This window comes from Felis catus, chromosome B3, assembly GCF_018350175.1.
Source record: "Felis catus isolate Fca126 chromosome B3, F.catus_Fca126_mat1.0, whole genome shotgun sequence".
Taxonomy (NCBI): Eukaryota; Metazoa; Chordata; class Mammalia; order Carnivora; family Felidae; genus Felis; species Felis catus.
Window position 1 is genome coordinate 46,393,681 of NC_058373.1, and position 72,089 is coordinate 46,465,769.

At 39.4% G+C, this 72,089-nt stretch overlaps 1 protein-coding gene and 1 pseudogene across 1 annotated transcript; both read right to left on the reverse strand.

Annotated features, from left to right (window-relative positions):
• Positions 1-11,433: 11,433 nt before the first annotated feature.
• On the reverse strand, positions 11,434-59,203 carry AQP9 (aquaporin 9). The gene is made up of 7 exons (XM_003987104.6): positions 59,041-59,203; positions 57,496-58,295; positions 28,718-28,844; positions 25,103-25,240; positions 23,404-23,522; positions 17,978-18,195; positions 11,434-13,341 (listed from the first exon to the last, which is right to left on the reverse strand). The coding sequence occupies exons 2-7, from the start codon at positions 57,604-57,606 to the stop codon at positions 13,167-13,169; spliced, it is 888 nt and encodes a 295-aa protein (XP_003987153.1). The 5' UTR covers positions 57,607-58,295; positions 59,041-59,203; the 3' UTR covers positions 11,434-13,166.
• Positions 43,207-43,287, reverse strand: LOC111561087 (annotated as a pseudogene).
• Positions 59,204-72,089: the final 12,886 nt, after the last annotated feature.

Consider the following 72,089-nt stretch of genomic DNA (forward strand, 5'->3'; position numbering starts at 1 on the left):
TGGGGCTCCAACCTCCATCAGACAAACCCACTGGACCACTCTTTTGCTTCTTTCATATTTTGCATAGGTCTGTTATCCTGTCATAGTTCTGTCAACTCAGGAGTAGGTTAGGCCAGACCTAGAAGTTATTAAGCTCTGCCAGAATGGTGTAGAAAGCCACTCAACACTAAGAAGTCATTTGCTCGCGGGTTAGGGAGCAGGGCTTGGAGAAGCAAGAGAGCACTCTACTCATGAGGGAACTGGGGCACCAGAAAGGGAAATGGAATAGAATTATAGTAGCAAGGACCTGGGTACCAAGTCATAGGATGGGGTGCAAGGCTGACATAGTGAGATACTAAAAAGTATCAAATCCAGGGTTCCTTACATCTCCCCTCTAAAACTGGTGGTATCAGGGTGCCTGGGTGGCTCCGTCGGTTAAGCGTGTGACTTCGGCTCAGGTCATGATCTTATGGCCTATGAATTCGAACCCCGAGTTGGGCTCTGTGCTGACCACTCAGATCCTGGAGCCTGCTTCAGATTCTGTGTCTCTGTCTCCCTCTCTTTCTCTCTCTCTTCCCTGCCCCTGCTTGCATGCTCCCTTGCTCTTTCTCCCTCCCTCTCTCCTTCCCTCCCTCTCTCTCTCTCAAAAAAAAAATAAACATCAAAAAAAATTAAAAAAAAATTTTTTTAACTGGTGGTATCAGATCTTAGGTCTGAGTTGAATCTGTAAGTAGGATTAGGTGGATCCAGTGGTGGGGGTAATTACTGTGCTGCCCCAGCACAGAGCCAAGTGAGATACTGAGATGTCCTCTAAGAGAATTTCCAAGATTCCTGACACTTGCTTATCCTATCCAGTTCTTCCAGCTGGTTTTGAATTAAATCTTGAAGAGCCTTTCTTTTACTGATTTCTGAGACTTTTGAAACATCGCCATATTGTAAGACTAGACAGAAACCTATCAGATACCTTTCTTTCAGCAGGATGATAATATTTGACTACAGCTGAGTGGGATCCAGGTCACTGGTGACTCTCTGAGTACTCAATATGTCAATTTTATGTTAGAACAGATCTGATTAGAATGGAGAGAGGCAGTGATGGGTTACACTTCACAGGGCAGTCATTTTTAATCCATTTTAACAACCTAAGGGAATGGCACTGGTTATAATCCTTTGGCTGTCTGCAGCATCAAGGTGCCCTTAAATGTCACTCAAAAGCTATCTAAGACTTTTGCCATTTCTTAATCTTTTTAAAAAAATTTTTTAATGTTTGTTTTTGAGAGGGGGGAGGAATGGGGGAGGGGCAGAGAGAGAGGGAGACACAGAATCTGAAGCAGGATCCAGATTCTGAGCTGTCAGCATAGAGCCAGACACAGGGTTTGAACCCATGAACTGTGAGATCATGACTTGAGCTGAAGTCAGATACCGAACCGACTGAGCCACCCAGGCGCCCCCATTTCTTAACCTTTTAAAACAAAACAAAATATTCCCTTCCCATTGTTTTTAAAAGAGGTGGAGAAGTAGAGATGGGGAAATAAACCTCACCTCCTAGAGATAACACCTCTTAACATATTGGAGTGTATTTGAGCTAGCTTCTCTCTGCTCTCCTCTCCTCCCTAGTCCTTCTTTCTTATCCTCCTCCTTCTCTGTCTCTCCTTAGACCTCAAGGGCAGAGAGTTGAGTTATTTACACTTCTTAGTCACGGCACATTATCAACATTTGCATGTCCTTGGCTTTGCTTCTATTTTATTTTATTATTTTCCCCCTTCATTCTGAGTCTTTATCCCAGTCCTCACTCCCGCTAAGGGTAGCCATTCTAAGATGCTATATTCTTGCATTTGCATATATCATTGAAGAATATGTTATATTTATGCATTTTTAATTTACACAAATAGTGCTTACTATAGATCTTGTTCTCTCTCTTTTTATTTTTTAACTTGACACTGTTTCTAGGATCTATTTAAAGTGCAAGATGTCCATCTGGCTCATTGTTGCTAACTGCTGCATGATGGTTGATAACATGCATCCACCACATTTCATTTCCCTAGTGATGGACTTTTAGATTATTTCTAACATCCTTCTGTCAAAAACAACACAGTAAACATCCCCATGCATATGTCCCTATGGCTCTGATTATCAGAAGTATATGGACAGGAGGGAGGTGCTGAATCACAGGAATACAAGTACCTACTACAACTAAATGCTTCTAGGTTGCTCTTTAAATGGTCATGATAGGGGTACCTGGCTAGCCAAGTTGGTAGAGCATGTGACTCTTGATCTTGGGGTTATGAGTTCAAGCCCCGTGTTGGGTGTAGAGCTTACTTAAGAAAAGCTTATCTAAATGGTCATAACATTCTTTTTTATTGAGAGATCATGTGTTTCCTATAAAATTTGCTCTTTTAAGGTATATAATTCAGGGGTTATAGATTACTCACAGAGTTGTGCATCTAATTCCAGAACATTTGTAGCACTTCCAAAAGAAATCTGGTATATATTTGCAATCACTCTCCATTTCCTCTTCCTCCAGACCATGGCAACCAGGTCCTGAAAACCCTACTGTCTGACTCTATAGATTTTCCTGTTCTGGACATTTTGTATACGTAGAATCATATTATGTGTGGTCTTTTGTGTCTGGTTTCTCTCACTTAGCAGATTGTTTTCAACGGTCATCCATGTTGTAGCATGCATCAGTACTTCATGCCTTTTATGGCTGAATAATATTCGGTTGTATGGACATACCACATTTTATTTTTCCACTGATCAGTTGATGGATGTTTGTGCTGCTATTTGGTGTAATGAGTAAGTGTCTATGAACATTCATGTGCAAGTTTTTGTATAGACATTTTTGTGTAAATATTTTCAATTCTCTTGAGTATGGACCTAAAAGTGGACTTGCTATGTCATATGGTAACTCTCCTTAATCACTGAGGAACTTTTTCTGAAGCAAACATATCATTTTACATTTCCACCAGCAATATATGAAGGGTCCAGTATCCAGACATCCTAACCAACACTTGTTGTTGTCTAGCCATTCAAGTAGGTGGGAAGCAGTATCTCATTGTGGTTTTGATTTGAATCTCCCTAATGATTAATTATTTTGAGCATATTTCTATGTGTTTATTGGGCTTTCTATGTATTCTATGTGCTTATTGGCCATTTATATATCTTCTTTGGAGAAATGTATATTTAAATCCTTTGTCTGCTTTTAAATTAGTTATTTGTCCTTTTATTATTGATTTCTGTTAATTTTTTATATATTATGGACATAAGTTCCTTATCAGATATATGATGTGCAAATATTTTCACCTATTCTATAGACTGTCTTTTCACTTTCTTGATGGTGTCCTTTGAAACACAAGTTAATTTTGATGAAGTCCAGTTTATTTTTTTTCTTTTGTTGTTTATGCTTTTGGTGTAAGCCATTGTCTAATCCAAGGTCATAAAGATATATGCCTATGTTTTCCTTTAGGAGTTCAATAGTTTTAGCTTTTACATTTAGAGTCTTTGATTCATAATGGATTAATTTTTGTATATGTTGTAAGACGTGGATCTACATTCTTTCCTTTGCAGGTGTATATCCAGTTGTTTCACTATCATTTGTTGAAAGAAACTTACTTCTCCATTGAATTGTCTTGGCACTTTTGTTGAAAATGTATTGACTGTAAGTGTGAACGTTTGTTCCTGGGCTTTCAATTCTATTCCATTGTTCTATGTCTATCCTTATCCATACTGTCCTGATTACTTCAGCTTTGTAATAAGTTGTAAAATCATGCAGTGTAAGTCCTTCAACTTTGTTTTTTTCAAGATTGTTTCGGGAGTGTTTGACAGTGTTACCATTAGTTTTAATTTTCTATGGCATATATAACAAATTGGCACATAGTGGCTTCAAACAACACAATTTTGTTACTTTACAGTTCCATAGGCCAGAAATCCCACATGGATTCACCAAAATCAAATCAGGATTGCATTCCTTCCTGGATGCTCCAGGGAATAATCTATTTTCTTTTTTAGCTACCAGAGGCCACCCTCATTCCTTGATTCATCACATGCTTGTCCATCTTCAAAGCCAACAATGGTAGGCCAAGTCCTTCTCATGATATTCTCTCACTTCCTCTTTCTTCTACAGTCACATCGTCTTCTCACAATGTTTTACAGTTTTCAGTGTACAAAGCTTGAAAGCATTTTGTTAAATTTATTTGTAAATTTTATCCTTTTTGATACTATTATAAATGGAATTGTTTTATAATTTCATTTCAGATGGTTTGTTGCTAGTGTATAGACATAAAGCTGATTTTGGATTCTTGATCTTTTATCCTACAACTTTGCTGAACGTATTTATTATATCCAATAGTGTTTTTTAATTTTTAAATTTTTTTAATGTTTATTTATTTTTGAGAGGCAGAGAGAGACAGAATATGAGCAGGGGAGGGGCTGAGAGAGAGGGAGACACAGAATCTGAAGCAGGCTCCAGGCTCTGAGCTGTCAGTACAGAGCCTGACATGGGGCTTGAACTCATGAACTATGAGATGGTGACCTGAGCTGAAGTCAGAGGCTTAACTGAGCCACCCAGGCCCATGATATCCAGTAGTATTTGTGTGTGTGTGTGTATGTGTAATCCTTAGGATTTTCTACATACATGATTCTGTCATCTGGAAATAAACACAGTTTTACCTCTTCTTTTCCAATCTGATGTCTTTTACTTCTTTTTCTTGCCTAATTGTACTGGCTAGGATTTCAAGTAAAATGTTGAAGTATCTGAGTAGACATAACTTATCTTGTTCCTGATCTTAGGGGGAAAGATTTCAGTCTTCCATCATTAAGTATGATGTTGGTGTGTGTTTGTTGTAGATGTCCTTTATCAGGTTAAAGAAACTCCCTCCTATCACTAATTTATTGAGTGTTCTTATTATAAAAATGTTTTAGATTTTTGTCAATTGATTTTTCGGCTTCTACTAAAATGATCATGTCATTTTTGCCTTTTATTCTATTATGGCTTATTACACTGACTGTTTTTCATACATTGATCCAATCTTACATCCTTAGGATAAATCTCTGTGATCATGGAATATAATTCTTTTTATATGTTGCTGGATTCAGTTTGCTAGTATTTTCCTGAGTATTTTTGCATCAATACTTATAAAAGATTTTAGTCTGTAGTTTTATTGTAATATCTTTGTGTAATTTTGGTATCAGGATAATTCTGGTCTCATAGAATGAGTTGAGCAGTGTTTTCTCCTCTTCCATTTTTTGGAAGAGTTTGTGAAGAATTTGTACCAATTCTTCTTTAAATGTGATGTGGAATTCACCTGACAAGCCATCTAGTTTTAGGTTTTTCTTTGTGGGAGGTCTTCTGATTATCAATTTAATCTTTTCATTACAGGTATGTTCAGATTTTCTATTTCTTCTTGAGTCAGTTTGAATGCTTTTTGTCCTTCTCAGGAAATTTTTTTTTTCAAAGTTATCTAATTTGTTGGTATATAGAAGTTCATAGTATTCCTTTATAAATCTTTTTATTTCTGTATGTTCAGTAGTTATGTTCCTTCTTTCATTCCTGATTTTAGTAATTTGAATTGTATTCCTTTTTTCTTGGTTAATCTAGCTGAAGTCTTGTCCATTTTGTTAATTTTTCAAAGAGCCCATTTTTTCATTTTGTTAATTTTCCCTATTGTTTTCTATTTCCTTTTTGTTTTGAAAGTTTTTATTTATTTAGGTAATCTCTGCACCCAATGTGGGGCTTGAACTCATGACCCTGAGATCAAAGAGTCATATGCTTTTCTGACTGAGCCAGAGAGGCACCCCTGTTTTCCTGTTTCCTATTTCATTCATTCCTACTTTAATCCTTATTATTTCATTCCTTTTGCTTGCTCTTAAGGTTTTTGTTTGTTTTTTTTTTTTTATTCCAGTGTAGTTAAGATTGTTCCGAGTTTAGTTTGATCTTCTTTTTCAGTGTCTTAAGGCAGAAGACTAGGTTGTTGATTGGAGTTTTTTTTTTCTTTTAACATATGCATTTATAGCTATAAATCTTCCTTTGAGCACTGCTTTCACTGCATCCCATAAATTTCCATATGTTGTGTTTTCATTTTCATTCATCTCAACGTATTTTCTAATTTTCTTTGGATTTCTTCCTTGACCCATTGATTATTTAATAGTGGTTGTTTAATTTACACATACTAGTGAATTTCCCAAATTTCGTAGCTATTGATTTTTCATTTCATTGTGGTCAGAGAACATACATTGTATGATTTCACTGCCTTTTTAAAATGTTTATTTATTTATATTGAGAGGGAGTATAAGCAAGAGAGGGGCAGAGAAAGAAGGAGAGGGACAATCCCAAGCAAGTTCCACATTCAGTCTAGAGCCCACATGGAGCTTGATCTCAGGACCTTGAGATCATGACCTGAGCCGAAATCAAGAATCCAACACTTAACTGATGGAGCCAATCAGGCACTGCTGTATGATTTCAATCCCTTTAAATTTATTGGGATTTGTTGGCCTACTTATAGTCTGTCCTGGAGACTTGTCCTGCTTTGTGTATTTTGGAACTCTACTTTCAAGTACATGTATGTTTACACTCCTTAGGTCTTCTTGATGCACTCTTTTATCATTTTTTAAATGTTCTCTTGGTTTCTAATAACAGTTTTTCATTAATACCTATTTTTCTGATATTAGTAGACACTTCTCTTTTGATTACCATTTGCATGGTGTGTATCCTTTTCCATCATTTTACTTTCAACCTATGTTTGACTTTCAGTATAAAGTGCATCTTTTGTAGACAGTATAAAATTAGATGATATTTTCAGATTCATTCTGCCAATCTCCATCTTCTCACTGAAGTGTTTAATCTATTTACATTTAATGTAATCATTAATAAGGTAGAATTTACAATTGCTATTTTGTTATTTGTTTTCTATATGTCTTATGTATTTTTATTTTTTTATTCCTCCATTATTGCCTGCTTTTGTGTTAAACATATTTTGTAGTTCAGTATTTTCATTCTCTTGTCTCTGTTACTATTTTTTGAGTTATTTTCTTAGTGGCTGTCCTGGAAATTACAATAAGTTTATTAATTTATAACAACCTAGTTCTGATAAATAGCCACTTGATTTCAATATTGTAAAAAAAACCTAGCTCCTATACAGCTTCATTCCCTCCTCACTTCATGCTGTTGGCACACAAATTACATACTTATACGTTATAAAACTATCAATAGAACCATGTAATTATAGTGTTATACAGTTATGTTTTAAAACATGCCATGTGAAAAAAAGTTATAAACAAAAGACATGTATACTGCCTTTGATATTTACCTATGTAGTTACTTTTATCAGTCTATTTCTCATGTGGATTTGATTACTGTCTAATGTCCTTTAATTTCACCCTGAGAGATTTCCTTTAGTATTTCAAGCAGTGCATATCTATCGGTGACAAACTCTCTCAGCTTTTGTTTTTCTGGCAAAGTCTTAACTTTTCCTTTATTTTTTAAAGGGTAGTTTTGCTGGACATAGTTTTGCAGGACATAGAATTCTTGATTGATGTCTTTTTCTTTTATTACTTTGAATTTACTATCCCACTGACTTGTGGCCTTTATAGTTTCAAATGAGAAATCATATATTAATATTTTTAAAGATTTCTTGTACTATTTACATACAGTGAACTGCACAGATTTTTCAGTGTAAGTTTTGACATATGTATACATCTATATAATCTTTAACCCAATCAAGAAATTTAAAACTTTTATTTCCAGAAAATTTTCTCTAGTCCTTTTATAATCAATACTGCTGCCCACCTCTGCAGCAAATAATACTCTGATTTCTTTTTCCTGCCCTTGAGCTCATTAAAAATTGAACCATACAGTATGTACTTTTTATGTCTGATTTCTTTTACTCTGCATGTTTTAAAGATTTATCCATGTTATGGCATGTATTAATAGCATGTTATTTTTAAAGTTTGTTTGTTTATTTGAGAGAGAATGAGTGGGGGAGGGGCAGAGAGAGAGGGAGAGAGAGAGAATCCCAAGCAGGCTCCGCACTGGCAGTAGAGAGCCCAACGCAAGGCTTGAACTCATGGACTGTGAGATCATGTCCTCAGCCCAAACCAAGAGTTGAACATTAAACTGACTCTGCTACCCAGGTGCTCCTTTAGCATATTATTTTTGATTATTGAGTAATGTTTCATTGTAAGAATATACCACAAATTATATATCCATTTTCTTATTGATGGGCATTTGGATTTTTTCCAAATGAGGGCTATAATGAATAATGATGCTATGAACATTCTTGTATAAGGCTTTCTGGAAGACATATTTTGTTTTACTTGGGTCAATACTTGAGAGTAAAATGCACGGTCATGGAATATATGTATGCTTAATTTTATAAAAAAACACTTCTACAGAGTAGTACCATTTTACACTTCTACTGATAATATGAGTTCAGCTACTGTTATTAAGTCTATTTTGGAATTAGCCATTTTAGTGCCTGTAATTTAATACATTATTGTGATTTTAATTTGAACTTCATTCATATTCTTATTGGCCATTCATATATATTCCTTAATAAAGTGTCTATTTAAGTCCTTAGCTCATTTAAAAAACATCTGTTTGTCTTTTTTATTGAGTTGAAGGAGTACTTTAGATACTCTGGGTACAAGTTCTCTGTTAGTATATGTATTACAAATATTTTTTCCCAGTCTGTGGCTTGCACATTCATTTTCTTAATGGTACCTTTTAATGGGTAGAGGTTTTACATTTTGCAGAAGTCTGATTAACCTGTTTTTATTGTTTTATATTCTTATACAAGAATTCTTCTAATCCTAAACTTGTAAATATATCTTCCCATGTTTTCCTCTAGAAGCTTTAGCCTATGATCCATCTTGAATTAATGTTTGTGTATTATGTTACTATGAAGTAGGAGTCAAGATTTCCTTTTTTCTATTCCTTTATTCATTACTATTTTTTGAAACCTGTGTCCTTTCTCTATAGGATTACATGGACTCCTTTACTGAAAATCAATTTACCGCATAAATGTGGATCAAAGTCTGTATTCTCTATTTTGTTTCATTAATCTATTTGTCCCTCCTTAGGGACATGCTCTGTTAATAGCACACTGTCCCTGGCTGTATAGAAAGTAGTGAAATCAGAGAGTATAAGTCCTCCAATTTTGTTCCTTTTTTCATTTGTTTTGGGTCTTCTAGTGCCTTTTCATTTGCATATACATTTTAGGCTCACTATGAACTTCTCACTTGTAACTGCTTTTGCTTCATCCCACAAATTTTGGTATATTTCCATTTATATTTACCCCCTTGGTATTTTTTCATTTCTGTTTTGATTTCTTCTTTGACCCACTGGTTGTTCAGTAGCATGTTGTTTAGTCTCCACATATTGGTGGATTTCCCAGTGTTCCTCATGCAATTCATTTCTAGTTTCATACCATTGTGATCAGAAAGATGCCTGATACAATTTCAATCCTCTTAAATTTGTTAAGACTTATTCTGTGGCCTACCACATGATCTAACCTGGAAAATCTTCCATGTGCCCTTGAGAAGAATGTATGTTCTATTGCTTTTGGATGGAATGGTCTGTATCTATCTGTTTAGTACATCTGGTATAATGTGTTGACAATAAAAATACCTAGCTAAACCATAAAACTTGTGTTATTTAGGACAGTATGACCAGTCTGACTCCTCACACAATGGAGTCGAACCAATTAGGAATTGACAACCCAGCACCTAAAGTTGTCTAGCCAGTAAGGGAAAGAATGAGGGGGGAAGGGACATGGGTGCTGACCAGAACCTTATAAAACAAGGACCCTTACCTATAGTTGCAGGCATTAGCTTTTGAATGCCCCCTCTCTGTAACGAGAGCTTTCATACTATTCTTTTCTGGTCTTATACTCTAATAAACTTCTGCCTGCTGCTCATTTTGTGTCCACCTCTTCAGTTTTCGAAGTGGCAAGACAACGAACCCTGGGTATTGAGGTAAAAAAAAATTCTACAACATTTATATAGGACGTGTGTGTGTGTCTGTGTATGTGTGTGTAAACAACTTAAAGGAAACAATAATTTATATCTTAAGGATCAGATTTTTAAATGTGACATTTATCCTTTGCTTGTCCTGTTCAACAGCTGAGTATTAACCTTGGTTCTTACTAGTTAGAAAAGTCTGGGGTGCCTCAATGGCTCACTAGGTTAAGCGTCTGACTCTTGGTTTCGGCTCAGGTCATGAACTCATGGTTTGTGGGTTCATACTCCACATTGGGCTCTGTGATGACAGTGCAGAGCCTGCTTGGGATTCTCTCTCTCCTTGTCTCTCTGCCTCTCCCTACCAATAAATAAACTTAAAAAAAAAAGTCCTACAATATTTGACATGCTTTGAGATCTCAACAAGTTGGAGAATCATAGAGAAATTCTGTTTGTCATTAAAATAAATACTTTCTATTAAGTTTCATGATTGACAAGGAGTGTGGGGGATGTTAAAATTCCAGCTCCTAAAAAGTCTATTTAAAAAGTAGGTTATTTGGCTCTAATTGACTTCTGATACTGATCATTCAACCACAAACACATTATCTTGCATAAGAACCTGCCACAGGCAAACTCACTTGTAAACTGGGGCAGAGAGAGAATGTAAGCACCTAGAACAAGAGGAACTTTTTTTTCCATTAAAAAAAAAAAAAAGGCTTCCTGGGTTTGATTTCCATAAGTGTGCATTTCTTCTTTATAATTTCAGTCATTAATCACCAAGTAGTGTTTAATGAGCACCTGCATAGATCATAAATTACACAATTTAACCTGAAAACTAAAATTTTACGTTGCCTCTTCCTCTAATAATTATAATCTACCCTGGGGCTATTCCTGACTTGTTTGGCTTCTCTGTTTTTGCAGAACTTGAACCAGGGCACAGGGTTTCGGTGTCTTCTCTTATTCCTCACCTCACTTTTTTTTTTCCAAATCCAGGGTCTCTTAACCTCTGCATTATTGCCATTTTGGGCTGAATAATTCTTTATTGTGGGGGGTGGGGTGGGGCTGTCTTGTCCTTTGTAGGATGTTTAGCAGCATGCTGACTTCTATCCACTAGATGCCAGTAACTCTCCTGCCCCAATTATGACAACCAAAAACCTCTCCAGACATTGCCAAATATCCCCTTGCAGGGGGTGGTGGAAGGGAATGGAAAGGGGGCAAAACTTCCCCCTGTTGAGAACCACTGCTCTCAAATCTCTGAGGATCCCAAGCCTGTGAATGCTACCAGGAATCACCTGGCCACCTCCAGACATGGTTCTCAAAGAAAGCTTAGACACATATAATTTAACTAACTCAATGTTCTCAACCCTGGCTATGCATTTGAATCACTGTGATATTTACAAAAGAATAACTGGGTATTAGTAATTTTTAAAAGCTCCCCAGGAGATCTCAATTTGTAGACAGGATGGACATATGTACTTAGAAGTCATAATACTCCTAAAAACTTAAAAAAAAAAAACACTAATTTTATTTCAAAGAGGAAATATCCAGGTAGTTTCAGAGCAAGGAAAAAAAATTCCAGGTTGGTAGATGGTAGAACATAGGCCACTGGAAACATTTCACATTTACTTTTTGTTCTGTGATCATCACAAAGCAATTGGGAAAGTGGATACCTCTGGGAAGGCTGGGCTTTTTAACAGTTTGAGAATGAATCACTTGGTGTAGGGCAATTTCTCTGGTGCTTGTGAGTTACAAGCTTGTGTAAACGTCACCAAAGCAACATCAATTAGGGCACTTCACAGGGAAGAGCCTGACCAACAGGAAATTCCCCAAATGTAATGTTTGTGATTGGCAGGGAAGGAAGGAGGGGGAAGAGGAGCAAGATTTAGCAAGTGCAAGCAAGAGAGGCCTTCTGATAACGTTTTTCAGCACATGAAAAGTACAACCAAATTGCTACCTCTTTCCTTTGTTAGTGCTTCAGTAACAGTGGAAATAAAACCAGATGATGAAGGTCTTTATATTTTAGGGTCCCAGGAACATTATGTCCAGAAGATGTGCACATTCTGGCAACTGCCAATCCATGTCTTCTGGCTAGCCAAGAATCTTGGCCAGTTATTGATCTTCAGAAAGGTGTAGGATGCATTAGACAAGGCTCAATTTTCCTTGTGGCCTTCGGCAACTCACTTAACTTCCCTGAGCTTCTGTTTCTTTATCTGAGAAAATGGGAAGCATGGCATATACCTCAAACAATCACCATGAGAATTAAATTAGATAATAAATATGGAAGTGTTTTGTGAGTTGTAAAGCCCAATAAGGTAATGCTATCTTTCCAGGGACCTTCTATCCTGAAGATTCCTCTAGTCCAGGTTCCAGTGGCTTTCAGTTTTGACTTCTAGGGCATGTGAAGAATAATGGATGAGTGCAGCCATTGACATCTTTTTTCAAACGTCTGTCCTCAAGTGGACAATTAGGAAAACACATTTGAGTTAAAAATACAGAGTGATGTATTTTTCATGACTGAGGTTACAGTTGTATTTTAGGTTATTATATACCAAAGACAAGGAAATTAGTTGGTGCCCTCTAAAATGCAAAGAGCAAGAGATTAATCTGATAAATGGTTTCCATTAAAAAATTCCATTTGGTTTCCCAAATTTGTCTTGTCTCCTGAGGTTTCTGAATGCCACAATGTCCTTCCCCTGTGCTTTCCAGCTGTAGTCTACATTTCCTTTATTCCCAGGTTTGAGGAATATCTGTATTCATACAAAGATAGCGGCACAACATAACTACAGAGTTAATGCTAATCCGTGGACATATTAACTGAAATCACTATTTTGTCTTTCAGTTTAGTTTTGGTTGATACTCAAAATGTAATCTTTGTGGAATTTGAAAACAAGGCTTTTGTAATGTCATTTCATACAAGTAATGCAGCTAAGATCATCCAAATAAGTCCATGGTCAAAGTTCTAAGTGATTAGTGCTCATCCACTAATAAAGATTCCCATCAAAGGATAAAATAAACAGAGCAGGGAATATTCAGTGCTATTCTGGGGGAAGCTGGTGGAGAAGAGGTCGGCATTTGCAAGCTTTTACTTGAATGCTTTTACAGTTAGGTGCCTCACACGGCTAGCAGAGAAAATTGGATGGATTCCATCCTAGTCTTATGAAAACACAGATGCCTGGATGCCATCTTTTCTGAAGAGAATACTAGTTCAGCCAATTGCAAACCCAGAACTGAGCACACTACTACATTATCACACTAAGTTCATATTTATCTGTTTTGTCTTCAGTTTGTTCTGTCTCGAAGTCTGGGTCAGGGTCTGGGTGGTGGATTTCAATGACAAGCACATAGATGAGGCCTCCAATGACAGCGCCAACCAAAGGGCCCACTACAGGAATCCACCAGAAGTTATTTCCAGCTCTGAAATCAAACAAGATATTAGTGATATTGCACTCGGACCTTTCTCCTGATATTATTGTTTAGTTATCCACTAAATAAGCCAGTCTTTCTCAGGCTCATGGTTCCCTTTTAACTCAGCAAGAACTAAGCCTAAGGACACTCACTGTAGCTTGGCAACCATCATCCTGGATTTTCCATTTACCTGATTTCAGATGATCTATTCCATTTTGCTATGAGTACTCTTGAGAGAATATGCCCCATTTATTTTCCTTTCAGAAAATATAGTCCCTGAACCCACTGTCAAAACTGAAGACATCTAGGGATAGTTCAGGTTGATTACTCAGGAATTGCCTTTCTTGTATCCTGAAATGATGAATCCTGGGCATAATGAATGGAAAGGTATGGAGGGGTTCCTGGAAATCATCCATCTATGAGGGCAACCACAAAATAAACAATCAGGAAGTGTTTATCAATGAATGAATTAATTTTAAAAAATGAAAGGTGGATATATGAATTACCTACTGAATATAATTTAGTTACATGCTTATTTTTTGAGGTCACAGCATAAAGTTCCTCTCTGATAAGGGTTTTGTGCCATGATTCTGTCTTCTGAAGAAGTCTTCAATGACGGTACATTATACTAAAAGTATAGTTATGGGAGAAAGCAGATGCCTTTGTAAATTGTCACCAACTTTTTCAGAGACAGGAAATTGATTTAAATAGCTCCATAGAAAGGAACATGATCCTCAGAAGCAAGCAAAACTGTACAATATATTGTTCAACGACCTATATATTTCAGATAAAACTTTTTAAAGCAGGGGAATGGTAAACACAAATATTCAGGATAATGCAGAGGAGGCAGGGGAAATAGCAAGAGCACACACATATACTTGAGGACTTCACATTGTCCTACCTAGAAAAGGTTGATGGCTTTCCTTTTTATCATTCTGCTTAATAACTACATATATGTTCCATGTGGCCTTTTGTTTCTATCACAGTTTGATTAGAAAGGATAATAAAGGACATAAGCCCTGCCCGTGAACTTCGTTCTTTCATCTGCATGGTGGTCTCTTCTACCTGGATCATTCAAGCACTCCAAAATCTTAGATTAGGAATGCAGGCTGGAGGGAAGAGCACCGAGGGTGAGCACAGCAGCCACCAGATGTCACTCTTACGGCACGGGAGAGAGGAAGCTGCACTCGCTGCTTTCTCAGTGCCCCTTCACAAGCCCCCAAGGACTTTCCTAGGAGAGGCACGTGGGCTTTAAAGAGCTAGGAGACTTCTCTTTGGTAAACACATGAAGCAAGTCTAAGCCATCTAATTTGTCTACCATTTTGTTTCGTTCGTCATGATTTAATGGCGAATCTCACTGTCATTTAACAGATTAGTGTCCCAGATATCTGCCAGGACACATGTGCTCTTTTCACTGGCTGGGCTCTTCCTTCTGTCAGGGCTGAACCTGTTGTGCCAAGGTCACAAGTCATAAATGAAGGTCCTCACATGTAGTATCCTTCTTGGCCCAGTCTTAAAAGTCCACAGTGTCATTTGCACACTGTGATTGGGATATCCCAGGAAAACGTCTATGTTATTTGCTTAAGGTACATACCATCATCAGGGATTCATTCCTTTGGGTAAACTATTTAAAATATTAACAATACTCCTGAGATCCTTCATCTATGAAGTCATAAACAATATGAATTAGTGGAGAGAGCTTAGATGGGAAACATCCTAATATTTAAGGGAAAAGCAATAGTCAGCTAGAGTCTGTTGACTTGCCCTTGTTGGACCCTCTGGTGCTCCACTCCGCCATCATCCTCACTGCCTGTCTTACAGGGGCAAGTGAGGACTTGAGAATAAGGCAGTCTTGGTTTTATCTGAGACTGTGGGTGTAGATCCAAGCTGGGATATCTTCTGAGATGCTTATCAGGGATAGGGAATCCTGAAAAGATGGGAGAGTCTGGGAATACTTTGGAGACCTGTTATCCCTCAAAGGTTTTCTCAGAAATTTTTGACGATTATCGGCCAGCCAGCTCTTTCCTAACTGGTTTCAGATCCTCTACTCTCCTTTTTATTCATTTTATGTAGTGATGTCAGATTAATTTTGCTAAATTGGAGCTCTAAACACATCAGACTTTTGCTCTAAATCTTTTGCTACTTCCCATAATCTACACAATAGGGAGCGGCCAAAACCCAATTTTTTCATTCTGGGAGTTTAGATCCTCTGTGATCTAACAAGAGTTGTCCTTTCCAGCCTTCTTCATGCACCCTTCCAGATAGACTAGATCACATGTCATTTGAACATTTGTCTTCGTATACAGCAGCATCTCTGCCTGAAATACTCTCTTTGTCCCTGTTTAAACATGTCCAAATACTATAAAATGTCCCTACTTCCACCCCTATAATTCCTAAATTTGAAGCTGAAAACCGTTCAAGTGCTGGTTTTAATGAGTCAAATCTGTTTAATGCCATTTGACAACTTCAACTTGTGTAAGAGCCTATGCTAACCCCTCTGAAACAAAACAAATAAAGCTGAAGGACAGCAACTGGTTTTTGTCATCTCCAGCACAGCTCCTTGAATGAGAGCTCAGGTAGCTGCATGGATGAATAAATGAATGAATGAAGGGAGAAGACCCTGACAGAGGGACACAGAGCTCAATTTGGCACTAGGTGATTGTAGCACTTTGCCACAGACATGATCTCCTGCATATACATAATAAAGCCAAGAGAGAGTAGGGAAAATCTCTGCCTATCTTAGAACCACGATCACTCTTAGAGCTTTGGATGAATCACCAAGCAGGGCTCAAAGGGAGGCCTTTGAGGCATCTTTGTTCAGGGTCTGTGTGAAGCTAATTGAGGTGACCTGGTCATGGGGGCAGTGGTCTCCTAGAGCGAAGCTCAAGAAGGTGGAATTAACGAAACTCATAGGTTAATTCTGGGCTCTGGTTATCTTTCTGACATATGTTTTTCATTCTCTGTTGGAAGAATACAAAAGATCCTTCCTAGTTGGAGACATTTTGTTCAACCTTTTCGTGTTCTAGTGGTAATCATTCTGGAACAAGAGCCCTTCACCTGTGGTACTCTTAACAATTTGTCTGAATAATTCTTTGTTGTGGGGATCTGTTGTGGGTACTGTAGGATGTTTGGCACTATCCCTGGCCTCTACTCACTAGATGCCAGTAACAACTTTCATCTCCACCCTCCCCAGTTGGGACAACCAAAAATGTCTCCAGGCATTGCTAAATATCTCTGGGTGGAAAAAAATCACCTCTGGTTGAGAACCACTGCTCTAGAAAATTCACTGCATTACTAGTTTCTTAAAGATAGGGGATGTGGCTTGGTTTTCTTTGTATCCCTCATCTCTTAGGACATGTCTGGAATATAGTGTTTATCCATTATTTCATTCAGACATTTATTAACTTCTATGAGCCTCTGTATATGACAGGCCCGAGTCTTGTCACTGGGAATGCAGCAGTGAGGAAGCTGCCAGGTCCCTGTCCTCAGCATGCTTATACTCTAGCAGCTCTCAACCCTGTCTCTGGTATTCTGACTGGAATCAGTTATTTCAATACCTAGTTTTTCACATTGGAGAAGACAACCCAGCTTACACTTAAATAAGTCATAACATGTATATGACTATATGTATAGGTCAGTGTTTAGAAACACTCAAGTCTTTTCTCATAGCAAATATCAAACTAACATTTCCTTACACATGTCTCTCCTGCCTCTCTTTCTCTGTATTAGAGCCCTGTTTCCTGATGAACCAAGTGAGTTCCTTTCCCAGAGAGAAATGTGATAAAGGGATGGGGACCGGCCACTGTGATTTTATGGGGCAAAAGTGGGAAGGAAGAAATGGGTACAGATTGTCCTGGAAGACTGGTCCTGACAGTTGGCATGTTTCCACAGCACATTCTGAGGTAGAAAGCATGGCGTCTTGCCTTTTCTTATACACAGGCTCTCTTTTATGTCTGTTCTACCAGGGACTTCCTACTTATACCTCAAGACCCAACTCAGCTCTCACTTCTTCAGTGATGCCTTTTCCAATTTCCCCAGGCATAGCTAGCTAGTTACTCTCTTGTCTAGCACTTAGTTTTAGGAGTTGCCAGAGCACTTATTATGTTGCTCAAGGCTAGTATCTTAGCTGATTTTGAAATTTCCTTACCTAGCACAGTGACCACAGCACAGATAGTGTTCAGTAAAGATAGGTTTAATGACTGAAGCATACATAGCATGATTCCCTAGAAAGAGCCCTGTAGTAGTATCGGAATTTGTAAATTCTTGCCACAACTTTGTATCAAAGTGAATCTGCAGAGAAGTTATACAACCAAAATATCCACATAAAACCATATATCAGTTGAGGATTGATTATTATTATATAGGGCAAGGCTATCTCTTCTGGAATTTACCTGGAGCCTCTCTCTCTGTCCCTTTCTCTCTCTCTTTCTCTGTATCTGTGTCCATGTCTGTCTTCCCCACCCATCCCCTACCACACTGCATACCACAAATCACTAGTGAAATATTCCATACTGATGACCAGAGTGTGCCCTTAACCTCCGTGCTCCCGTCTGAACTCTCTTTGACTTCCATAGTCCAAACACAGCTCTCCCCAGTAAAGCATAGCATGAATCTTTCTCTCTCCCCCGACACCACTGTTACTTACGTGAAGACCTCAAACCCCCATCCTGCCAAAGCAGTGAAAAGCCTGGGACTCAGGTCTCGAGCTGGGTTCATGGCACAACCACTGTTCAATCCCAAGGAGGAAGAAATGACAATAATCAGGAGGCCGATGGCAATGGGTTCTAGGCCTTTGGGGACTCCCAAATTTCTGGAGTCAAAAATGGCAAAGACAATCATGAGGAGGAACATGGTGGCCACTACCTGCAGAAGGAGAAAATACATAAGGGATTGAACTTGTATTCTACTCATTTGCCCACTGCAGAATTTACCCCCTCTTGTTAAAGAACAAACCTAGTAATGACTAACATGCATTGATGAGCAATCCTAGATGTGGGTGCCAGTGTCATCCTCATTTACACATTAGTTACGTGCCAAGGTCAAACTCAGTGAGCAGCAGTCAGGTGTGGACCCAGAGAGTTCAGCTCCGGTGACTCTTACCTTCACTACACCATTCTGCTAAGCTACTACCCAGCTAGCTAAGCAATGAACTAAGGCCCTCAGTCAAACTGGCAAGACACCAGTGGATAAACGGGTAAAGGAAATGAACAGAAAATTCATAAGAAAAACAATTAAGAAACAAATAAGTGGGAAAATCTGATTCATATTGGAAAAATGCAAACACTACTAAACGTTAGGGAAATGATACCAGTTTCCTCAGGCTCTTCTGGCAGAACTAAATGTACCACTCTCAAAAGGAAATTCAGCAGTAATTTAGCAATATGCATTAAAAAATCCATAAAATTATCTATTCAGTTTGACCCAGCTAGGTATCTGAAAACCATACCCTGGAAATAATCTAAAATATGAAAAAAAAAATCATAAAACAAACATGCTCACTTCGGCATTATTTATAGTGCTAAAAAATTGGAAGAGATCTAAAAACATATTAAATAGGGAAAAAGCTAAAAATAATGGGAGTGTCTACTTATGGTCTACTCTACAGCCGTTAAACACAATAAATATAAAAGCTATGTGATAATATTTAAAAGTGCTTATGATATTAAGTAAAAAATATATGCACGTTGTATTTCATATTTAAAAAATGTGCATAAAAGAAATACTGTAAGAAAACATTGTAAGAAATATTGTAAGAAATACAATAATAGGTATTCTGAAGTGGTGCATTCTAGTTGGTATTTTCCCCACTATTTATTTTCTATATTTTCCAAACTATTGTTTTACTTACTTAACCACTAATTGATGGACACTATTCACTGAATACCTATTATGTGCCAGGTGTTTCATATGTTTATCTCATTAGCACTTCCTAATAACCATCAGATAAATCCTATTATTATTATTATTATTTTAAGTAATCTCTATACCCAACCTGGGGCTCGAATTCACAACTCCAAGATCAATAGTTGCATGCTCCACTGACTGAGCCAGCCAATTGCTCCAAGACAAATCCCCCTATTACTCTCAGTTTACAGATGAGGAAACTTGCAGAGAAACAGGTTAAGAAACTTGCCCAAGGACACACAGCTCATAAGCAGAAGAATCAGGATGAGAACCAGGCAACTGATTTTAGAATTTGAGTTCCTCATCCTTTCATCTGTTTTCCAACACAAGAAGATTAAAAGTATTTGTATTCAAAGAATCATGTTATCCCAAGGGCGCCCTTCCCTGGAAAGTCTTTTCCCACTCTCCCAGACAGGATAGAAGCTTCCACCTCTGGACTTCCATTACATTCGACTTTACTCCTATCACAATCCTGATCACCCTGCTACAGAGGGATCTGCTTACTTGTCAGATTGGGCACCAGACCCTGAACGTTGAGGAAGGAACAGCCATGGAGCTGTATCTGGCTCAGTAGATGCCAACAAATATCAGCTGAATGAATGACTGTTTGTTAATTAAATTGTGGAATATCCTTGAACAATACTTAGAGGTAAACAATTTTGTGCTCTTGAGATAAACTGACCCAGAAATATAGCCATGGTAGCCCGAGTTCTGTTGTGTGTCCACTGACTAACAGTTGGTACTCTCTGGAACTCTCCGCAAAGCCTAAAGAATACAGAACCTTCAGGGGTCGCCCATGGTTGGAGCATCAGGGTTTTCTAATATTCATTTTCTCTACTTAGCTATACATAATAACTGGCTTAAACCCACGGCTCTTAGAGAAACTGGCAACTCACTTTGGGAAAAGGTGAATGAAGTGAACACAGTGACTGAGGCTTAGGAGATCATATGGGGATAAGCATCGGGTAAGAGATGGCAACCCTCAGTGAGGCTGGACCTCCACTGACCAGAAGACCAAGCAATTTTCTTGTCACCAAGATACTCAGTGGTACATCTTGAAGACAGGAATTGGAAGAGCATGTAACATGATATAGGATTGCATTATAAGAACAAGGTTGGGAGGGAGAGAGGGCTGGCTAAAGGTTGAAAAATAACTGCTTGTTGAGGGATTTTACTGCTACCTACCGTGTATTAAGCAGGTATTATTGATGCCATTTATCAGAAGACTAACCTGAGGCTTCAGTAGGTTCTGAGTGACTTGTTTCAGGGCAGATGCTTGGAAAGAGGCAAGACCGGGCCCCATCTCCCAGCACACTGCAGAATTCTGAGGGAAGCTTGTGTCACTCTCCTGCCCCCGGAGTGGCGGTGTGTCAGGGATGGCTTGGTCCCAGCTAACTCTCAGGAGGAGTAAGGAGGACAGCATTGCACCAGGACTCAGGGGGGAAATATGTGGGGCTAGAGGCTTCACTTTGCTCCTCACATTCTCAGAAAAGCCTGAGAGCACAGGGATGAAACCCTGTGACCACACTGAATGAAGTATGCAAACCACACTGAATGAAGTATGCAATGAAGCCACTGCCCTTTTCAATGCAAGCCGGGGTTTCAGAGAGAAAGTCAGTATTCTTTCTCTCTTAGCTCAAATGGAAAGGACCTGAAATCACAGGAGACATCGCTAAAGGTCCCTCAACAGCTCTTGACTCTGCTCCCCTCTTCTTCATTATAAGATAAACTGTGCCTGAATTTAATGGAACGTAGGATCCCTGAGAAACCCAACTGTTTGGCATCCCCAGAGTCCATTCTGAGGCAGCCCCTGCATCCCTTACTAACTCAGCAACTGCGCCAGTCAATGTGAACTGTTCCCACCCTCCCTGTCCTCCTGGCAGTTTGAAACCATTATCATCTAGTCATTCTCTCTCACTTAATAGAGACTGATGCCCAGAGGGGTAAAGGACGCCCACCATCTTGTTTCCAGCAATCCTGCGGTCTCTCCCCTCCCGTCTTTTTCTGTGTTGCTGTCCCAAGTTTATGAAACAACTTCCCTCCTGCTCCTTTCCTTCAGATGACACCAGTTTTTCCTAGTTTCCAACTGGCTAATTTAGTCTCCAGGCTGGAAAGGACCTTAAAGGGGACACATCCCACAATGTCCATCATCTGGTGTTTGAATCTCTGAATCCAAGCTTTCCAGCCCTGGAGGTTGTTACCCAGACAGGCCTATCACTAGACAGGCCTAATGACTGTTGTCCTGTGACAAAAGGGTCTATCTTTAGCCCAGCCCCAATTGCTAGAAGAGTCTTCCTTTTATTGAATATAACTTGATCTCACCATAATTTCATTCATGTAGGGATTAAATATTTTATAATTAGTATATAAATACTGGTGTACAAATTTTACATACTTAATATATAAGTATAGTAATAAATGTTTATTGAGTACCTGCTATGTACTAATTTCCACCAAATCTCCATGGAGGGTATACACACCAAGTCTAACTTTTTTTGCACTTGACACTCCGTCAAATCTTTGAAAGCTACTGGTACATGATGATCACATACATCCTCCCCAGCTCCTGCACGCACACCTTCTCTAGAGCAAACATCCCTACTCTCCACTCATTGCTGTGTGACCTTTTTGGATCCTCTCTTTCAGTAGTATGTCCTCTTGAAGTGTGACATTTGGATGAGTCTGATACTCCAAGTATGGAAATAGAGTAAGACCCTAAACTACTTCATTTGAATACAATCTTCTATTTTTTCAGCTTATGATAACATTCCTTTTTATGGCAGCTACATCTCTCTTTGTCTTTTCCACCAAAACTTTTCTTATCATCCCAGCTCACTTAGACTCTCTGTTCCAAATTACTAATGTGACTCCTACAGTCCAGTTTCCCATCTAATTATCTTCACTTTTGCAATGTTCCTCTTGTTCTTAGGTGATCATTTTGTTTTTCACTAGATTCTAAATTCCTGAGCAGAGACTGTTTACAATACATTTTCCTCATATTATTCATTTTATTCTTACAAGTAATTTGATAAGTACTACTACTATCCCCACTTTACAAATGAAAACCTGAGACCCTGAAAGTTCAATAGTTTAGCTAAGGCTACTCAGGGAGTTGGGGCAGAACTGTTATTTTAAGTCAGGTACTCAGACTCCAAATCTTGGATCTTTACAACACCTGTTTACTTGTCAGTCCCTCCAGCTCCAACACAGGGCTGAGCATATACAAAGTGCTCAAGTAAGACTTGTTGCCTATTTGGTTTATTGATAAAAGTGGGAAGGAAAAAGGCTCAGGACATGAGGGCATAGTTTCTTTCATCTGTCTTAAATGGAGGTGGACAGAGTTGGCAAACTGGAAGATTCATTTTATACACATGCTCACTCATCCCTGTCCCATCGTATAAATCCTGATCACAAGAGAACAACTTAGAGTTGCTGGAGATGTCCTCTCTCCCTTTTTTCCTCCCTCCCTCCCTCCTGTTCTCCTCCTACCCTTCCTTCCTTCCTTCCTTCCTTCCTTCCTTCCTTCCTTCCTTCCTTCCTTCCTTCCTAACAGGTTGAGCAGCAACCTTCCTGGGATACAGTAAGGGAGGAAGAGACTATCAGGTTGATAATGTTGATCCTCCAACAAATAGACCAGAATAACTGTTCATTTGGCTACATCATAGATGGTGGGTGCATCTTGTTTAAATGCCAATAAGGTGGAGACACTTCTAGCTACCTTGAGAGTTTAGATAAACCTGTGCATATGAGGAGGCACAGAGGATCAGTGATACTCTAGGCTCAACTACCACACTTCACAGTCCTTGAATTGAGATAGAAATGTCTTTTCTTATGGCCTCCCCATTCAGATCATAAAAGAGACTGTAATCCTGAAACAAACCCTATTTGCTCCTTGAGGGGTTGAAATGTCTAGTCATCTGCTCTCTTCTGGACCTCAACCAAAGTGAAACAAGTGTATGTATTAAAGAGGAACCAGAAAACTTTTTTAGTAGTGTCAACTTTGGTAAAGGAAAAAACTTGTTAACAAAAAGCTTGGGTTATGCCTAATGACCTCTGACTTTGGAAACACAGCCTTTCCTTTCTGCTAGCTTATAATGCAACTATGCTTTCCCCTTACTAGATCATATCTTTTCACCAGAGTTAGATCTTTGTTAAATGTACACTTACTTGGTCTGCAAATGCATTTGTCAGGGACAGATATGGAGCTGGGTATGTCGCAAAAATGTGTGCTGTTGCATTTTCTCCCACGATGAGCAATTTTCCACCAGCAAAGGACATAAGTCCATCTATGGAAGACAGAGCTCTGGAACATTAGTGTCCTCCTGGCAAAGCTGAGTGCAGCCTGTGTCCTGTTTGTGCTAAATAGCTACAATCACTCAGGTTCAGCTTGGCAGATCCACACTGTTTGCCACTCCTCACTTCATAGCGTGGTAGTTTTCTGTTTTTTTTTTTTTTTTTTTTTAAGTTTATTTATTTTGAGGGGCGGGGGAGGCATGGAGAGAAAGAGAGTGGGAGATAATCCCGAGCAGGCTCTGCACCATCAGCGCAGAACTCAACACGGGGCCCAAACCCACAAACTGTGAGATCATGACCTGAGCCGAAATCAAGAGTCAGGCACTTAATCGACTGAGCCAACCAGGAGCCCCCATAGCATGGTAGTTTTAGAGATGTCCAAAGAAATTCCAGGATACCAGGTCAAAGATGGAAAGCCCTGGTTGCCCTCTATGGTTCACTCCAAACTTGAGCCAAATCCTCAGCCATTGGATCTGGGGAACTAATATTCTCTGGGGGAAATTCTTGGAATTTTTGATATCAACCAAATGCCAAAGTGGAGCTTTGATGTACTGTAGGCAGAACTCATAATTCCCAGAGGGTTCTCAGTAACCCCCAATATGAGTCCAGAAATTGGGGGTGTGCTGTGGTACAGTGAAGATGCCCTCAGAGCAAGGGAGACAGCAGTCCTCGACACAGCCAGCGCTGGCCCCAGTCCCTCCTGCCACAGCAGCTGGCTCTCCAAGTTTCTGATCTGGGCTGCTCTGTCATTCCTCTTAGGCTCTCTTTCTCAGAAAGACACTCTGTGGGAAGAAGCCTCCTTCCACGTTGTATTTCTCTAAGGCATGGTTTCATAAATTCTAGTTCCTAAGGGCTTCAATTCAAGAGTCATAATGTAGGAGACTTAACTTGGGTTAGACAGAAGGAACTATTTTAACAGTTAATTTCATACAGTCTCAAGATTTTTTAGTTTGAAGAGTCTTAGAAGTCAATTCTCTCATTTTCCAGAGAAGGAAACTGAAACAACAAAGTCAGATGACTTACTTAAGTCACACAGCTATTTACTCACACAGCACAGCGTTAAAGTCTGCGGCTTCAATTGTCAGGGCTGTGTTTTCACCCCAAGACTGCTGCAGAACAGAAGTCCTGGTTGTTGGACGAATGGAGAAGAGATCCCCACCTAGCCTATTCTCAACTATGCCTCTTCCTTCAAAGACTTTGTTCCAGATTCTTTCTCTAAATACTTACTCATCACATCCTTTGCTACCTACCAGTCAACACCTCTTCTCCCAGCCAACTCAGAGAAAGCTTGTGGAGAAGCCACTGGCGTATTGCTTATTTTGTGCATGTTCACATTGTGGTACTGATTGGATCTAAAAATAGACTTCAAGTTCTGCCCTCCGTTTAAGCTTGTGACCATTTTCTTAAACAGGCTTCATGAATTTGTCCTAATGATAATGTTGGTCCCATTATTTAGAACCTAGAATTCTTAGAACTGCCTGTCAACTGCGGAACATGTCCTGCTCTTGCCTTATCTTATCTCTTCCTACCAAGTAATTCTGACTTTAAAATCATGGCCAGCTGTCCTACTCACCATAGTAAATGCCAAAGAGGGCTGCAGCTCCTACAAAGGCTCCCAAAAACTGGGCTCCCACATAAAAAGGAAATTTGAACCATTTCATCCGTCCAAAGAGACACATTGCAAAAGACACAGCTGGGTTGATGTGGCCACCTACAAGAAAGATAAGATGATTAGGGATGTCAGCAGCAGGCCAGGGAGAATTATTATGAAGAAAGCCTTATCTAGAGATCCCAGGCAGAATTCAGTCTTCTAGGTAGAGAACTGTATGTGAAGAGACAGAGACTTAACCATTTGTGAGTGTAAGTTTGTGTGTAAGTGTGTGTGTTTGTGTTTGAGTGGGGAGGAAATGGGAACTAGTAACCTGCAAGTGTCATTAGACACTGTTTAGAGAGTTAAGCTTTCTGAAAAGGGAGTCAGATATAGAAAGAAACTTGGACTCACGAGGCTTACTTTCTGTCTATATCTATCATCAATCTACCATCTAGCCATCATCCATCCACTGGGCTTTATCTATCTATAAAACAGTAACCTCAAAGAGATTGATATAAACTGATAACTTCAATATATTTTTAAGTCAATATATTTATACAATATATCGTTTAAGGTTTAAATCTGCATCTAGTAATTCCTTGGTCCACATCCAGAAAGTCTAAAACAATCTTAAGATGGAAAAGAGATGTCTAAGGGGAAATGAACCCTCATAAGCACTCTGAGACAGAGACCTCATTCTTCACCTTGGCCTTCACACAATGAAAGGCACATAGCAAGAGTTCAAAATATGAAAGCCGAATAAATAAATAGTCAGAGGATTTTATTCAGGTAGCTCAGACTGCAAAAGTACTGAGAGGGAAAGTTGTTTGGGAATTTGAGAAGGTGTGTTCAGGATGGTGCCTTGCAAAGCAACAGGTGATTTCTCCTGGCAGAGATGAGCGCACAGCCTGGAATACTGCTGGACAAAGCAGAGCGGTGTAGTGGAAAGAACATGAGTGTGAGGCACAGAGAGTGCCGCCCTCAAGTCTTGGCTCTGCCAAGGTTGTTGTAACGATCAGATGATTCATACGCAGAGCCCGGGGTGGAGCCCACCAGGCCCAAGACGGAAGTCTTATGCGAGCAGATTGAACCCTTTCAAGGTGCTGTTCTGGGCAAGTGACCCCCTTTCCCGCACTCAGAGACCATTCTGTGATAGAGGCAACCTTAATATTTTATTTGTCATCATGCAAAGCTCTTTTGTTTTTTCAAGAATTTATACTGCTTATAGAATGCTACATCAGAAAAAACCACCATAGCCTAGGTAAAAGTAGGCAGTGTGAACACTGTCACGGGGGACATTGCAAAATTAATGGAGGAGTTGTGAGTTCCGATTGGCCAGATTTGAATGGCAGACCACTGACATGTTCCCAAGGAAGCAGGGTGTGGTAACTTCCTTCCAGTAAGGTAATGTTTTCTATTTCAAAACCAGATGTCATTTGACTTCCCCAGTCTGTGACCACAAATGAGATCTTATTTATATTTATGCCCAGTGCACATTGGTTATTTTTGGAATCCTCAAAGAGGGCCTCGTATGTGCCCACAAACCAGTATGTTAGCTGTAGCCACATGAGAAAGTCATCTCATGTGGCTTCCTATCCTAGTCCCGTGGCTGCTGAAACAACCAAAACGGGTGTCTGTGTGGATGGCAGCGGTAGGCTGGTGTGTTGTCCCTGCACCTTCCCACCAGTGGGAATGCACCAGTCTTCAAGGAGCCTCTCCAAAGATGGGGAGATGAGCTTCCTTTCCAACCCAATGCCATCTTGTATTAACCGGGCTTAGAAACTGCTGTACTTGTATTTTGGGGTCTCACAGGCTCTCGTGAACAACTTGGTCAGCTCTTAACCCTCACCCAGAAACAGCCTCTAGTGGAAACAGTCCCATCAGCTCTGGTTCTCACCCCTCTGGCCACAGGGGCTTAACCCAGGTCTAGGGGCCAGATGGGAAGACTTCACACCATCCCTCACCCTCTTCCTCTTCTTGCCGGTCTCTGCCCCTTTTTTTTCCTATGGTGACCGCCCAAATCCCTGAGTATATCAATGGATACAAACAGACATGGACTGCAGTGGTGATGAAAGCAATTTCTTACACTCCTAGGGCCTGGGGTCAATTTTTCTAAATAAATAGAATTCAATTCAGGGTGTTATGCAGGTGAAATATTCCCAAACCGTGTCACTACCTAAAAAACAGCTGAGAATGCACTCATGTTTATATCCCACGGTTTGTGGAAACCACACTTGTTGTGTGAACATAGGAGGGCCTTGGGGGGCAGCAGTGGAGCCTCCTGCATGCTTGTTTTAAGCCACAACTGTGATCTGTGCCTGCTGTCAAGGCCTGCACTGTAATTTGGCCTTGGCGCAGTCAGGATGGTCCCCTGTGTACTCTTGTGCTTAGGTAGGCAGTGCAGCCCTGGGATCACAGCAAAGGCTTGACGAGAGAGTGAACATAAACACTGCTCATGCCAAACAAATCACACATACAGGCATCTCTAGCCTGGACCACCCCAGGATCTGAGTCCATGTGCTATGGAAAGGGTGCCAGCCAGCAAATGACCGTTCCAGGTGCCCAGCCCAAAGAGGCTCCCCCGGGGTCTGGGCAACCATTCTTCAGGGCTCCAATGGCAGTATCTGTCACCAGGCCAGCTGGCCAGCATGGTTGTCTGGCAGGCCTGCTCTGCCCAAAGGCCCTGCTTATAACGCCCTTCCCATAATAGACCACTGTGAATATTGTGTGACCGTGGGGACATGAGGTTTGCTGTCACGTAGACCTGCGTCAAATCTTTGCTCTGCTCTTTGCCAGTTGTGCGACTCCAGCAATTTATTTAATATCTTGGCGCTCCACTTTTCTTGGTGGGATGTAGACAGTAATGCCTGCCTCAGAGGCCTGCTTTAGAGAAAAGAGATAAAGTATGGACAGCCCCAGGATAGCACCCAGCACGTGGTGTTTCCCTTTCTTCCTTTATCCCCAGTGGTCCTGGCTTAGTGTTCTGACAAGGATTCTGGAAGATTCTGAGTGCCTTTGAGAACTGGATCATTTCCACAGTGCTCTCCTAAGTCCCCAGACTGCGTTAAATATCATCATTTCATTTTGCTTCTCAGAACATTGTGAGTGGCTTCTAATCAGGGCAGAATTAGCCCATGATCTGCTTGATGAGACCTGCACTTCCATGACAGCACCAGTCATTTTGCAAGTGGCATAGACTTTTTCATTGCTGTGGGTAAAGGTCCAGGGATTTTTCTCTCTTGGAGTGATCTTCACTGGGCTCGGCATGGGGTATCTGAGAACAGCTTCCAGGCATGGGGTAGAGAAGTTAAAAGATCATATTGATGGATGAAGAATACAATATAGTGACTAGATTTAGGGGTCAGCTAGTTCTGAATCCTAACCCCATCTCTGTCTCTTGCTAAATGTTGCCTTTGCACAAGTCACTTACCGTTTGCTGTCCCCTTTGATTTTAACATCTATAAAAATAGAATCAAATACATATTCTTTCAGGGTTGTGGAGATCCAAATAAATTGAGGTATGTAAAGCATCCAACACTGGGCTAGCACACTGGGACAGTTGAATTAACAGCAGCTATTATTATTTCTATTACTTACCAGAGACACCTCCAGTCACATAAATGGCCATTACAACTGCCATTGCAAATCCAACATTGATAGTGACAATTCCTCCCAAGTGTCCACGACTGAGGATAGCTTGGGCAACAGAGCCACATCCAAGGACCTGGAATGAGAGGAAGCTTCCTAAGTGGGGATGGCCACTGTCAAATACAATGGAAAGCCACAGGAACAAGAAAGATGTTTTAAGCAGACATGTAGATTGGGCTGCCTCAGGCTTCATGCAAATCAAATCATAATAATCCCCCTGTGCACAGAGAGCAAAATGGTGGTTCTGAAGCTGTATCTGGCTTACAGATGAGGTTTCTGGGCCTGCAGCATTAACATTTTCCCCATACTTGTAAATCGGGTAATTTCACACCATGATCCAGGGTTCTGCTCTTAGTTTAAATCAAACTTTTTATTTGAGGCAGTTGTAGATTCCCTTGAGGTTATAAGAAATAACACAGAAAGATCCCATGTACTTTTTACCACTGGTTCCTTTTCATCAATCAGAAGATCTAGCAACCACAGGGAAATAATTTCCTGGAGCAGAGCAGCAGCTGGTCACTCTCTTTAAATTAATGTTTATTTTTGAGAGAGAGAACATAAGTAGGGGAGGGGCAGAGAGAGGGGAGGCTGCTCAGTCCCTTTAAACAGAGCTTGTATGCTCCCAAGCGGCTCACTCACTTCACTCCACTCACGGAGGTCTCCTTCCTGGCCCCTATCGGAGAGCTGGCAATCCCTGCTCTAGAAGTTCCCAGTGTAAGCCATCTCAGGCTCACAGTCATATGCACATCTGACAAATGGAAAGGCCATTTGTACCATGTACAAAGCCATGGGAAAGGGCATCTGATGTGCAAGAAAACAAAAGAAAAATGGCAGGGGGATAGCATTGGCAATCTAGCTCTTCTCATCCCCATGTCTTTTCTCCCTGATGAGGCTGTACTTTCTTAGGGAGCCGGGCTGCCAAACTTACTGCTTCTTGCATTCCCTCTGGCACCAAGCACAGAGCTGTGCTTATAGGAAGCACTCTGCAAACAGTTATACAGTAAAGATGAAGTAGGATCTTCCATAGTCTTCAGCTGTAGAGGGTATTTTGGAGAATGGGATAAGTATTCAGAAATGTCTGGAACAAATATATTATGGTACATCTACTCAGCAGAGTACTATGCAGCTGTATCACAGAATGAAGCAGATCAGTGTGTACGGAAAGATTCCCAATATATACTATTAACTTTTTTTCATGTTTATTTATTTTTGAGAGAGGAGAGAAAGTACAAGCAGGGGAGGGACAGAGGATTTGAAGCAGGCCCTGCCCTGACAGCAGCGAGCCCAACACAGGGCTCATACTCATAAATCATGAGATCATGACATGAGTCGAAGTCGGACGCTCAACCAACTGAGCCATGCAGGCGCCCCTATATTAATAAATTTTAAGAAAAGATATAGAGCAGTGTTAAAGCACACTGCCAATCGTATTCAAAATATATTACATTAAAACCTTGGATTGTGAGTAACTCGTTCTGCAAGTGTTCCACAAGTGAACAAACATTTCTAATAAATTTTAAGTTGATAAATGAGTGATGTCTTGCAATACGAGTAGTCTGTGATGCCTAACATCACATGATCACAACCAAGTTAATGATTCTCTCTCTCTCTCTCTCTTTCTCTCTCTCTCTCTCTCTCTCTCTCTCTCTCTCTCTCTCTCTCTCTCTGGGATTGTGGATGATTGTTTCTCATGCTCAGATGCTCGGTCTCAGGCTGCAGTGTTTGGCAGTTATCATTGATTTTCCAGAATGTTAGAAAGTGCTCACAACTGACACTAGTGTATTTTTTGTCACTTCAGAGCACCTATGGACAGTCCTCTGCTTTTCCAAACAAAGTAAGCTTAGGAAAGAATGCTTTGCTTCATTCTAGGTCAGACTGCCTGCAGATAGAGACCCTTCTGCTGCTGCCTTATTGACAATTACATTAAATACAGTATATGACAAAAGTTTATTAATATTGTACTATAGTCAACATCCATATGAGCATATACAATGGCCCCCATGCAGAAAAAATTCCATTGAGTCAGTAGATAGCAGTGATTCCATAAGGGATTGTGAAAGTCATCCTACACAATAACCCTTCTCTCTCTTGTCTCCCTCACACCAGCTACAAAGTTTTTCAAAGGCAAGTAAAAAAAATTTTTTTTATTTTCTTTAGTATTTTGTATTATATTACAGGACTGTAATCATTTCTACATGAATATTTTTGAGTTGTGGAATGAATCATCTGAGTTTCCATTATTTCTTAAGGGAAAATTTGCTTTGATATACAAGGGCTTTGGATTACAAGCATGTTTTTCGAACTAATTATACTTGCAAACCAAGGTTTTACTGTGTATGTATTTCTTTTTACATTCATGAGCCATCTCTATGAACACAGATCAGGAGATGGTACTTCCATGGGGGGAGCTAAATGGCCAGTGCAAATACTGGGAGAGAAATTTTCATTGCATACTTTTTTTTTTTTTAACCATGTGTTTTAGTTTGTTAGTACCTCTATAACAAAATACCACAGACTGGGTGGCTTATAAACAACAGGCACCTATTTCTCACAATTCTGGAGGCTGGAAGTTCAAGATCAGGATGCCAATATGGTCAGGTGAAAGCCCTATTCTGGGTTGCAGACTTCTCTGTTGTATCCTGCAGAGCAGAAGGGACTGAGCAAGCTCTCGTGAGTCTTTTAAAAGGGCACTAATCCCATTCATGAGGGCTCTATCCTTGTGTTCTAATCACCTCCCAAAGGCCCTACCTCTAATACCATCACTGTGGGCATTAAGTTTTTAGCAAATTAATTTGGCGGGGGAGAGGGGGGACACAAATATTTGTAGCATCATGCATTTCCTAATTTTTAAAAAATGAGTCCTATATTTTCACTGAACAACTAAAACCCTTTAATCACGGTCCATTAAGGAAACATTTGATGAGAGAGTGTTACTGGGAAAGACAGATTAGTTACATGAAGTCTATTAGAAAAGCAACAAGACAATAAATGGCCATCAGCCATCCTCATGCTGTGTTTTAAACAGCTAGTATGCTCCTGGAGGAATAAGTTCTGGACTGTAGGATCATTAAATCATTGCTCTTTATATTTTGAATTGGCCAAACTTTTTCTAGAATACATGGCTCAGCTTGGGTTTCATAATGAAACAACAACTTCAGTAAGGACTCAGCATCAGGTAAAGAATATTATTTAAGGACACGTGGGGAAAGGTTTCAGAAATAAATATGCTCAAGGAAAAAAGAGATTAAAATTGTGAATGCCTCTTATCAGGAAGATAATAACCAGCCACTATGTGTCTCTTCACAAAAGGATGAGAAGTGTGAACCTGAAGTAGGAGAGGTAGCACATAAACAATTTCTTGACAGTGATGGATTAATTCTAAACCGCTCCCCCAAGGTGCATTTGTGAGGTCTTTCATAGAAATATAATATACAAACAATAATTTCATACATATAGAATGATTTTGTTTTACTCCTCCCTGAAGGCAGAGAAATTATCTTGATGGTCTTTCAATAGCCTCTGTAATCCCCAATTCTAAGACATATTGACTCACCTCAGTTCTAACTGCTGGATGGTAGGGTTAAGTAGGTGGCTTGATATCTTGAGGGACGCCCTTGGGCTACCCATCACACATGCACTGGCTTGGCTCCAGACCCTACACTGAATCCTAAGTGAGGTTGTAATAGGAACATGTTCCCCTTTCCTTATTCAAGAACATCCCCTGGGTCCATTTCATAGCCTATCAATTTCACTTAGACTTGACCTATTTTTTTCCCAGAATCTCTATCTATTATAATAACTCTCTGAATTAAAACCACCACCACATTGGTGTCTTTCTTTTTAATTTAAGCGGAATTAACTGCCCTGTGCACAACTTCCAAAGTAACTGGCATTTTGGCAGCATCTTCAGAAAACAAGAATAAAAGTTTACTGACAACTGCCATGACTTGATTTAGACAATGAGGTGTAATGAGACACATCCGGACACAGGCCAGTCCTGAAATATTACTGCTTTCCATATAAGCATCTTCCCGCTTTTATGGTCTGATGCGTGTGCACTCGTGCTAGTCTAGAGGGGACAGAAAAGTTTTAAATGGCCTGAGTGGATTCAGGGAGGCCTCTGCCCTGTCAAATTTCACAATGATTAATTCTCTCCTTTTCCACCCCAGATGCTGAAATGGTTTTTTTGTTCTTTCCTCGGGAGGATAATCGATGCGGTGTGCTGTGGGAAAGGAAGGAGGACAAATGAACAGTGTGGGGACTTCCCTGACCATCAGAAATTGCCACTCAGATTTCAGCCCAGATTTACATCATTGCTTTTAAATTTTAAAATACATTTATTATAGTCTCAGAGGCAATGAGGAAGTCAGGCAACTACCCTCTAGTATCACCCCTTGCCTGCCTCGTCCCACCTGAATTTACTGCACAGGGAAGCAGTCCTTGGATATCCTAATGTATCGCGGCCTGATTGCTAGGGAACTGGTCACCCACTCTGGTTTCCTTCTTCTGTGCGCCCAGTGTAGTTTTTTTTCCTTCCAAAATGAAAGAACTTTCCTTCATGGTATTACTGAGAAATTTTCCAACCAACTCCCTAACCTTTGAAAAGCCTGTCCTACCATTCTCCTTCTTAGATACAGAGAAAACCTATTATCTTATCCACTTTGTCTCAGTTTTCTGGTCTCCCTATCTGGAAAGCTGTTTTGGACCCATTACCCATTCATAACTCACCACACCTAACCTTTGTTCTTTGAAATTCAATCGTACTGTCCATACTATACAATTAGTGCTTAGTTGTTTTCCAAATGCCGGACCTTGGTTTCCTTATCTAGAAAACAATTTCTAAGATTCCTTTCCATACCCACAGCAAACACTAGGCTGGTTTATTTTGTTTTATTGTTTCCTTAGGTGTTGTGTTTCCCACGCCCACCATCCCCTCCTTGTATGTGGAGGCCATGTACAGACCTTCAAGTTCTGTTCCACCTTCTTGTCAGGATCTAGCAACTGCTCAGTCTAACTGCCTTCTCCAGGAGAGTTAGAGAACTCACAAAAGCATGTAGAGGAGGAAAGGTGTTACAAGTCATGGATCTGGTCCTCACTGTGTCCTTCGCTGTGCCCCCAAAGCTCCTCATTCATCTCTCATTCATATTCTCCCAATAGCTTCACCAAGCTTTCTCTTCTCTCGTCTGCCAATCCACCAACCTCCTTTCTGCAAATACCACCACCTTCTACTTACTCCGTGCCTGTAAGTTGCCTTGAAGCTCAATGACAATGTAGAATATCACATTTGTGTTCGTTATCCAGCACTATGTAACTACCCCTGAACTTAGTGGCTTAAAATGACAACATTTATTTTGCTTGTGAGTCTGCAGTTTGGGCAAGGTTGGTCAGGGCATTTCAACTCTGCTCCATTTGGTGTCAAGTATGATGGTTCAAAGTTGATAGGATTATAATTATCTAAAGGCTAACACATTCACGTGTTTAGTGGTTGATATTGGCTCTCAGCTGATGCTTTAGCTGGAGCATTGGCCCAAACACCTACAAATGGCCTCTCCATGTGGACTGGCTTCTTTACAACATGGTGGCTCGGTTCCAAGTGTGAGCACCATAGTCTCCAGAGCCTGGGGTCTTAAACCGTGCATGATGCTCTCTCCTCAGCCTTAGCACCATGCTGGTTCTGAACTCAATGGCACACATGCTGGATCTTATATAGGCATTTCACCAACAACATCCTAAACAGGTATTCATCTGGTCCATGTTGGATTACTGTGAGGCATAGGGAGCTCATTATCACATCAGGCAGTTTGTGCTATATATTTTTTCATTGTTCCATTGGCTGGGGAGTCCTTCCTTATATAAAGTTGGAATCCTCTCTCCTGTAATTTCTGTCTATTAGCTCTAGTCCCATTCTTGGGACTATAAAGAATAAACTTCTTTCACATACCGGGCTTCTAATAAATGGAGGGAGCCTAAGGTCCTCTCTAAGTTCTCTTTCCTGGATGCCTGTCCCTTCATTTTTGATTCCTAAGAGTCAGATTCCCAGTGAGTCTCACCTGGTTGAGCTCTGGGTTGTCAGCATTCCTCTTAAAACACAGGGCCCAGAAATGGGCACAGTCCTCCCTTATTCGTGTGTCATGTTCTGACATGGTAATTTATCCTATACCCTCTGCTCATTGCTTCTACTGCCATCTAGTGGGACACTCAGGCACAGGATGTACTTGAACTGTTCACGTATCTATGCCTGATTTTCCCAATTTTATAAGGTATACAAGATCATGTGTTAAACTTCTTTGTCTCTGTAACAGCATCTAGAATATTGGAGGTAATTAAATAAACAGATTTTAGCTGCTGTTTCCAGGTACGACTGTCGGTGTCTGTGTAAATGAACATGTCAATTCTCAGTCTCAGCTTGATTATCTATTAAAGCGTAATAATAATACCAGCCAGGCTTGTTTCATAGGATTGTTTAGTAAAGGTGCAAATGGGATAACAACAATGAAAGCACTATTTAAATGACAAAGGGCAATGACAAGTGCAGGATATTATTGCTTTTAATATAAACTAAAAAAGAAAACCCCCATTTTGGGTGAGTAAGTTAAGACAAACGGACTCATGAACTTAACCACTGACTCACTGATGGGTAATAAAACCAGGGAGAAACACATCTACGACATGTATTACAAATAGTTGCTGTTTCATTCCTAGTAGTGGGATAAATTTGCGGAAGAGAGAAAGTGGGAAGCTGACAAGAGCTTCACATTGTTTTGCCTATTTATGATTCCTCTCCAAAGATGGGTCCTTTCATATTTGGTGGGGTTTTAGTGCTTTTGGTAGGAAAGCAACACAGAAATAGCAACAGTATTATCAGGCACCACATGTGGCAGGAGTGGGAGAAAGAATTTCAGTGGAAAAGCAAGAAGGACATTTGAAAGGCAGTTGGACTGGTGACCAGTCATTCTCAATCACCCAGGCCAAACATTCTGGAATCATTTGTATTCCCTCCTCTTCTCTCCCTTTGCCATTCATGGCCAATCATTCTCAAATTTTCTGAGTCTTCTTCTGCAGCCCCCAGCCAGTGTCCTCACCCCCAGTGTCTCCCCACTCAGTGACCATGCCAGATGGAGCACAACTTATATGCCATTACTCAGGAAGTAGCAGCACAAACACCTCCACCTGGTCCTCAGGGCCCTCTGGTGCCTTGCCTCGTGACTCATCCACTTTCTGCCCAGTATTCTTCAGCATAAATCTGCATCAGCCAGGCTGGTGTCCCAGTCACTTGAGTCCTTTGAGCTCATGACACTCATTCCCACCCTGTACACCTGCTCATGCTATACCTTCCAGCAAAATGTCCCTTCTCTTCACTTTCCCCAGCCAAACCCAATCTATTCTTAACACTGAACTAAAATCCTACCTCCTCTGTGGGGTTTTTCTTTGACAGCTTCAGCCTGCAGAGGCCTCTTCTGCTTCTTCTACTATGTCTTTACAATGTCATTTCATTATATTCCACCTTGCCTCGTGTCACCCCACCAAGACTGTAGCGTCTGCCACAGCAGCTCAAACAATATCTGATGTAATATATTAAAATGTCTAAACATAAGCAGGGAAAGTAAAACCCTGTGTAAATGTCTTTTCAAGAGAAACAGTCAATTTCAGGGTAGGATGTGAGAAGTGGGAGGTGTGATTTCTAAGAAATATCAGTTGGGCTGCTGGCAAGTTCCCAACTGAGCCATGACCCCTACGACAAGCTGATTACTGGACACAGATCAAGTTATTATCACAGACAAATGCTGGAGATGGGGAGAAAGGATAATAAGCCTACTACTCTCAAAACTCTTAGGTATCTATTACCTCCTTTACAGTGCCAACCAAGATGTTCCCAACACAGTACACAGTGCGTAATAGACCCTCAACAAATATTTATTTAGTCAGTATGTAAAACAGAGACTCAATAAACATTTATTTAGTAAGTAGGTAAAAATTGAGTCCTTTCAGAAAAGCAGTCATTAATAAAGGCTAGGGATTCTTTAGCAAAATGTTTACAAATGTTTGCAAATGCTTGCAACACGAGGCCAATGATCACTAGGGAAACTTGTAATTATTATAAGGGGTCTGTGATTCTTTGTGTGCATCAAACATGGTCCAAATAAGGGGAAAAAAACCCATGTCTCATATCTACTTTTTGTAGTTCAGTATTTTCAGAATTAATAGATACTGAAAGAAGAGTTGAAAGGACTTCTTGGGAAATACTGTCATGGACTTTGGAGTTAAGGCTTCATGAAATGCTTACTATCTTTACTCATCCGTTTAGGGTAGCATGGATAAAGAAATATAAACACCAGCTACGATCTATTTGGTGTGTTCTTTGTGCAGGCTTCCATGCTAAGTGCCTTACCTGTATTACTTCATCATTATCAACTTATGTTCACCCTAGGAGAAAAGTACGGTATTATTATCTCCCTTTTATGGATGAAGAAATTGAGGCTGAGAGAGGCCAAGCAATTTCTCTAATGTTACATAATAAAAAATAAAAGAGACAGAACCTGGATTTGATCCCAGGTCTGTCCTAATCGGAGGCCTGTGCTCTTAACCATTACACATTGGGTGGAGTGAGAGGTCATCAGAAGGAACAAATACCCCCGAGAATTGATAGAAATATTCAGGTAGAATGCTGGGCTCCCACAGTGTGGGATCAGGGCACCAGTTTTCCTGTCTCATACTGCAAGTGAAGGGCTGTCCGGGAATGCTGAAGGACTTGGAGACCCATGATAGCAGCCATCTGTTATCAATCTACCCAGTGCAAACAACTGCATTGTAAACCAGGTATATCAGTCCAAGGGGGCTGAAGGCCTGAGGATGATGCTCATTTGGGGACTCTTCTTATAGTTCTTGGGCTCCTGTACCAGGGCACGTGGCGTTTCTGGTGATAACAAACATGGTCACTTTGGTCCGACACTTGTGAATTTTCCCAAAGCTTCTAGTGACCCAGCGAAAAATCCTTTCCAGGCCCATTTCCCTTCTTTCTCAGAGACCAGTGAGATAGGCTGGTGACTAAGTGCAGGTTTTCAGTTTATGCAAAACCTGTTTCACTGATTAACATTTGCTTGCTCTCTTGCTCCTCCTGCATAGGCAACTTCCACTTTTGTCTGTCTTCTTTCCTCTTGGTGTCTCGCAACTTTGTGGTCATCGGGAGAAGGTACACTCATGTGCCCGATGCTGACCAAACCTGCCTGGTACCGGAAGTGAGTGGGCTGAGATAATGGTGGGGCAAGGCCTTTATCTGTACTGATGAACCACACCCACGAGCTACATAGATGGCACTGGCCAGCATTCTGGGGACTTATTAGCACTCATATCTGTTCTCAACACTAAGATCCAAGAAGTGAAGCCATTCCCCCACTCTCACCTGCCCCTTTAACCAGACCCAAGAAGTAACCCAAGGGGCCATTGTAAAATGCCCCAACATTTCCCAAGCTCACCTGGCTAGTATTTATTTATTACCATTCTCTTGAAAGCTTTTCTAAGAAGGGAATATCCTCCTTTAATTTAGTAATGCCAGTTTGGGACATGTTTGTTATGTCTCACGTGGGAAGCAACCATGTGAGCCAAGAATGTGAGTCATGTATGACTGTTTACCTTGTACATTGGTGCAGGTCTTCTTGAAATTTAGGGGAGGAATATATTTTATTTTTTTTTTATTTAAATTTTTTTTTTCAACGTTTATTTATTTTTGGGACAGAGAGAGACAGAGCATGAACGGCGGAGGGGCAGAGAGAGAGGGAGACACAGAATCGGAAACAGGCTCCAGGCTCTGAGCCATCAGCCCAGAGCCCGACGCGGGGCTCAAACTCACAGACCGCGAGATCGTGACCTGGCTGAAGTCGGACGCTCAACCGACTGCGCCACCCAGGCGCCCCAGGGAGGAATATATTTTAAATGAAAAATATCCTTCAGTGGAGAATTTGTCATTTAATGTAAATGTTCATAAAACAGAAGTCAGTATTCAAAGAGTATGCCTGTGGCAACATTTGTAATTTAAATGAACTGATTTGTTTACACACACACATATATGTTACAAATACTCTCTTTTAGTCCCCATAATAACTCCAGGGAAGGAAAACTCTGCTGTTTTCTTCTAAAGAAACCCTTGGACAAAGAAATTAAGTAATTTGCCCGAGGCCATACAACTAGTGAAAAGATCTTTTGGAACCTAAAATTAACATTTGTGTCCAAAGGTTGTGTTTCTTCACTTACCCTAAACTGCCCTCAACTGTACCTGAACAAAATAAGTAGTGTGTCCAGATTTGTGCTTTACAAGTCTGTCTTTCAAAAAATGTAATATAGTAAACTAAGATCCCCAAATCTGCAAGTAGCCCTAATTGTGATCTGGCATTCACTCAGCCATTCCTTCCTCTCGTCATTTATTCCTCCATATATATGTACATTCGGCACATGTGGTGCCTCATGGTAGCAGGGGTGCAAACAAAATTCAGACACAGGTCCTCTAAGAGCTCACAGAGTAGTGGGAGAGGTAAGATAGCTGAGAACCAGTAAGAAAAATATGGATGAAGTGTGGTGGTGTTATTTAATATTCTAAGCTTGTTATTTTTTTTTTTTTGATGTTTATTTATGTTTGAGAGAGAGAGAGAGAGAGAGAGAGAGAGAGAGACAAAGCGTGAGTGGGGGAAGGGCAGGAGAGGGAGACACAGAATCTGAAGCAGGCTCCAGGCCATGAGCTGTCAGCACAGAGCCCAATGAAGGGCTCAGACCCATGAATCGCAAGATCATGACCTGAACTGAAGTTGGACTCTCAACCGACTGAGCCACCCAGGCACCCCACTAAGCTTGTTATTAGTAAATGGCTTAAGCATTTATGGCTAGGGAAAGTATACCTGGAAATGTGGTTTTATAGTTTAGTCTTACAACCTAAGTGAGCTATTTTGACATTTCAGTCTCCCCAAATTCTTGAATTATCTGATTAATACCCCAAATTATTGAATCATCATAGTATTTAATAATACTATTAAATCTGAGATGTATTAATATATGCACATAACAGATTGGCCTAATGAGCAACTTGATTAAAATTATATGAGATCAAGATTTCTCTTCTGGTACTGCCTGAAATAAAAATGGTTTTCACATGATTGCCTCAATCAATTTTGCCAGGTGTTAGGATGAGAAAAGAAAAGGACGACAATCTTGCACTGAGGAATTTGATTTCCAATAACAGGCCTCTTATAAACAGATGATATTGAATAGAAGGCTGAGGTCCTCACAATCTCTCCACTTGCCTTTTCTGGTGAGAATAGTTTGTAGAGTGTGGTTAAGGACACCTTGAGAGCACAGTCACAAACTGGTGGTCCATGACTGAAGACAGTCTATGAGTGGGATTGACTCAGAGATATGCTTGGCCTACATGGTGATTTTTTTTTTAATTTTAGAAATTGTTGCTAGTATTTAATCTTATTTTTTAATGGTTATTTATTTGTTTTGGGGGGTGAGGGGCAGAGAGAGAGAATCCAAAGCAGGCTCCATGCCCAGTGTGGAACCCAACGCGGGGCTCCATCTCATGAACCATGAGATCATGATATGAGCTGAAATCAAGAGTCTGAGCTTGACCTACAGAGCTACACAGGCACCCTTGTTGCCAGTATTTAAAAAGAAAAATTACACATAGACCTTTTTTTTTTTTTCAAACTTGAAAGTCTGATAAAAATCTACCCCATTCCTACTTGGCCACAGTGGAGACAGTATGGGTGGCAGACGCCTCCTGAGACAGGACAGACACTTCCTTCTTAACCCTGCCATGTCCACTTCACCCATATATGTTACCTGCCTCATCTCAATAAGCTTTGGGGCTACTGACTCCCATCTTAAGTCCTGGGAGGGGAGGAGAAATCCATTTAGCTTTTGGTGTTGGTGACTTCCTGACCCCACAGATATCCTGGTGATAACAGCCCCAAGATGAGATGCAGCACAGACTCTCAGTTCCGGAGAGAGAATCTGTGGCTACCTTCAAATGAAAGACTGACTATGGGCAAGACTTTAAGGTAGCAGTGATAGGGAGACCAAAAGCACAGTCTCCATTATTATTTTGTACAGTTTATTTTGAGAGAGAGAATGCATAAGTTGGGGAAGGACAGAGAAAGAGGGAGAGAGAGAGAATCCCACACGGGCTCCATACTGTCAGCGCAGAGCCTGATGCAGGGCTTGAACTCATGAACTGTGAGATCATGACTTGAGCCGAAATCAAGGGTCAGATGCTAAACTGACTCAGCCACCCGGGTGCCCCGTATAGTCTCCATTCTTGAGAAGGGAGTCACTTTGGGCCTTTGACAGAGGTTCTCCTCCTCCTATAAACATTTTGTTTTTTGTAACTGGAGAGGAAGGAGAACAAATGCCAATCTGTCGATACATTCTCTGCAAACCTTGGCCCTTCAGCCTGTGCTGTAGGTATATGTTACTATAAGTCACACATCCTACCTATCATACATCTATTTACTTTTTGTGACTATATCCACTGGAACATGTCATGATAATAGAAACAACAACAGCTAATATTTTATTGAGTGCTTTTTATGAGTTAAGTACTTTCCATACATTAGCCCATTGGTCCTCACATCAACCCTTTGAGTCAGGTCCTCTCTCTTACTTCCTCCATTTTACGAACAAGGGAATGAAGTTTAGAGAGGTTAAAAGAATTTCTCACATTCACACACATGGGGCCCAGGTTTGACTACACATGATTTTGACCACTGGATAGGTGAATGAACAAACATTAATAGCACATGTATCACACTGTCATGTACATTGCTTCCATTATTCTTCCCAACATTTAATCCGCATTTAAAAATTGGAAGGCCAGGGCGCCTGGGTGGTTCAGTTGGGTAAGTGTCTGACTTCAGCTCAGGTCATGATCTCACGGTTCGTGGGTTTGAGCCCCAGGTTGGGCTTTGTGCTGACAGCTCAGAGCCTGGAGCCCGCTTTGGATTCTGTATCTCAGTCTCTGCCCCTCCCCGGCTCTCAGTCTGTCTCTCTCTCTCAAAAATAAATAAACGTTAAAGAAAAATGTTTTTTAAATAGAACAAAAAGTGGAAGGCTGGAGAGAGACAAACCAACACAGACTCTTAACTATAGAGAGCAAACTGATGGTTGGGGTCGGGGTAATGGGTGAAATAGGTGATGGGGATTAAGGAGGGCACTTGTGTTGAGCACTGGGTGTTGTATGGAAGCGTTGAATCACTATATTGTACACCTGAAACTAATATTACACTGTATACTAACTGGAATTAACATAAAAACTTTTTTTAAAAAAATGGAAGACTGGATAACCTAGCAGAATTCATACAGCTAATAAGTGGCAGAATTTGAGTCTGGAACCAGGTCTTCTGATTCCTAGCTCTGTGTCCCTCCTGTGCCAACTGCTGCTGTTTTGGTGGGTCTGTTTGTTCCCTTTATTAGGACAGGATGCATATTTATGCACAGCTTTCTAGTCAGTTAGTTTTCAAACTGGAAAATAAAATGTTCTCAGTCATAACAAAAATAGTCACAAAAAAACCCAAGACTGAAACCTGGACCTTCTGGTTAAAAATAAAGTATTTGATGATATGTGGCCTGAGAAAATATCAGGATAAGATCAATCACCCCTCAAGAACCAGCTGTACTTGGAAAGAGATGATGTTAGGGCAAGCTCATAAAAACAGAGGAACATGAAATTTGAGAACCAGGTGAATGGGCGAATGGCCAACCTCAGTGCTCTCTAAGTAGAAAAGAGGACCAGGCACAAACTTGGGTCTCAGAAACATAAGGTGATTAAACATCATTCTTTCTCATAGGATGAAAAGAACAATGCTCTCCTTTTCTGGCCTATATCAGGTGTTCATGTCCCTCAACTCATCCAAAATAATGCTAGCTTGGACAAGAACTTGATCACAATCCCTGGGTCAGAATTAGGAACTAATTAAACATTTATTTATTGAGGTATGAGTGTTCAATAGGATAAGCATGGGTCTGATGATGCTGTACATAGATGGAGGGTTGCTGAGGACAGTTCTCTCCCCATCCCCCACTTTTTTTGGTAAATGTTTATTTATGTTTGAGAGAGACAGAAAAAGCATGTGAGCAGGGGAGGGACAGACAGACAGACAGTGAATCCAACGCAGGTTCTGCACTAACAGCAGAAAGCTTGATGTGGGGCTTGAACGCACAAACCGTGAGATCATGACCTGGGCCCAAGTCAGATGCTTAACCAATGGGGCCACCCAGGCACCCCAAGGACAGCTCTCTCTTTATTCAAAGTGGCCTAACAATGTTAAGAACACCTTGGGTCACTTTCAGTCTGGAAGATACCTGAAGACAGGAATTCTGGGGCAAATTTGTTTCTTAGATTCATTCCAGACCTAGTATGTTCCACAGACCATCAGTTCCATGAGATGCTCCTCAAAAAAAAAAAAAAAAAAAGGGATCTGTGCAGGGGCCATGCTAATCTTCTCTGTATTATTCTAATTTTTCTCCAAAGAAGACATACAGATGGCCAACAGACACATGAAAACATGCTCAACATCACTCATCATCAGGTAGTGCAAATCAAAACTACAATGAGCTATCACTTCACACATGTCAGAATGTCTAAAATAAAAAACACAAGAAACAACAAGTGTTGGTGAGGATGTGGAAGAAAGGAACCCTTATGCACTATTGGTGGGAATGCAAGCTAGTGCAGCACTGTGGAAAACAGTATGGATGTTCCTCAAAAAATTGAAAATAGAATGACCATATAATACAGTAATCACACAAGTGGGTATTTACTCAAACAATATGAAAACACTAATTCAAAAAATATATGCACCTTTATGTTTATTGCAGCATTATTTACAATAGTCAAATTATGGAAGCACCCCAGTGTCCAATGATACATGAATGGATAAACAAGATGTGGTATAAATACACACAATGGAATATTATTCAGCCATAAAAAAGAATGGAATCTTGCCATTTCCAAGGTGATGGATGGATCTAGAGGGTATAATGCTAAGCAAAATCAGTCAGTCAGAGAAAGACAAATACAATATGATCTTACTCATGTGTGGAATTTAAGAAACAAAACAAATGAACAAAGGAAAAATAGAGACAGACCAGGAAACAGATTCTTAACTATCGAAAACTGATGACTACCAGAGTGGAGGTGGGTGTGGGTGATGGGTGAGATAGGTAATGAGGTTAGGAGTACACTTATCCTGATGAGCATTGAGCAATGTATAGAATTGTTGAATCACTATATTGTATGCCTGAAATCAATATAACACTACATATTTACTATACTGAAATTAAAATTTTAAAAAGGGATTTGTTGGGGTGACTGGGTGGCTCAGTTGATTAAGCATCTGATTGTTGGTTTTGGCTCCAGTCATGATCTCATGGTTTGTGAGATCAAGCTGAGTCGGGTTCTGTGCTGATAGAGAGAAGCCTGCTTGGGATTCTCTCTCTTTCCCTCTCTCTCTCTGCCTTTCCTCCCTCTCTCTCTCTCTCAAAATAAATAAACATTAAAAAAATAAAAATAAAAAAGGAATTTGTAGTCAAGTAAGTCCAGGGTCTATATATTCTATTTCCCTCTTAGAGTTTATAGTGAACATTAAAAGCTCTGATAAGTCCTGTAGTTGAAGAAACTGCTTAACTTGGTTTAACCCAGTGTTTTCCAAACATATTTGGGACGGACAGCATATTTTCTTTCACTTAATTCTTATTAGCATTTCACAGAACTAGTATTCTTCAGAATACATTATGAGCAACTACCTAAAACACCTTGAAGGGAGAAAATCTGCTGAGTCAGCTCTTTTAGGGGAACAAGGGATTGAAGAAAATGTACATGAATATGTAAATTTTTTTTCAAATACAAAGGGTATACAATAAAATATAAGAAATTTATCTCTTGGTGTGTGTGGGTGGCTCAGTCAGTTAAGCATCTGGCTTTGGCTCAGGTCATGATCTCACCTGTATTGGGCTCTCTGCTATCAGCACAGACCTCGCTTCAGATTCCTCTGTCCCCCTCTCACTCTGCTCCTCCCTTGTGCACAAGCACTCTCTCTCAAGCAAAAAAAAACTTAAAAAATAAAAGAAATTTGTCTCTTTCCCATCCCAGATTTTATATTTTATTCTTTACAGTAACTAATATCACTACTTCCTGGTATATCCTGTAAAAATGTGTGTGTGTGTGTGTGTGTGTGTGTGTGTGTGTGTGTATGTGTTTATACAAATAGGAGTATTTTATACATACCATTTTCTACTGGCTTTTTCAAGTTGTTAGCTTAATGAATCTTTTCATAACAGCATATAAGAATTGGCCTCATTATCTGTAATTCCTATATAGCAGTTCATTGTAAGGCTGCACCCCAATTTCTTTAACCACTTACTTGTTGATAGAGGCATGGGTTTTTCAGGAGGTTTCCTCCCTAGAAAATTTAAACTTTGAAATAGAGACTAAGGCATGTGGGCTGATTCTAGGCTGGGAGAGAAATGAAGCCCTCAGATCTTTTTTGGTCTTGGCTGGTCATGCTGGGACTGTGTGTCTTAGCATGATCAGCCAATCTATCATGATGGAGGAGGGGGGCACATTTTGCTGGCATATTTTCTGTTAAAGCATTTTCTTTGCTTGGTGGGTTCCGTGGGCTCAGCAATCCTACCAGGACATGAAATAAGGTGCCCACTACATGTATGGAGTAGACTTCATTGCTGGGCTGTTTTAACATTTTGATCAGGCCTATCAGCTACCTCACTTTTATGAGGCTTCTCTTCCTCCCAGTCCTTCAGTTTATGCTGTATCTTCATCATAAGGCTGATGAGTAAAGAGGAGACAACGTCTGCTCTCATTTCTATGTTCTCCTTTCTTGTCAAGTAATGGAAACATGTTGCAATGGGCTTTGTCACTAAAGAAAAAAATGAACCAAACCCATTCTGGAAAGTAGAAAACAAAAATACTTCCTCTTTGAAAGTCAATGAATGTAGCAAGTTTTCTGAGTCAAAATTCAAACTCAGGGATCAAAAACAGAGTTCTGTTTGGCAGAATTGTTTGGCTTTAGGAATCTGTAGCCTTTAGATCAATGACCCAGAACAGACTTTTCTCCCCAGGTCTTTTGGAACTCTGAAATTTTCCAGGCCAGTCTGGCCCTTCATGTTCACTGTTGGTAAGGGGAACTCTATAGGAAAGTCCTCCTTCAGCTGATCCTGACTCAGGCTGTAAGGACTAGAAGAGAATCAGCTTCATTTGGAGAAAGCATGGGATTTCCTAGTTAGTCATTCATGGTCACACATCCCATGTGGGGGAAAGGGAGCAGAGAGACATTCTTTTTTTTTTCTTTTAAATATTTTTAATGTTTATTCATTTATTTTTGAGAGAGAGAGAGAGAGAGAGTGAGCGAGGGGGTTGGGGAGGACAGAGAGAAAAGGAGACAGAGAATCCCAAGCAGGCTCTGCACTGTCAATGCAGAGCCTAATGTGGGGCTCAAATCCACAAAACTGTGAGATCATGACCTGAGCAGAAACCAAGAGTCAGACACTTAACAGACTGAGCCACCTAGATGCCCTGCAGAGTGCCACTTTTTTGGGGAGAGTGCTCTTCAACAGGGTATGCACATTCATCAATCTTCCTTTTCTAGTTTTCCACTTTACAACAATCATTTCTTGTTGGTGATATACCTGAGCAACCTCCCAGAAACAAATGTAAGACTGCTGTGGAAGAACAACCCCACAGTGCAGGCCGTATAGAATTCCCACAGAGAAAAGCAAACCCTCCTGGAAGAGTTTACACTACAAATTTAGAAAACACTAAAGGAAGTTTTCTTTTGTGAATGAGAGTGCATAAAATAAACAGGATTATTAGTTCCCCCAAAACTTGAGATGAACAGAACAATCATAAAATACCATCAGTACATTAGGCTTTAGTGAGTTAGAGAAAAGAAACACATGAGAAGAGAAAAGAAAAGCAATTTTTGAAAAGAACCAAATAGAACTTCTAGAAATGAAAACATATTAATGAAACTAAAGACTTAACCAATGTATTAAAAGATTAGATACAACAGAGAGGAATTCGTGCATTGGAAAATAGATTTGAGACAACTACATAAAATTCATCATGGAGAGATTAAGAGATACAAATATGAGAGAAGGGTAGAGACATAAATAAAAAAGTAAGAAGGTCAGGCATATATGCACATTTAATAGGAATTCTATAAGGAGAAAACAGAGAGACTGGGGAGAGGCAAGGCGATTAAACTAAGAATTTTCTAGAACTGTATAAATTGTGAATCTTTAAATGCTGATAAACAATGAATCCTGAGCGTTATGTGTAAAATAAAATAAGCGCTAGTCATATTGTAGTGAAATTTCAAGGGAAAAAAAAGAGAAAGTCTTTTTGTTGTTGTTGTTGCTTTTATAATTTTTAAAATTTCAGTATAGTTGAAACACAATGTTACATTAGTTTTAGGTGTACAACATAGTGATTCAACTTCTCTATATGTTATATTCTGCTCCTTTCCGATGCAGTTACCATCTGTCACCAAACAACACTATTACAATACCATTGACTAGATTCCCTATGCTATGACTTGTATTCCTGGAAGGCTGTATCTCCCACTCCCCTTCACCCATTTTGCCCATTCCTCTATTCTTCTCCCCTCTGGTGACCATCATTTTGTTCTCTGTATTTATAGGCCTGATTCTGCTTTTTGTTTATTTATCCATTCGTTATGTTTTTTTAGATGTCACATCTGAGTGAAATCACATGGTATGTGTCTTTCTCAGTCTGGCTTAAATACACCCTCTGTCTAGGCCTGTCCATGTTGTCGCAAACGGCAAGATCTCCTTCTTTTTTATGGCTCTATAATATTTGTGTGTGTGCGTGTGTGTGTGTGTGTGTGTGTGTGCCACATAAAAAGAGAAACTCTTAATAGAAACTAGGGAAATTCAGATTAAGACAAGAATTAGATGAACACTAGGTTTGTCAACAGCAATAAGAGACATTGGAAGGACACCTGCGAATTGCCAAGAAAAACCAGTTGTCAACCTCAAATTCATCAGCCAATCATTGAAACTTGAGAGTGAAATAAAGAAAAACTCAGGCAAACAAAGTCAGGGAAAGTTTATTCCTCACACACCCTTTCTGGAAAATTTCCTAAGGAAAGGTTTTTTTACTGCACAAAGAAGGAAAATGCACCTAAAAGTAATGCATATATGTATAAGTAATTAGCAAATAAACTGATAAGAGGTAGTAAATTTAAATAAGTAATCATCATTAAAAATACCAATAATAAAAATATTGGAGGTAGAATTTAAATATCAGACAATAATGACATGTAAGATAGAGTGGTTGATTACAATCAGGATTTTAAAAAGTTTTTGTGTTGTCCAGAAGGAAAGAAGTTGATTCACTTTAAACTTTGTTAACTCTAGAATACATTTTTTAAAGATGAAAGGCTAAATACTTAAAAATAGAACAAGCACAGGAGAAAGGGGAGAAATAAAGAAACCTGTTCAACTCGATGGAAAAATGTAAGAAAGGTCACTTAAAAAGGGGGGCCGGGCACCTGGGTGGTTCAGTCAGTTAAGGGTCAGACTCTTGATTTCTGCTCAGGTCATGATCTCACAGTTCGTTCATGAGATTGAGCCTCTGCTTGGTATTCTCTCTCTCCCTCTCTCTGCCTCTCCCCATTCATGCTGTCTCTCTTCTCTTTCTTTCAAAATAAACTTTAAAAAAAAAAAGATCAAAGCAGAAATTACTGAGTGAAAAAAACACATTAAAAATTAGAGAGAATCATCACAAGTACAGTAGAGATATTAAAAGCCATATGGAAATACTATGAAAAATTATTTCACAATTATTGCTTTCACTGTATTGATTTTGAAAATATTAGCAATTTTAAAAACTATGTTTGAAAACACAAATGAAGTACAGTTTCCTAGAAAAAATATAAATTGCTAAAATGTAATTAAGAATAGAAAATCTAGGGGCTCCTGGGTGGCGCAGTTGGTTTGGCTGAGTGTCTGACTTCGGCTCAGGTCATGATCTCAAGTTCTGTCGGTTCAAGCCCTGCATCAGGCCACATGTTGACGGCTCAGAGCCTGGAGCCTGCTTCATATCCTGTGTCTCCCTCTCTCTCTGCCTCTCCCAACTTGTGCTCTCTCTCTCAAAATAATAAATAAACATTAAAGAAATTTTTAAAAAAGAATGGAAAATCTAACTTAGACAATTAGACATAAGTTTTAGAGAAATCTTGTACACTTCTCTCTCGCGTTTTTTTTAGTGCATATGCTAAGTAATCTTCAAGGAGTAGGTAATCTTTACTTTATACAAAATGTTTCAGAAAATATAAAAAGAGGGAAAGAACTACTTTTCATGGTGCTAATGTAATCTTGGTGATTAAATTAGACAAAGGACAACATAAAAAGAAATTATAGTCCAAATCCTTAATAAAACATTGCAAATGAAATGCCACATGATTAGGTGGAAATTCATCTCAGAAATGTAAGGATGGTTTAATGCTAAAAACATTGTCAATGTAATTTTCTTCATCAACAGATAAAAGAGTAACCCCTATGCTTATCTCAATAAATATAGAAGAGATACTTTTTTAAAAATTCAATAAACATCCCTAATGAAAGTTTTAGTAAATGAGGGGCAGATAGGAATTCCCTTACTCAAATCAAGAATGCCTACCCAAAGCCTATAGGAACTGTCACACTTAATGGTAAAACATGAGAAGTAGATTCTTTAAAGTTGGGAATAAAATAACAATGCTACAATGATAGCTTCTAATAACCTTGTACTAGGAAGGTTTTAACCATGGTAATAAGAAGAAATTAAATATTAAGGTCTAGAAAGAAAGAAAATAAAAGTTCTCATATTCTCAGGGAAAAAAAAAATTGTTTGTACCAGCACAATCCAATAGAACTTTTCACATTAAGAAGGGCACTTGTTGTGGGAGCACTGGGTGTTATATGTAAGCGATGAATTACTGGGTTCTAATCCTGAAACCAATATTGCGCTATAGGTTAACTAATTTGAATTTAAATAAAAACTTGGAAGAAAAAAAAGAAAGTAATTATAACAAAAATATATGGCATTGGTGCTGGTTTGGACAGAGAAATCACTAGAACTAAAAGTTTTGACATACAACCACCTTTATATATGAACTGATATATGATCTATCTAACTGGTATATGATATCATCACAATCAGTAGAAGCAGAACAGACTGGTCAAATACATTACTGAAACAATTGGCTATTTTACCAGATAAAGGGCACCTACTCTGCACCATACACCAGAATAAATTCTAATGATTTAAAGACTTAACTATGAAAAGTAAGACGTTAAGCTATAAGAAAACACAAAATATCAAAATCCTATTATAATCAATAAGAAAAAGTTAAAAAATGCAGAGGATATGAGCAGGCAATTTAAAGAATAGGAAAGCTAAAGCTTCAGTAAACCTGAAAAAGATGGTGGATTGCATTAGAAATTCATTAAAATTACTAGTGAAATTCTATTTCTTTTTTTTTTAAGTTTATTTATTTATTTTGAGAGAGAGAGAGAGAGAGAGAGAGAGAGAGAGAGAGAGAGAGAGAGAGAACGCACGAGGGAAAGGCACAGAGAGAGGGAGAGTGAAAATCCCAAGCAGGCTCAGCACTGTCGCATGTCAGCACAAAGCCTAACGCGGGGCTCAGTCTCACAAACCGTGAGATCATGACCTGAGCCGAAATCAAAGGTCAGACACTTAACCAACTGAGCCACCCAGGCACCATGGCTTCTTATATGTCGAATGGGCAAAAATCTAAAAGTTGGATAATATCAAGGGTCAGTGAGTACATGGAAAACAGAGACTCCTATGTTGTTGATGGTACTTAAATTTAAAACCACTTTAAGAGCAATTTTACAATATGCATAAGTTGAAGATGCACATGCCTAGGGCCACCAAACCTACTTCTAAGTATGTACTCAGAAGAACTCTGGGACACACATACAGGACACGTACAAAGACGTTCACTGCAGCAGTGTTGGTAATGTGTTGCAAACCACATAACAGTTCACGAGGGGAACGGATACACAAGCCCACTGTACTACAAAAGTAAAATGAATTGCCCACACCTACATGTCCCCAAAAAGATAAATCTCAGAAAGTGTATTTGGGAGGAAATTTTCAAATCGTAGAAGGCATACAAACTATGAAGCCATATATGTACATTTTGAAAACATATAAAACATATATTGTTTCAGGCAACAGCAGTGGAAGTTCAAAAGCATACATGAGAATGGTAATTTCAGCATGGTGAAGAAAAACCAGAGATTTGATTCTAATCCCAGCTCCACCACATATTTGCCTGTGGGCAAGTTCCTCGATCATACTAAGCCTTCATTTCCTTATCTGTAAAATAAGAAAAATTCCCTTACCTCATGAGATTTTTCCAGAACTAATGATTGTCTGGGTACAGTGTATGTTCAACAAATGTTTACCCCTTTCCTGGTCTTTTGTCCTCATCTCATCACCATGCTGGAAGGCAGAGAACCTTCTGTATCAGCCTTCTCACAGCTGCTAAAGGTACAGGGCAAGGGCCCACATAGAACCTTACATCCTTAGTTCTTCCACACTTTCATATTTAGAACCTGGGACTTTCTTAAAGTGACAGAACACCCAGTACAGAAGTACAGACCCATGAGAGGCTGAGAACTAAATGTAAATCGACAGTAAATAATAAGAATCAGGTGGAATTGACTGTGGTGGAAAAAGCATTTGACAGAATCCTGTGAGTGTGTGGGTCTCTGTTTCTTCATCTGAAGGACACAGAGGCATGGCATTTGGGGCCAGAATCAGCCAGGCACTGCTGACAGCAGAGGCTTCTGCCCAATCATATGTTGGCAGACTGACAGCTCTAGCTCAGTGGGACCCTCATCATTGGCAGCCAGGCTTGGAGGGGGACAGGTCTTTGCAAAGTCATAATCCAGACCAAGCAGAGAGGAAACAGAGAAAGGGCAGGTGGCTGTTGAGCAAGAAAGTGTGAGAGAAGAGTTATGGTGTCCCTTTATTCCCCCTTGCCTATTGGTCCCTTGCTCTGAGCCACAAGGTGTCCTCAAGGAGAATCCAGAAAATAGAAGCTCTAGGGGAAACACAGTGCAATGCATGGTCAATGTGTTCATTAAGGACATGAAGATATGACTGAACCACCTCAGAACCCTAGTGTTACAAGAGCTTTGAGTGTGTTTGTAGATACTGAAGTGGTCCATAAACTCTATGCTAATAGAGCTTCTGTAAAATTTCTCTGTCAGGATCATGTCTGCTCTATATAATCATCTTTTGGTACCTTTACTATCTAATGTATTTTAGGCTACAAAATTAGTAAAGTTCTCTTGAGCTTTCCCATGAAAGGAGTTAATTCTCATCAAACAATGGTACATTAGTAATAACTAAAGCCAAGATATCAAGCCCAGCTCTCACATTCATGGGCTGGGTGACCTTGGGTGAACCTCTTAATTATGTTATACCTATTTCTCCCACCTGACAAAATGGAGTTGATATCTTTCTCTCTCTGTATCTCTTTCTTTCTCCCTCTCCCTCTCTCTTTCTCTCCCTTTCCCCCAGGAAAGATATAAATATAACAATAAACAAGAATCTATATGAGATGTGCAACAACATGGATGGATCTAGAGAGTATAATGCTAAGTCAACAAACACCACATGATTTCACTCATATGTGGAATTTAATAAACAAAACAAGCAAAGACAAAAAGAGACAAGCTCTCTAGAACACAAACTGGTAACCAGAGGGAAGGTAGGTGGGGGCTGGATGAAATAGGTAAAGGGGATTAAAAATACACTTATCATGATGAGCACTGAGTAATATATAGAATAGTTGAATTTCTATATTGTACACCTGAAATATAACACTGTATATTAACCAAAATGAAATTGAAAAAAATAATCTACCTGAGAAGGCACTCTATGCCTCTTGGAGGGAAAATGCAGTGGAAACCAAGAGAAGTTTATGCTTAAGGTAGTGTGGGCTCCACACTGACTCAAAGGACATATGATTGCATCAATCTGTGTGTCAGCTTCCCCATCAATAGGAAGGGCCAGCAACATCTATCTCATCCGGTTCTCAGAGCTGTCCTACTAGTACCTGGAAATTCTAAATATGTAGCAGTCCCAAATGTCCTGAATTATGCCCTGCAAAGCACTTATTTTAAGAACTGGCTTGTTTTAAAAATTTTCCTATTTTACTCTAAATGCTAATCACATATTCTTTTGTTTCAAAAGCTCTCCAGTATGAAATAGACCCACTCTAAGATCTGAGCACACTTTGTAATAATAATTTTAAAGACCTAGAATTTCTATAGTTAGCATATCTGATATCTCTCCAAGAACAGAATGGCAAACTCAGTGACTTTGGCAAGGTGGGAAGTTTGGTCATGAAGTCACGGAGGAAGGCAGAAGCAGATATGGAAATCACTGTGGGGTTTGACATTTGTCATGTGCCATCCATCTCACTTCCTCCCTCCCTCCTGCACTGCCCACTCCCTTATGCCCTCCACATCCTGTGTCCCAGGTCTCTGCTCATTCTATTTCACCTTCAGGGCACAGATCGAGGCTATTACTTTTAGCAGAAGTATTTACATTTTTTCAATCTTAGAGATGCCAAAAGGTAGATCTCTAATGTGCAAGCTTGACAGAGTGAGACAAGAATTTAGAGTCTTTCCCAATACACAAGGAGATGATCACCCACTCATAAATTCTGCCCTGGAAGGATGCCCTTCCACTACATGAGGAAATATAGCTGCTGGCCAGGCTGTTCACCTCAGCATCTTCAATAGGATGAACTCTGTATCAAAGAATCCGGAAACATTTGAAGACAGGAAAGGGTGCATGGAGTGGTGAGGAGTAAACATAGCTGCTACAAGAAATGACTAGAAATTCTGGGAATTTCAGCCACCAAAAGGCATTTTAATTGAACACACATTTATGGGGACCCATTTACGTATGTGCAGAGTTCTGTGGCAGATGTTGGGGAAAGGAGCCTGCAAGATGTCCAGAAGGAGACAAAGAAGCTGTTTTCAAGTACTACAAAGACTCTGAAGTAGAAGAGGGGAAGGGGCGAGCATGGGGAAAGGGAGCCAGCATTTTATGAGCGGTTCCTATCTCAGGAGCTTTACATGTAGTGGGTATTTAATGTGCAGTTTGAAATCCCCAGGCCCTGAGCCATGTGCAGAAGGCTAAGGATTCCCCTGCTCGCTCCCTTCCCCTTGTTGAGCAGTGACCCTTGTTGAGCAGTGTTTTCTGCTTCAGAAAGCTTTGGGGGTACAACTCATGGTCGGGCCTTATCAGGTGCCCACCAGTTAAACTCACGTGACTGCAAGCAAATGAGAGAGCTAACTCATGGCTCTAGTCTATGGAGACGTTCAAGTGGAGGGAGTCTGATTTACTATCTATCAAGGACATTGTGGAAGGAACTCCAGCAATGGGTGGGAAGTGTAGGCTCTAAAATTAGAAAGAATGCCAGTTCAGTGCTTTCCTGGTTTGGGCCAGTGACTTCATCTCTTTGAGTCCTCATTTCTTCAATTGTTTATGAGTAATAATAAAGCCTTTCCAATGCAGCTATTGTAGGATTAAACAAATGTATGTAAAGAAGCTAACATATGGTAGGTACTTAATACATACTCCCTCCCTACGTTTGCAGCTCAAGGCTTTGAAACCCTTCTATGTATTAGGGAAGATCCACTGTGACCCCTCTCCCTGGCACTAGCAAAGGTGGAAAGGTATACCTATCCCATGTCTACAAGCCCAAATTAGAGCTAATTCTTTGGCTTATAACCTAGTTATTGCTGTTTTTAGTTATAGTTTACAAAGAATTTTTCATGGACCTTAATGCTACCAGTGGGCCTTATTAGTCATTTGCACCATGGTATAAATGAGTTTAAGATACTTCTTCTAAGGGCAGGTTTTTGAGAGGAAGGAGGAAAATGGCACCAGACTCTCAGGGTCTGGGGGAAAAGCCAAATTTGAAGGACTGATGAGTCCTGCATATCCTCTGCCATCTTTTTTTTTTTTTTTTATGTTCCCTTTTGCCCATACCTTGTCAACAATCAAAGCTTTCTACTATACAAAGCAACATATTATGCACATTTTCTAATAAAGTAGAAATAATTATTTTGGCTAAGAGTTGAGCAAAGCCACATAATTGGTTAGAAAAAATATTGTGTTGTGTGAAAACTTCTGGCATATATACCCCCAAGCCTTAATAAAAATATTATAATCACAATTATGGATTCCACAAGAGTTTGCTTTAAAAAAATAAATGTACAGTGGAGATGGAAATGAATCATTTAGGAAATTATTGGCTTTGGCCAGAAGACACAAAGTTTTATTTTTCAATATACAGTATGAAGATATGTGTTTAGCTCCCACCGTGAATGGTAGGGGAAGACATGCTACTAATTGTATGAGTAAACGGCTGACGGTAACTTTCACTTACTCAACTCGGAGGGAATGAGATTAAGAAACAGCTTCTTGTTAAGAAAGGAGGGTTTAAATTAAAAAAAAAAAAGGAGGGTTTTTAACTTTTTCAGTTGCAAAATGGTTGTTTAGTTCACTTCCTCCTCTGTGTTTTCTGCAGATGACTACAGACTATAACTGAATTTGCTTTACTTCTCAGTACCACAGGTCACCATAGAGCTGCATCGAGTCTGTAGTGACATCCACTCTCTTCTTTGGGACCAAATTTCAAGTAACATGAACAGTTTTTGTCTCACTGAGGGTGATTTTCCAGTAAGCACAGAGTAAGATCAGAAGAATCATGGGCTTGGGGCACCTGAGTGGCTTAGTCCCTTAAAGTGTCTGACTTCGGATCAGGTCATGTTCTCACAGCTTGTGAGTTTGAGCCCCGCATCGGGCTCTGTGTTGACAGCTCAGAGCCTGGAGCTACTTTAGATTCTGTGTCTCCCTCTCTCTCTGCCCCACCCCTGCTCACACTCTGTCTCTCTCTCCTTCAAAAATAAATAAACATTAAAAAACATTTTTTTTTAAAGAAGAATCATGGGCTTTTATTTTCTCTCTTTTTCTCCAACCACCCGCCCTCCCATCCACATTCTTAACACGAGTGAGGACAGTCAGGAAAGAGTGCAAATAGCTGTCCATTTGCCTCAAGAATACTTGAGTGAATTCAGTAAAAAGAGGTTCTCAGAGACCAGAACACTTATGACTTTCTCTCAATTTACACTAGTTCAATTTTTTGAGTTCACACTTGTTTCTTGATCTTGGCTTATTCTCCTAAATTATGTATTTATACAAAGCAAAGAACTTTATTCTGAGATATAGCTGACTTATAAACATTATGTTAGCTTCAGGGGTACAATATAATAATTCAATATTTATATATATTATGAAATGATAACCACAATAAGTCTGGTTAACATTTATCACAACATAGTTATAAATTTTTTTATCCTGATAACAAACTCTATCTATGCTCTTAGCAACTTTCAAATATGCAATACAGTATTATTAACTGTAGTCACCATGCTGTACATCAGCAAGAACTTGTAAGTTTATGGACAAATCTCTATAACTTTAAGAAAAATGAAATTATTAATACTGAAGTAGGGAATCTTTGAGGGGATTTTTAAAAAAAAATTTTTTTAACATTTATTTATTTGAGAGAAAGAGAGAGAGTGTTAGCAGGGCAGAGAGAGAGGGAGACACCAAATACAAAGCAGGCTCCAGGCTCTGAGATGTCAGCACAGAGTCCAACACGGGGCTTGAACTCACGAGCCATGAAATCATGACCTGAGCCAAAGTCAGATGCTTAACCAACTGAGCCACCCAAGAGCCCCTTGAGAGGATTTTTTTTAAAGCAAGTTAAAGTCAGTAGTTGTTGTTGCATATGAGAATAATTGAAAATTTAATTTTCTGGCTCCAGCTGAAAATTCAGGATCCAAAGAATGCTATAGCATGCAATAGGGTGGAAGCTTAGAGCCCGTGCCACTTACATAAACTGTCCAGTCTTTCCTTAATAGCTGTGCAGTTCTCTGGACAAAATCCTTCAGTGGTTCTTAGAATCAATCCTTCTGTTTATACACACACACACACACACACACACACACGTTTCTTATAACTGTTGTATTGAAGATCTTTAGATATCAGTTTCAGGTAAAAAGAGGGGGGAAATGAGGTAAAACCAAAGATGGATGATTGTAGAATGCATATTTCTATCTAGTGTAATTTCTAACTTGTTAAAAGTCAAATGATATGACAACACAATCTTTGCCGAGCACTTGTAATACTGAGCTGTTTCTTGCCACTCATATTTATTGACTGCCAGTTCTTACTTCAAGTGACTGAGTCACCTCAATATTTGTGGGAAATAAACAAGGTATAAATCAATTGATCAATGAGACAAATTACTAATGACTGATTTTAATCAAAGCCAGCTCAGAATCTCAGTAAATTGCGGAAGTGAAGAAAGTAGTTCACTCCCCCTCTCCTGTCCCCATCAACTCTTGTGAATAAATGAAATGTGTAAATGGAAACCCAACCTTGTGGCCAGTACAGAACCAAACAGCCCGGAAGGAATGTGCTATTTCCTGGAAGAGATGAATCTAGCGACAAACTTAAAGAAAAGAAAACAAAACTATTCATTACCAGCTGGGTAAAAAGGAAGGCATAATTGGGTCAGGATTCAGGAAACACTTACGATCATTATAAAGGTGCCCAAGAACTCAGAGATTGTTTCTTTAGCTAAGGTGCTCTTCAAGACCAGTCTTTGCTTGAAGCTCTTCCCCTTTCGTCCTTTCCCAGGCTGCATCTTGGGTCTTCTCCAAGGACCACTCTCCACCAATACCTGCTTCTTCTGGTCCCTACTTCACTCGCACATGAAAATGGAAGTTTTGACAACTGCTCACAGATTCCTGGAGATGTCTGGTGAGCTTCTCTGACTGTACAAACACTGTCCCAATTAGAACCCGTGACTTAATCCTCTTCTGGTGAAATTGTCATCTCCTGTTCACAGTTGTTTATTTGAATTAGCAGGTTAGAACCTGAAATCCCCCAAACGATCCTTTTTGTGCCTGATAGATTAATCATTACCTTTATTCTCAAGGTATTTTTTTCTCTGTTGGTTTTTGTTTTGTTTTGTTTTGTTTTTTTTCTTCAAGAGATGAGAAAAGAGATGTTGTGCTGGTTGTGTTGCCAAACCACAGCGATGGGCTCCCGTCCAGAAGATTTGCATGTTACACAATTGCAGTCTTCTGTTTTCTTTTTTTTTTCCCCTGTTCAGAAGTGGGTGGTTGGGGTGTAGTTTGGGATTGTCAAATCAGGTACAGATACATCCAGTGTAAACATTCTCTTCTGAAGGAACTTTTCATGCACGTTGGAGAATATGAAGCAAATACAGATGTATTGTTCTGCAAGATTAATCCCTCTTGTTTTCTTCCAATGTAATTCCAGTGATTTAATGACACCTTCCTCAGGGTGGTAAGAACAGCTGCATCCATTCTAGAGATGGAGAAACAAACATACAAAGAGACCATTGCAAGTCTTTAGGACAGGATGGATCTCCTCCTTGGTTACTGTGGCTGGGTTTCATCTACTGAGGATAGACTGGGATCCAAGAATTAAAATGATGGAGAAAGCAACTTGTTGACTTTCTTCTGAAGGAGGATTCTGGTTTGAAAATCTAGTTACTCCCTTTTGTTTACCATGAAATATTTAAGCAAAATTCATAGAAAATAAACAATAGCAGCTTGAAACTGTTGGAGATCACTGAGCCAGAAAGAGATCAGTCTGAGTATATGCCACGCCAGTTAAACAAGAAAGGAGTTAAATACATCTAAATAATCCTTCTAGGTTATGCCATTTAAGTTTGATGAATTATCATCCTTGTAGGCAACAAATTGTTTAGGACTAGCTTCCTGTCATGTCAAATATTTAAGCCTTGTTTTTTAAAGCTAGTTTGTCTGAAGAGATAGAATGCATCAGTTGTTTTTGAATACCAAGGCAGTGCCATGGAATTAGTACCCACGCTTTGTGCTGCCTCCCAACCCTCCCACAGAGAAGCCAGCTCTGTTTCAGGTCTTTCCCTACCTTTGCAGGAGGCCTACAGTCATTTCCAACTGAGGAGGCAGGCAGGAAGGGAGGGAGGTGAGATCTGGTGAAAACAGCTATTGAGAGTCAAAGGACAGAAGGAGATACCTAATCTGTAGGTGAGGTAGAGTTTAGACCTAAAGAAATTATAACTTACCTGAGGGCACATCATTGCAGAGCCAGGACAGGAATGTAGCATTTTGGCTTTAATTCTTGGTTAAGTTATCATGGATACCATTGTCCAGAAGGATTACTTGTGACCACACTATTCCAAAGTCCCAGTAGATGAACCAGAGAAACAGGACTTTATTGCTGTGACTACAACTAATATCATACAAGGGTGTTCTTTGGTCTGTTTATTCACTCATCTAAGAAATATTTATAGCATACTCATTATGTGCCAAGCACTGCATTTAGCAAAGCACACATAGTTCTTGTCCTTTACAGAGCTTAGAGTCTAATGAGGAAGACAGGCATAGTGAAACAATCATACACACAGAAATATGAAATCATAATTGAGATGTATGCTATAAAGATATAAGACATACTTCTATGAGCGAATAAAAGAGGGGGATTTCACCTCAATGGAGGTATCTCTGATGGCTTCTCTAAGGAAATCATGTCCGAGCTGAGATCAGAAGGAAGTGTAGGGCTTCACTACCTGAAGTGGGGGAAGTGCATGTTCAATGGCCTTGGGCAGTGGGGGTGGGAACAGTATGATGTTCTGGCCAACCTACTAGCTGGCTCCCAGGGACAGTGAAGGAACACGGTGCAAAAAGAACCTGAAGCCATAGGTGGGAGTTAGACCATACATCCTGAGCCCTATAAATCATATTCAGGGCAAAGCAATGATAAGCCATGAAGGTGGTTTAAGTGAGAACACAACACCACCAATTTGAGTTTAAAAAAAAATCAACTTGGGGGCTCCTGGGTGGCTCATTCGGTTGAGCGTCTGACTTCAGCTCAGGTCATGATCTCACAGTTTGTGAGTTTGAGTGTCAGGCTCTGTGTTGACAGCTCAGAGTCTGGAGCCTGCTTTGGATTCTGTGTCTCCCTCTCTCTCTGCCCCTCCTCTGCTCATGCATGCATGCTCTCTCTCTCTCTCAAGAATAAACATTTTAAAAAAATCAACCAGGTTATGTGGTGGAAAGGGGATTTGAGGGTGCCTGAAGTGGTCATATGTAGACCCACTGGGGGATATTACAGAATTTCAGCACTGGGTGGTGGCTTTGACAGGGAGAGACATGGAAGGATTCAAGAGTTCTTTGTATATTAAAATTGGAAGAACTTGGTGATTTGGATATGGAAGGTGAGGAGAGGGATGCAGCAAAGTTGATCATTGGGTCCCTGGCTTGCTGGAGAAAGAGGTGCTAAGTAATGGGAGAGGAAACACTAGAAAAAGACAAGGATTGCCATGGAAGATCATGACTTCTGCTTGTGCTGATTAAGCCTTAGGGGCTCTCTAGTGCTTTGGAGAGAAGATGGTAAGTGGGAAATAATTTGGTCCAGAGGAAAGGTCTGTGTGTTCATAGATGTGATCATTGAAGCCAAGAATAAGGTGAGGTTGCCTAGGGGGAGAATTTGAAGAAAGCAGAGGCTGAGTTTGTGGTGCTGAACACTTCATGCTCAGGGAGAGGAGAATGGAATCTTTGTTATGTCTTTTATTCTCCTTTCAGAAAAGTCACACTTTCACTTTCATCACCAAGAACTGCTAACTTCACAGTGAACGTAACTCACATTCCCGTTTGCATCCTCACACCAAAGTTCCTATTAGAAATATGCGGCTGCTTAGTTTTCATTCATTCATTCACTCACTCATTTGGTTTTACTGAGTATACCATGTGTCAGACACAGGGGATTCAAAAATTAGGAACACAGATCTCTAGTATAGTCTAAGTGACAAAGACTTCCAAGTGAATACATCATATAATAAAATAGGAGCATATGCAAAGCATTGAACTAAAATTACAGCTATCACCACATGGACATCTGAGAGGTCACTATCCATTGCCAACATATTGACTCCTCCTTCTGCCAAGACTTCTAGAATCATAATCCCGGAGATGCATTGCCATGCTGACTCTCCAGGGCTAGCCTCCCCAGCTCTTTTAGATCCTCCTGACTCTGTCACTCCCTGACCCCAACGTTCTCTTCTTCCCTATCTGGTTGTACCCTGAGTAACCATTTTGGTTCCACTGATGGGATTCAACAAGTCTGGTGTTCATAAGGACAATTATCTCACACTCTCACCTCACTTCCCCAACCTCTTCTACTTGACCAACTTTATCTCCACTTTAGTTGAGAAGCCCTTTGATGGCTATTGTTGGGATGTGTTACCATCTTCCCTTTCAGAACCTTTCACACCAAGACATACCTCGCTGACTAAAACTTCCAGTTCTCACATTTCACCCACTGTCTTTCACAAATGTGTGGAACATCCTCCTCTTGGACTCAGTCCCTCAGCTCCTTCTTCTCCACCCATCCTTAACCTCATGATCATCCAGGTTAACAATGCACTTACCAGTATCTCAGGCTCCACTGGCACATTGACTTTCTTCCACATCCACATTACCAAAGCCCAACTCTGAGTATAACCTAGCCACCTGTTTTTCTCAAGTACTCCCTTCCCAGGCTACTGAATGAAGCTGGAGATCATCATATTAATATATTGATTGACCCTATGTAAGATCATTGTGATCTATTATCAGCGGTGGGTACGTAATCTTAGTTGCCCTTTTATTTCAAAGGTTCCAGATTTTAGTGTGCATTAGGATCACCCAACTTCAGAGATTATGCTTTGGTAGATCTGGGATGGAGTTCAGGAATCTCATAAACATATAGCTGATGATTCAGACACCTTGCCTCATTTCAGGCAGCAGCAGTACACTTTCTACGCCCCTCCAGATAGCTGTCCCAAACCTCCTGCTCAGCTGATAAACTTTTCTCCCAATCCATTGAGGGGGAAAAATGGGCTTAATAGCTATCATACGTTTTGTGCCTCTCCTTCTCAAAAAATTGTCCTGCTTTTATTTGTGTTGTCCTCTTTTCCTTTCCTTCTTTCTACCGTTAGCCCGAGGTTGCTATGCTATTCTAGCCCCTCTAGGATGGCAGTTGATTAATAATCTCCTCACACTCCCTATCTCTTTTCCCCAGTAGCTTCTTTCCCAGGGCCTACAAACAACAGAATAGGTCTTACCTATTCTGAAAAGCATCCCTTCCCAGTTGTTCCGCCTCAAATTCTTTTTTTAGTTAGTTGGAGCCACTACAGAAAGACTGAAATTAGGGTGCTGGTATGGTCGGGTTTGGGTGAGGACACATGTTCAGGTTTGTAGACAGCCACCTTCTTGTATCCACGCATGGCAGAGAGACCTCCTACCTCTCTATCCCTTTTTTAGGGCACCAATCCCATGATAGGAACTCCACTCCCAGGACTTCATTCAAAATCAATTTCCTCCTGAAGGCCCCACCTCTGAATACTACCACATTGAGGACTAGGGCTTTAACATGAATTTGTGGGGTGGGGGCAGGGGAGACATAAACAAGCAGTTCACAGCAACCATTTCATTGGTTTTCTCCACATTCTTTCTTTTCTATCTGGGGGAAGAAATAACCAGTTCCCCTCAAGCATAAAATCATGTTACATTGAAAAAATAAAACTAATTCAGAAGTACTTAAATTAAAACATACAAATGTCTCATAATCCCAGCCCTCAGAGATTACCACTATGGTTATATTCAACCGCAGGTTAAACTATATCTCTCCAGAATTTTTTTTTCAGTAGATATATATAAATTTTTTTTCCCTAATACTATGCTTGTAGGGCCTTTTTCCACTTACAATATTTTGCTCATCTTTCTATGCCAATGTATAACTCATCTTTTTAATGACTTTTTAATGTAACAAGCTCCTTTTGATAGACAGATGTTTCCAATTTTACCCCATTAAATGAACATACTTAGGTAAATGCTTATGTACCTCTTAGTAAAACTTCCTTGAAGTTAAATTATTTACTAATCAAAGAATATGCATATATCAAGTGTTTTAAAAGTACCGATTGCTCCCATTCTTTTCAATATTGGTTAATATAAATCCTTTCAATCTTTTCCTAATAGTTAAGAAATGGTATTGTACTAATATGCACTTATTTGGTTAATGGTGAGGTCAAGCATCTTTCACGTGTTAGCTATTTGTACTTAATATTTTATAAATTTTATATTTTTGTCTTCTACCCAATTTTCTTTTTTTAATATAATTTATTGTCACATTGGTTTCCAGAAACACCCAGTGCTCATCCCAACAAGTGCTCTACCCAATTTTCAATATAATGTTTAATTTTATTTATTAATTTTTTAACTGTTTACTTATTTATTTTTGAGAGAGAGAGAGAGAGAGAGAGAACAAGCAGCAGAGGGGTAGAGAGAGGGAGAATCCTAAGCAGGCTCCATGCTCAGCACAAAGTCCAACATGGGACTCAATCTCACAACTGTGAAATTATGACTCAAGCCGAAATCAAGAGTCGTACGCTTAACTGACTGAGCCGCTCAGGTGCAGCTATTTATTAATTTTTGTCACTCTTTACAATATAGGATATAAATATTTTATATATTATATGTGGCAAATCATTTTCCACATATATTTTCCAGTTATTTATCTTTAACTTATGACGGTATTTGGTTGTTATGTAGTTTAGAAAATTTATATACTCAAGTCTATATACCTTTTTCTGTATGGTTTCCAACTTTGTTATTTATTCTAATAAAGACCTGATCTACACCAAAATTACAAAAATACTAAACTTTGTCCTATATTTTTCCAGTATTTTCATGATTTTCTTTTCACACTTAAATTTAAAATTTTTCTAGATTATGATGTATGGCATAAGGTAGGACTCTAATATATTTCCCAACTATTTTGACAAGTTTTCCAACACAATTTGACTTGAAACTTCATCTATATATAAAAAATTCCCTAACATAAAATTGTGATTTTTTTTAATTACTCTAGTTCTACTATGCTTTTAATGTTTTTCTGGTTAGAGAAGTTACCCTCCTCAATATTATTTTCAAATATTTATTAGCTAGGTGAACTTTAGAATAATTTAGAATCATTTTTTAAGTTCCATCTTCTCCCACCATTAATGAGAAAGCATTAACGTTATAGATAAAGTTATAATGTGAATTTTCCCGTTCAGAAATATAACTCCCATCTCTCTATTCATCTTTTTTATGTTCTCAAGCAAAATTACATTGTACACATTCTCCATTGGGTCTTGTAAATTCTTCAGTTTATTTGATACTTAGTTATATTTATTTTTGGAGTAAGGATGGAATCCCTTATTTTATTCTATTTTCTAACTGACCATTGCAAGCAAAACTTTATTTCTGTGTATATATCTTTTAACTGTCTATCCTAATGAACTTTCTTATAGTTTTACATAGGTTTCTAGTTGATATTGTAGTGAAAATTGTTAGTTGCCTACTTGGCATTTATTAAATCCTTTTTCTAATAGTACCAGATTTTCATTTGGGTATCTTCTTTTTATTCTATGCAATTATAGGCTTTGGGTGAAAGATTAGTTATACTCGGGTTTAAAGGTAAACACTGATGAGTCTAAGCCTATCAGAATCATTTTCCCACCCTCAAAAACATGCCTAGTTCAGGAATAATAATGTCATTTAATTTGGGCCAAAAAATTTGAGGGGAAGCTTTCTAGGGCTTTGAAAAGGAATCCCTCAATTCTTTGAAAGCTGTAGGAATCCTCTGCCCAATTCTCTACCCAGTTCTCTATCATCTCTTGGACATGAACAGGGAAGCTTATAGCCCCAAATATTATAAACACCCATAATATAATCTTTGGGGAAACTAGGCTTCTAATTAAATGGGTAGAATATAAATGAAGTATAAATAATCATCATTCACTCTTTTCCTTTTTAATATTACTGTTTATTTCTTTTTCTTGCTTTATAGTATGGGCAGAAGTCATTGCAAAAATATTGAATCATAATAATGAGAACAGGCAGGGGCGCCTGGGTGGCTCGGTCAGTTGAGCGTCCGACTTCAGCTCGGGTCATGATCTCACAGCTCGTGAGTTCAAGCCCCTGTCGGGCTCTGTGCTGACAGCTCAGAGCCTGGAGCCTGCTTTGGATTCTGTGTCTCCCTCTCTCTCTGCCCCTAACGCACTCGCATTCTGTCTCTGTCTCTCTCAAAAATAAATAAACATTAAAAAAAATTTTTTTTTAAATAATGAGAACAGGCATCCTTGTAGTGTTTCTAAGTTTAAAGACAATGCCTTGATTGTACCATTCATTGCTTCATGTTCTTTATTTATCATACTAAGACTTCTTAAAAATTTACTAAGAAATGTTATTTTAAAAACAGGAATGGATAATGGGTTTCATCAAATGTCTTCTGAATATTTAATGATGAAATTGCATTTAAAAAATTATTCTGTTAATCATTATGTCATTAATTAATCATACTATATTTTGAATGTTCTGTTAAAATGACCTTGCATTCCTTAAAGACCCCTACTTGTCATGATACATATATACATGTACTGCTAAATTTAATTTTCCAAAATTTAGGTTTTGATTACTCTTTTGGACTTGGATATTCACCATTAAAGTGATAAATAGGTGATTTGTGTTTTATTTGTCAGACTTTATGTCAGACTAATACTCTCCATAAACAAACTGGAAAGATTTCCATATTTCTCTATTCTATGAAACTGTTTAAATAATCCAGTAGATATCTGTTCCCTAGAAAAATGATAGGCTCCATTTATATACAAATATGAGCCAAGCTCCTTTTTGGGTAGCAGATCTTTGAGTATTTATCACAGTTACTGTTGTTATATGTCTTAAGTGTTTTGGTCAGTTATGCTTTTCTATACATTCTTTTATTTAATATAGATTTTCAAAATTAACACAGACACATCATATAATTTTAAAGCATCTTTTTTCATTTCAAGTACTATTTACTTTCCTCTGTTTTCTCACTGGTCTCAGTTGCCAGAAGTGTACTATTTTTACTGTTATATTTGAAGAAGCATGACTTGATTTTGTTTATCAATTATTTTCTGTTATTTAAACTCAACTAGTTTCTGAATGAAATCTTGCCATTTGCAGCAATGTGGATGGAGCTAGAATGTATTATGCTAAGGAAAGTAAGTTAGTCAGAGAAAGACAAATATCATTTGATTTCACTCATATGTGGAATTTAAGAAACAAAACAGGGGCGCCTGGGTGGCTCAGTCGGTTATGTGTCCGACTTCGGCTCAGGTCATGATCTCCCGGTCCGTGAGTTCGAGCCCCGCGTCGGGCTCTGTGCTGACAGCTCAGAGCCTGGAGCCTGTTTCCGATTCTGTGTCTCCCTCTCTCTCTGACCCTCCTCCGTTCATGCTGTGTCTCTCTATGTCTCAAAAATAAATAAACGTTGAAAAAAAATTAAAAAAAAAAAAGAAACAAAACAGATGAACATAGGGGAAGGGAAAGAAAAATAAGATAAAAACAGAGGGGGAGGCAAACCATAAGAGACTCTTAAATACAGAGAACAAATTGAGAGTTGCTGGTGGAGTGCTGGGTCGGAGGTGGGCTAGATGGGTGATGGGTATTAAGGAGGGCTCTTGTGATGAGCACTGGGTGTTAAGTAAGTGATGAATCACTGAATTATACTTGTGAAACCAATACTGCGCTGTATATTAACTAAAATTTAAATTAAAACAACATAAATTAATAAATAAAAGTTTCTTATTTTTCTTCATATATTTCTCCTGATTTATATAAATTTCTTTTACTGTTCTTATTTATTTCTTTAGGTTTACTGATTAATTTATTTTCATTTTCATACAAAATTGTTCAACATATTTTTAGGGACCAAACTTAGGTGGTAGATCTGTGAAGAAATGTAAAGAGATGATAAACAACAAGCTCAAGATAGAGGTTACCTATCAAGCAGTGGGAGAACAGACAGATGTGAGGAACCACACAAGGGACTGTCAGGTGATGGTCCTATTGCTCATGATAAACTGGGAAGTGGCTTCATAGATGTTCACTGTGTCATGGATTTTCATACTTTATATCTGTTTTATTAACAAAGAGAAAAAATAAAATAGCATTGAAAATAATAGAAAAAAATGAGCTTCCTGCTTCCCTCTCCTCACTGATTCATCTTGTACATCCTTGAGAGAGGAATCTTTTAAAATCATGATTTCATTACAACATTCCCTTCCCTAAAACTCATGGATTCCCCATTCTCTAAGGGGTAAAATCCAAACTCCCTAGACTGACAGTTAAGGTCTTCATCTGCCCAAATATATACATCAATATCCCCAACATGATTCACTCCATTTTATCCAGAAGAGCCCATATAGTTCCCACAAAATGCATTGCTCCTTTCTTTTCTTTGAATTTATTTATTTATATTCAAGATAGTTAACATACAATGTAGTATTGGTTTCGGTGATTCATCACTTACATATAACATCCAGTGCTCATCACAAGTGTCCTCCTTAATGCCCATCCCCCATTTAGCCCATCCCCCCACCCACTCTAGTTACATCTATGTTGTGTCAAATGGCAAGATTTCATATTTTTATTGCCAAGTAATATTCCACTGTATGTGTGTGTATGTATATATACATATATGTATATTTATATCTGTATATATATATATATACATATACATATATATGTGTGTGTATGTATATGTATATATAAATACCACATCTTCTTTATCCATTCATCAGTCAGTGGACATTTCAGCTCTTTTCATAATTTGGCTATTGTTGATAGCACTGCTATAAACATTGGGGTGCATGTGCCCCTTCAAACCAGGTATTTGAATAAATACCTAGTAGTGCAATTGCTGGGTCGTAAGGTAGTTTTATTCTTAATTTTTTGAGAAACCTCCATACTGTTTCCCAGAGTGGCTGCACCAGTTTGCATTCCCAACAGTGCAAAAGTGTTCCCCTTCTCTGCATCCTCGCCAACATCTGTTGCTTCCTGAGTTGTTAGTTTTAATTGATTTGTTTATTTCTGCCTACGAGTCCTTGCTTGTGGTCTATCCTTTCATCTGGAATGCCCATTCTCTGCCTCTCTTCTTGTCCAAATCTTATTCATCTCTTCTTTTGAAGGTCAAGCCCTCTTTCTAACTCATTTATGAACGCTTCCTCACAATTCCACTGAACAGTGAAATATCCCATAATCAAATGCCTCTACCCCTCGTGGTTTAAATTGCTCACTTCAGTCTTAAACATATACAGTTTCTTAACCCTTCCTATCTGTGTGTGTGTATATGTGTATACATGCATGTGTTTTTTTCCTCCCCATATGGATGATAAACTCTTCAAAAGTAACAACAATTTTTTATGTTACTTGCTATGGCCTAAAAGGTTTAGTATAGTAAACATTTGTCATAGAAATAAATATGCTTTTTCAAAAAGATTTTCATGGCATGGAATGCTTTGAAAATGCTTCACACTAAAATAAAACTTGGAAACAGTTTTCAAAATTAATTCCAATGTTAATGTGTTGAAATGTGTCTAGCTTATACTGTGTGCTGTGATATTTAAATTTCCCAGTGGTCCTTCCTTTCAGAAATACTCTCACTTAAATGGCATTCCAATGGAGCCATTTTTATCCAGCCACCATGGTACAGAGATATTTTCACATGACCCAAGAAAAACTTTTATTTCTTTCATTTTTTTAATTTTTACTTTTTTAATGTAATTTATTGTCAAGTTAGCTAACATACAGTGTATAAGGTGTGCTCTTGGCTTCAGGAGAGAAACAAACTTTTAAATGTTCAACTTAAAATTGACCAGTAATGTGCACAACAGAACCTCTATCCTATCCTGTCCCATGTCCTGAGACTCACCCTATCTATGAGTCAAGATAGCTTAGTCAAGAGGCTTCAGGAGTGAGGTAAGGAACTGTGTGTCTTAAGAGGTTGATGAGAGGTGGGTGAGACTTTGGGAAAGAATAAGAGAGATTACAGAGTCACATCAAGGTGGTCCTGTAAAATATAAAATGTAAAATCTCATGAATCAGGAAAACCTATAAGTCTGTCTTTACCAGACACACAAATTATCTCACAACAAAATGATCATCATAGAAGTAAAATTTAATAAGTATTTATGGAGAATGTAGTATGGTTAGGTTGCTGGCCCTTTCTAAAAATAGCTTTTCACATTTTATCAAGCATTTGCATAAATCATTTATTTTTACCTCAAAACCAGCATGTAAAGTAAAATATAAATTACAAATTTTTGTGACTTGGCCTGTCTCTCATGCTACGCCAATGCTTAGAAGGTTAGAAACTATGCTATGTTAGATACCCCGCACCTGGTATGCCTATGGCATGCAATCTTTGAATAAACACATGTGTAATTAGGGAGAGAAGAGAATCCTCACTTTCAATTGAAGAAACTGAAGCCCAAGAAAGTGCAGTGACCTGTCCCAAACCATGTAGTCAGTGAAACAGTGAGGATTCAAATCTGAACCTTTGGACTCTGGATCCAATGCACTTCTGCCATTGCTTGGACACAACAGAGAAATCTGATTTTGCCACAAACGGAAAGATTTTGGCTTATGGGGAGGTTTTCATTCAACCTTTCCTAGTTTCTTTACAAGTATGCTATTTCATAGAATGAACACACTATAATTGGGAAAAGGTTTCTCGGGTAGAATTGCAGCCCTGCGAGAATGAGGCTGAGGCTAAGGGCTTGGCAAGTGCCACTTGGTCTGGTGGACTCCACCCCGCAGCCACATGCATCTCTCAATCACACAAAGCTGATCACAAAGACTGAGAATGATCTTGTACCAATTCATCTCCAGAACCGCAAAAACAAAAGCAGGTGCCCTCCTGAAAGTGCATTAGCAACAACAACTGTATATAGCTCCGTTACTATTATAACTGCAACTTTAGTATTTCAGAAGCCTAAATTCTTCATCAAGTCCCACAAAGATGCCATTCCCCTGGAAGTCCATGCAACCCTCACCCCCCACTAGCAAGGATGCTGGATACGATATCCTGAGAAAGACGTTGAAGAGCCCCCGAATCTCTCAGCAATTGGGATAGGAGTCCATTGCCTGCTTTTCAAACTCTACCAGTGGACACCCCCAAATGCCTACTGGTTGCTACTTAATAGACTAGTGTGCTCTCCATATAGTCCTGAGAACCTGGGATGTTCCTTCTTGTTCTAGCCCATAGCTAATACTCTTTCAGTTGGTTATATTGTCAGTCATATGTATGAAGTGCTCCATCAGAGGACTTTCCTTTCAGAAGCTTCTCCACAAATTTTAATTCTAACTGTTCCATTAAGCCAGAGGACACAAATATCTGTTTTCAGAGCTCTTTTCAGGGTAATCCTCCTCTAACTTTATATTTGTTGTAGCACAATGGGGAGAAACAGCAATGATCACTGATGCACTTCCAGTAAAGAGATTAAGTAAAGGGTTTAAGTAGAGAGTGACCTTTACCTGACCCTCAGAGAACATGTGGTGCCCCAAGCTAAAGAACATCCTGGAGCTCTCTTCATAGGAGACTCCCATGAGCCACTGAGGCACACATGGGAGGTAAGTTTCCCTCATGTCCTGAATCCAGTAAAGGTGGATTTTCAAAAATTTTTTAATTTTTTAAAATTTAACTTGTTGGCTGATGAAAAATATAATCTCTTGAAATTTTAAAATAAATTATAGTTTCCAATAGATCATTATCTAGGAGCTCATTGCAAAATACGCCACTGGTAGCAAAGCTTTCGTCCTTGGTAGTAAGTTAAGAGTGTGTTTTGACATACTGTATTTCTCAATGGAAATACAGTCTCAGAATACCTCTAAACATCTTTTAGTTTAATACAAAGAATTTGGAGACTATGATAGTGGCCACCCATATAGACCTTTTGCAGATTAATCTCTGAATAATTGAGCAAACCCCCACGTAGCCGAGGTGCTTAAACAGTTGAACTGGTAAAAATAACCAATTAATTAATAATCACATAAGCATTACAGAAACAAATTTAAAGTCAACTCCATTTTGAACTGAATCATCTGAATTGAACATAGTCATGACTAATGTGTGATCAGTGAGGGGATCTTTGACTCCATGATTTTCATGACCTCTATGAACTGAGTTCATTGATCTTCTGTTTACCCAAACATTTGCTCAGGGAGAATTTGTTTAAGGGAAGGTGTGTTGACTAAAAGCAAGGTCACTTTTACTTGTGTTTGTTCTATGATATCAAAGGGTTTAACTGTTGAAATTTGGTATGCTACTAAAGAAGATGAAGGAAAACATTACAATTAGTTTAAAACAAAATGGCAGTCACTTAATATTTATCAAATGAGCATTTAATGTATAATTTTAAAATATCTGTTATATTCGATACATGGAGAAAGGTGAAGTGATATCTTTCTATCCACTGTCTGAAACATATTGGGCATATTGCCTGTATTGTCTATAGTATGATACATTGTTCTTGTCCACATTGGGTCAGCTCAGTTCAGCAAACAGTTTATGAGTATACAAGTGCCTGCCATTGTGCTAGGTACAATGAAGATCATGCTGGGCACATGAAGATCAATGAAAGCAGCCTGGGCCTTCAACGTTATCTCAAGATAATTAAGAAACTACATAGATTATTGGTAAATTTGATAAATGCATGAATGATCAAACTGGGTGAACTCTAAGAGCATAGAATTCCTAGAACTTCTTGTCCCTAAAAAGATGTTAAAGAGAAAGGCTGACTCTCTTGTGAAAGGAGATTGTCTTTTGAATGGAATCAACTGAGACCCAGGATGTTGTCTTCAGCTTCATAGATCTAAAACTTAATTTTACTATGTTTCCCAAATGTGACTAAGCCCTGGAAGCCTGACTCAAGTTACCAAATGCAGGAGATGCTAACTAATAAATGGCATGCCTGTTTACTGTTTGTGATGTGGAAATCCACTGTGTTACTCCTCTTGGTTGACCTGCACACATCTTTTCAGTGGTCACGTCTTCATGGAAGCCAACTTGGGGAAATATGTATCAGGACAGGGGGAACTGGCCACCTTAACAATTGCTTCTTCCACCCGCAGGCTGGCTCCCTTCAAAAAACGATTTGCTTCCCATTCTGCACTCAAGGATTCTCGCTGCAGGCTCCAAATCCACCTGAATCTCATTACTGCATCTTGTTGGCTTCTTTTCATACTCCGTTTTCCTCAACCA

Excerpts from the sequence above, each read along its gene's own strand:
- AQP9 (XM_003987104.6), bottom strand. The coding sequence starts at position 57,606 with ATGCAGCCTGGGAAAGGACGAAAGGGGAAGAGCTTCAAGCAAAGACTG. Across the intron at positions 23,523-25,102 it reads CCTCTTTGGCATTTACTATG|ATGGACTTATGTCCTTTGCT; the intron begins GTGAGTAGGACA and ends TGTCTTCCATAG. Across the intron at positions 13,342-17,977 it reads TGGGGGTTTGAGGTCTTCAC|AGCTGGAAATAACTTCTGGT; the intron begins GTAAGTAACAGT and ends GTTTGATTTCAG.